This window comes from Canis lupus, chromosome 4 (genome assembly GCF_048164855.1).
Source record: "Canis lupus baileyi chromosome 4, mCanLup2.hap1, whole genome shotgun sequence".
Lineage (NCBI taxonomy): Eukaryota > Metazoa > Chordata > Mammalia > Carnivora > Canidae > Canis > Canis lupus.
In genome coordinates, this window is record NC_132841.1 from 84329400 (window position 1) to 84401488 (window position 72089).

Consider the following 72089-nt stretch of genomic DNA (forward strand, 5'->3'; position numbering starts at 1 on the left):
TTAGTCAATTAAATTTTTTTCCCAAAAATAGTCCTTAAAAAAAAAAAAAACCACTGAAATCTCATTTCTGTTACATTTTATTGTATCTTTAAAATATCTGAGATGTGGAATGCCTGGGTGGCTCAGTAGTTGAGAATTTGCCTTCAGCTCAGGACATGATCCTGAGGTCCTGGGATCGAGTCCCATATATTCCCCACAGGGAGCCTGCTTCTTCCTCTGCCTGTGTCTCTGCCTCTCTCTGTGTCTCTCATAAATAAATAAATAGAATCTTCAAAAAAAAATGTGAGATGTTGCATATCACATGTCATCATGGAAATGTAAATTAGAAGAACAATAAGATAGCGCCACACACCTATTAGAATGACCTAAGTCCAGAACACCAATGGTGCCAAGTTCAGTTGAGGATAGGAAACAACAGGAACTCTCATTATGGCCACTGGGAATTCAAAATGGTGGGAATTCAAGATGGAAATCAGCCACTTTGTTGGGCATTTTTATAGTTTCTTACAAAACTAAAATAGTCTTACCATGCAATCTAGCAATCATTCTCCTTAGTATTTATCTAAAGGGGTTGAAAACTAATGTCCATGGGAAAAAAAAAATACTGCACTTGAATGTTTGTAGCACTTTTATCTGTAATTGTCATAGTTTAGAAGCAGCCAAAATGTCCTTCAATAGATGAATGGATAAATAAATTGTGGTACATCCATGTTGGAATATTACTCGGTACTGTAGATGCATTGCATTAGAAACCAATATATTATATTGTGTCTCCAATAGCTATTATACATGGTTTCTCAGAACCAAACCATGTAAGATGGATCCGCTTACACTGTCAAACCCAGTTATCCATTTGTGGCATTTGGGCTTCCCATTCTTAAAAAAAACTTGGGATCTGCAGGGACACAAAAACTGTTCATGGCAGGTAGAGGCCACTTCATAAGAAGACACAGTAAGTGATTCATTAATCTGGAAGACAAGCAACATTCATTTGGCTATTTTGGGTTCCATGTGATAGTGAACTAAAGCAGGCAAAGAAAAAAACATAGTTTACTGGCTACAGTACTCGGTCTTCATCGTCATGGAGAACCAAGGTTACTATCATGTCACAAGAGCAAGAAGGATTACTCTGGAACCTGGAGAATTAGGTCTTTCAGTGTTTCCTAGTCAAGTAACACAGTGTCACTGGGTATTATAAAGAAAAGTCTAAGACAATGGTAGGGATTAAAGAGTTTAGACCCTTTGGAGATTGAAAGCCACAGTGTCTCCACCAAACAACGAACTAAACCAGCCAAAGTATTGGTAACAGGTGAGGGAGATTTAGAATCATTTGGTGGAGGAAGGATGAGGAATATCCTTTATAACCTTAGGCCTCAATGAGCAGGAGAGACTGCCTCTTGCTTCCCATTGACCCTTAAATTTTCCAGGGGATCATGAATTACAATCACCTCGAAAGAGATTCTGTGATCAATTGAATGCATATCTATCCTCTCTGGAAAGACTGAGTATATTTTGTACCTAAAAAAAAAGAAAAAAAAATAATGACCTTATGTTTTCCTGTGGGAGCTAGTTATAATGTAGACCAACAGTAGGGACCCGAGTGGGGCAAGTAGTATGTATTATCAACAATTTTTAATGTGCCTCTTCAGATTCACAGTTCCTCCCTTAAACCTTTGGCTTCATGCTCTGCCTTAGCTGATTTCATAGTTGATGGACTCTGGTTGGCCACTTGCATTGACCTCTGCGTCTTACCTTCAGCCCAGGATAGCCAGCAAGTGCCTCGGAGTTTCTGTTTTCTGAAGGAAATGCTAAAGGAGGCAGAGCTGACATGGCTTGTTGCACAAAGGGATTAAATAATGACTTCAAATGGCAGGAAAATTACTCTGGTGGAGGATGAGTCTGTGCCCATGGGAATCAGGAGAGAGGAAATGTCCCCCGTTGATAAACCCCTTCTTTTTTCCACCACTTGTGGACTTATTTGAAGTATAGCTGATGAGGATAAATGGAAGAAGACGTCTTACCACGCTGAACAGCCTAGAGTGTGGGGCTCTTCATGACTCCACACAGGGAGAGTCTCCCCCAGAGTTGCAGTGATCTCTTTCCTTCTCTTTCTCTCTCCACCCTTTCTCTCTTTTCTCCTCATTCTCAGTGTCCTGGGTGCATCTTTGCCAAACGAGAATCAGCGTTTCATTGTTGCTTCAAGAATTATTTTGTGAAAATCCCAAATTGGAAAGTCAGTCATTTGACAAAATAGGAATTATTTTTTCTTCCGTGGAAATGGAATCATTTGTATTGTCAACAATAATTGGCTATTTCTTTACAACCTCATCACAATAGACAGTTTTGAAATGTACAGGTTTTGCCACCCAGTACATTGTGAAAAGATACCTCACGGTAGTTGTGGTTGATAGTTCCAGTTTTATAAGATTTCGCATATAAAAATGTGATCATATATATTTGTCTGTGAGCTATTGTGCATATATGAGCCCATATACTTCCGGGCTGTTGGTCCTTCATATTCATTTTAAATTTATAGTATACCAAATAGCACCACACTGAAATTTGACCTGCATCATATGTGGTAAAATTATATTACAAAAATTGAATTTCAATAATTTAGGTGCATTTTGTTGAAAGGCATGCACTCTGTAGATGATGATCATATCTTAACTCTTTCTTGTTCTTTCTTGCTTCTCAGAAAGGAGCACCATTGGAATCTTTAGAATGCTTTGCAATTTTTACACTTTTCCCTAGCCCTTGGGGATTTGTGTTTTTTTTTTTTTTCCACATGTTCTTTGGTATTGTATAAATTGATGTAGTGATTGTATCATACATTCATGATAAAAATAACTTTTATTTTAGCATTTGTAACTCAATCATATTGTTGTGCATAGAAACTCCAAATTTTACTAGTTCTCTGAAAAGCAATCCAAATACTTTTCAAATTTTGGTGTTTTGAAGCATAGTCACATTTTAATACATTAGCCTTTAAAATCTGAGACATCATTTAGGGCTTTATCCTAACTATTCTAATAGTCATGTACTTTGATACCTGTTTTCCATATGATTTATTTAATTAAATTAATACTTCAGCAAGTATGACATCTGTAGTAAGTCTAGTATTTTAAACCTCTAGCCAGAAAAGTCATTTATTTTGGGGGGATTTTTTTTTTATATATAATTTACTTCAGTTTGCTACTTTGAAATTGTTGTGTTTTGTTTCCGAAACAGGCAATTAGATACTAGAAATGATTTAGTTTCATTCAACCATTGCTTTTCTCCCTTAATATAGATACATTTCCATTTTGAAAATTGTGCATGTGTGTAGCAATTTTAAAAAATATTTGACTATATATTTAAAATATTTAGTACATTAACATGCATTAGATCAAAGTTTTGTAAACATTCTGATTTTGGATTGGAAATGTGTTTGTTCTCTACACCGTTTACTTAGATGATTCTTACAAAATTATTGAAAAATTATATAACAAAATATTTTTATACTGAAGTTGTATTTTCCTTTTTTCAAAGTTTGCAATGCAACCACGTTATTTTGATTAAAGCATACATCAAAATTATTTTACTAATACCTACTTGAAAATGGATTTTATTATTTCAGTGAGAAAGATTTCAGTTTGAAAAAATAATTTAACATACAGCAATTTACAATTTTGGAAATAACTTGTTTATACAAGTTGGAACCTTCATGCTTAGGAAAATGTGCTCTATTATTTTATTTAAAATTAGTAAGGGAAACACAAAAGAATAAAAGAAATCTATCACCTGAAAAAAAAATTAACACTCAAACCCAGGAAGCAACAAATACTGATGAGGCTTTTTTTTTTTTTTTTTTTTTTTTTTTACCGGAAAGTGATAAATTATTAGAATGAAATACTATTAACTTCAAGTTCACACAGAGCAATTAAATGCCATGAACCTCTTTCTGGTGCCTTGCTCAAGCTAAAAAGAAAAAAAAAAAAAGCAATTGCTATTTCTTTACTCAGTCTGAGAGGTTAGTTCTGATTTTTAATTAACACGAAGCCAAGAATTTTCCTTTAAGACACTACTCCCAGGAGTGTGCTCTTCCAATTTCTAATAAAAAAATAAACACTAGGTCTTCTAAGCCTGGTGCTAGGTTTAATTGGGACTCATTTAATTTTTCTTTCCACAAACTCCTGGATCAAATATGTGATTTCATGTCTACCATCGAGGGTTTTCTGAGTTGTTCTTCCTCACTTATGTTAACCCAGTGTTATATTTACTCTATCAATCCCGCCTTATTTTTCCAATTTCATTTAAAAAGCAAGAGAGGAAGGAGTAATGAAAAGAGGTTACAAATTACAGGGATAAATCTACTAGTAGATTAATCAGATAATTTTTCATTCATGCCTATGGAAAAGAAAACAAGTTACGGCGGTGCATATCTCTAATGGTGAAGATGGAAACAACAGATAAGTAAATAAAACTTGATTAGACATTGTCAATGAAAGGCATGGTAGCGGGGAAGGATATCTTTTAGTCTTGAAAAACCTCTAAAAGTTAAAGTAGCCCATGACCTCTTAATGAAAAGCAGCTAGTTTTTTTTTTTTTTTACATTTCTGGTTTTTAAAAAATACGTTTATGTATTTTGATTGATATCTGATCTCACAAGTAACTATTTCCCAAAGTGGGGGACAAGGGGAAGGAGCTGCTTGTCTCTCAGTAGGTAGCTAGGTAACTGGCTAGAAATATAGATAGTTTCCTACTAAGTTCTTCTAAAGTTTGGTTAACTTAAAATGGTCTCCAACATGAGCAATGTGAAACATAATCCTTTGCATTTCGAATCTATATTGTGTAAAATTGGTGCTGTAGATACGTATAGAAGATCAAGCATTGGAAGGATCACTCTTCCTTATAAACAATCTAATTCTAATAGTAGGTAGAAAGATAACACATGCCATTTCAGTTTTATAGTATTTTACTAGGAAAAATTTCAACGATACAGATAAAAGGATATACCCATGTACCCAGATTGTAGGTTCCAGATTCTGGATTCTAGAATTAACAGATCACTTTTTCCAATGCGTATCTATCTATCTTGTCATACTTTTATTCCTTTGCCAATCTATTTTTCCTCATGCATTTCAAAATACATTGCAGACATGAATCTATTTCACCCTTCAGAGTGAAGAGTTCAGCAAATATGTTGGCAGCTAGAGTTCAATATTGATTTACATGATTTTTTTTCCAGTAAAGCTTATATGCAGTGATATGTGCAAATCATGGATGCACCATTCATGAGACTTTTGAGTAACACATCTATTTTATAACAGAAACTTCTACTAAAGGTAAATCATTACCATCTCCCCAGAAAGCTCCACCAAGCCCTGTCATAGTAACTTTGTGGTCCTACTTCCCCAAAGGCAACTTTTTTTTTTTTTTTTTTAACCACAGGTGAGTCCTATTCCAGAAAGTCATAAAAATGAAAACATATAATTCTTCATATTCTGTGAATTGTTTATAGATGATTTTTGTTACCGATTTTACACAACACTAATTCAAAATGAAAAATACAGAAAATAAAGTCCAGAATTATCTGTGTTATAAAATATGCCTGTAACACTATCTGGGTTAAGTGTGTTGATTTAACGGAACTTACTATTGTTAATTACATTTTTTTTTAAGATTTTTTATTTATTTGAGAGAGAGACAAACAGAGGGAGGGGCAAAGGGAGAGGGAGAGAGAATCTCAAGCAGACTCCCCACTGAGTCCAGAGCCCAATGTGGGGTTCCATCCCAGGACCCTGAGATCGTGACCTGAGCCAAATCACTTGTCGCCACTTAAACTACTGAGCCACCCAGGCACCTCTGCTAATTACATTTTTAAAATATTTCCTAGGAATACTCAAGTTTAACTGATGTTAGTAGGTCAAAATTAATGTGATATTTTTCTAGAAATTTATCTAAATTGATTATTTCAAATACATTTTCAAATCTATAAGATTATAATTAATTCATAATTTTCTCTCATATGTTAATTGCTGACATAAATGTCTTTTTGATTTTCTTTACATTTTTTTAAGATTTTATTCATTTATTCATGATAAATAGAGAGAGAGAGAGGCAGAGACACAGGCAGAGGGAGAAGCAGGCTCCATGCCAGGAGACCAACATGGGACTCGATTCCAGGGCTCCAGGATCACACCCTAGGCCAAAGGCAGGCACTAAACCACTGAGCCACCCAGGGATTCCCTTTTCTTTACATTTTTAAGAGTTGTTTACACTTTTTGTATTTTTTTTCTTTACGAGATTTGTTAATTATTTCACACAAAGCAATTTACAACAGGCTTAACTTCACAATTTTAAAAGGTCTTTCTCTTATTTACTGATTGATATTTCAACTCTATATCTTCCCTTTTAAGTAAATTTAGCTATAATCTGCTTTTTTCCTAAGTTATAAATTTGATATTAAACTTGTTTTCATTACACTAAGGCAGAAATGTAAGATTGAATATAAATGAATGTACTTGACTTAATTCTACAGAATTTTTATGCCTAGAGTTTCACTATTGCTTAGTTCCATAGATTTTCAAATCTTCATTATGATTCAATTGTCTCCTCCATTATCAAAATATTTTTATTAATTTCCAAATTTGCAGTATTCTTCAATTTTTAAAGTTTTTTTTTTTTAAGTTTGTTTTGTTTTATTGATTTTTCACTTTGCTGTTTTGTAATAAAAAAATATGGTCTGGGACACCTAAATGGCTCAGTGGTTGCGCATCTACCTTCAGCCCAGGGCGTGATCCCGGGGTCATCCTGGGATCGAGTCCTGCATCAGGTTTCTCTCAGGGAGCCTGCTTCTCCCTCTGCCTATGTCTCTGCCTCTCTCTCTCTGGGTCTCTCGTGAATAAATAAAATCTTAGAAAAAAATAACATAGTCTGATGATAGCAATTATTAGGAAGATGTTATCAATCCCAAAGACTCCCATCTTAAACCAACTGAGTGAGAGAGATGGGATTCAGAACATGTAATTAATACCCTGAGTGTATCTTCCACATGGTTCAGGTGGTTTCTCCCTTAGACTTACTCACTCTTACTTTAAGGTTAGCCACTCACTGCTTTGGGACTTCACACATAATCCCAGGCTCTGGCCAATTGAAATTACACTCACTCTCTCCAAATATTGCATGGTAAAATGTTGCTTTGTAATTACTATTATATATATGCATTTATATGTATTTATGTATACATCTATGTATGTATGTGTACATGTATGTAGCCAATGTCAGCATCTATTATAAATTGGGTCTGATCTAGTTTATTTATTTATTTATTCATGAGACACAGAGAGAGAGAGGCAGAGACACAGGCAGAGGGAGAAGCAGGCTCCATGCAGGGAGCCTGATGTGGGACTCAATCCCGGGTCCCCAGGATCACGCCCTGGGCCAAAGGCAGATGCTCAGGGGCTGCGCCACCCAGGCTTCCCATGGTCTGATCTAGTTTAGACAAACATGTAGAGCCTGATCAATTTATAACCTCAATTGCTCTTACTTCTTGATGTTTACAAACAGAACTTTCTGTTTCTCCGTCTTCTCACTTCACTCCATTTCCAGTAGTGTTTGTTTTCTCATGTGCTTCATCTTATTTAGGGTTACTTTCCATAACAATTTTTTCCTTCTTTTTTTATATATTTATTGGGGTTTGTCAGCAAAGGAACCAGACCCCATACTCCTAACAAAACTGTCTACGCAGTTCGTCTACTATAAACCCCACCCCTCCCCCAGGGTATCAAGAGGCTTACTAAATCCACAGGAGTTACTCTTACTTCAGAAACATTTCCCTATAATTCCATGGTCTGATCACATCCTTTTGTTTAAGTGCAAAGACACAATGGCCTGAAATGCACTTGAGAGGAAGCTAAAAGGAAGATTAAAATCAATGCTTCTAATATTTGTATAGTTTTCTTCAAGGAAATCTAGCATGTGCTTTATTCAGTATTCTATACCCAGCTTCCTCTGTTGTGACTACCTTACATTAATATGGTACATTTCTGACAAATGATAAACCAATACCCGCACATCGTTATTACTGGCTGGAATCCTTACTTTTTTTGTATGTCATTAATTTTTTGCTAATAACCTCTTTTTTTTTTTTATTTTTCTGTTCCAAGATGACCTCTACTTACACATTGCATTTCATTATCATATCTTAGGTTCCTCCAGCCTGTGAACTTTCTCAGCAGAAGGTGCCTTTTGAGTAGTAATATTGGCTACATATAATACAAGAAAATGTCACTCTAGAAGTAATATCCCCAAAAGCTTTACGATTTCTTTATCTAAATTACACCAAAGAATTTCTCACATTGGCACTCAATATAGTATGTGGAGCTATCTAGGTCACCTCCTAGGCAATTAGCCTAAGAACTAATTAAAACCATTCACAGCTGTTAGACCTCTGCACTATATCTTGATGTCTACACATATTAAATAAGTTCTTTCACATATAGTCTTTTTTTTTTTTTTTTTTTTTTTTTTTAGTGAAACACCCCTGGACTCTGTTAATAGAGTCTAACACCACACATTTTTCAGATCTCTACTATCAGTATTATTTATTTAATTACTTTCATTCTTTTTGGTGGGAAAGCTTTGTGCTTTGAGGCTTTTTTTGTTTTTGTTTTTGTTTTTTTTTTTTTAATTCACTCAGTGAATCCCCCTTACACCCATAAATCTTGAATTTCCACTGTCCTTCAGGTGAAAGTGAAAAATATATCTGCAAAAACTTGCTTTTATAGGCTTGCCTGGTATAGCATTTCAAATGAATTCAAGTAATAATACAAATATTTCCTTTGGCATTGTTTATTGTGGGCTCCTGGAGTCCGATACCTAAATATGAACTAGATATTCACTGCTGTCAGATTCAATTAATCCAGTTAAACAAGGACAGATTTCTCTCAAAAGGCACAACAAAGAATTGTGTGGTCATGTGCCTATGCCTTAGCTCCATGTATGCGGCTTTTCAGTTACCTGTTATTGTGCTCTTTATTTCCCTGGAAATCTGCCTAGTGGTTTAATTAAGACTATGATTACATTTTTTTCTTATAATTCTATGGTTTGACTGGGGCCCAGCTGGGTGTCCTTATGCTCTTCACTATTGAGTCTCCTAGGTACCTGCCCTCAGATGGTTGTTTCAAAATGGCTTCACTGATGTATCTGAGACTCTGTTGGGGAGCTGGTTGATGGGGCTCAGCAAAACACTGAAGGCCTGGGTCTGTCTCAAGCCTGGTCCCTGTGTTCATATGGCCTCTTCATGAGTTCTTTCTCTGTGTTCTCACTGGAAATCTGCTGTAATTTTTGCTTAATAGCTCAGACTCTCTGAGAGTGCAAAAGTAGAAACTCTTATGGCTTCATATGCCATATCATAGGACAGGCACAGCAATGCCTTGGCCACATTTGGTTAAAATCAATCTCAGAGCCTGCCCTAATTCAGTATGTGAGGACACCATAACAAGATGTATATATTTGGAGATGTGATTTTTCATGGCTGTTGTTGAAAACTAGATACTACAATTGAAAGAAAGACTTCCTCCTTTTAGATTTCACCAAGACCTGAAACATGGAGGACATGCTAAAAAAGGGAGAGAGTTCTGGTTTTGAATAAATACAGCAAATGTCAACTATATTATGCAACCCTGCTCCTAAGAAGTTCAGGTGCTCCTTTTGTATAGTTTTTTTTTTTCTTTTTTGCATAGTTTTTGTATAATGCTCTAAAAGTAAGAACATATTATTTCAAATATAGTTCATCACTTTTTGATACCCAGTTTCTTATCTAGATACAATAATTACATACATTTTCCTATTCATTTCTGTGACATAATGATAACTTCTAATTATTAGGGAAGATATTTTAGCAATTCTAGAGCCAGTTATCTCCAAATGATATGTGAATCCCCAAATTCCTATCCTGTTACATAGTCATTTTTCTGCGTTGACCTTCAAGTATATGTGTGTACAAATATATGATTGTGTTTCAAAATGAATTTGATAAGAAATACAGAAATTAGAAAAACTGATGGTTACCAGAGGGGATGGGGGATGGGAATGAGTTAAATAGGTGATGGAGATTAAGGAGAATACTTGTTGTGATGAGCACACGGTGATGTATGGAAGTGTTGAAACACTATGTTGTACACCTGAAACCAATATCACACTATATGTTAGGTAACTGGGAATTAAAATAAAAACTTAAAGAAATTTTTCCTGGAGCATAACCTGTCCTTCTGTAAGATGCTTGAAGGCACAATAAATGTTTAATTATTATCTGAAAGGCATCTATTATGTGTCTTTCTTCAGGTATCAATGTTAAGCTTTGTAAAGGTTTCAGTCAAGACCCCGTCTTCCTTCTTAAGTTCCTATTCTCTCCAATCTTTATTGATCAACTAAACACAAATGAAGAGACTCCAAGTACATAACATCGTAAGGGAAAAAAAAAAGGAAGTAAAATATGAGAAAAATAGAAAGAAGTAAACAAAATATCAATTTGCCATAAAGCCCAGGAATGAGCTTATATTTTATATCTATCTGCTTGAAAAAGCATAAAGAAGACGAAGGAACAAAAGAAAACTCTTGACCTTTCAACATAGAGAATTGAGCCATAAGAAATGTGATCAAAGCAAGACTGGGAACCTGCTCATTAAGTGGTCCTTGCCTCTTTCTGGATGGCAGGTGTAATGAAAAGACAAGGAAAAGAGCCACAGAGAGATATCTGTTGGACCAAAGTTTTTAATATCACAATCAGCTATGCAGAGGTCGTTTAGCTTTTTTAAATCCACTGTTCATCTCTTTTTCCTACTTACTCTTGACCAACATAGTAACGAGAAATATAATTAATATGAGATCCAATCAGGTAAATAACCTAAACCAATAAAAAGTGTTTTTAGAAAAATACTGTAAGTTAAATCCTCTATTTTTCATAACTTTTGGAATTATTTATATATAAACAATTATTTATAGTAAAATCCATTTTTAAAAAGATGGAAAGGATCATCCATAAATGGAAATTACACTCCTGAATTTCCATGGTTTTTCCATCCTTATGTTAATCTGTTCTAAGATGTGCTTTACAGTTTCCATCTCTCACCTCTCTTACATTTAAACTCCCACTTGGATGTGTCTCTCACAAATATTCCAACTGAGACGTTTATCTTGCAGAATGAATGACAGTGAATCTGAGGAGTATTATAAAACCAAAATCAAACTTGATTACAGATTTCAAAATGTCTATATAACAAACAACGTGAAAATGTTCTGAACCAAAACCACTTTATATCTAGATGGGAAATTTGTTTTACAAATGCACAGTTTTTAACATGCTCGTTAAATATGATTGCAAAGTGAACATTTGAAAGGTAAAATCTAACAATGGAGGACTGAATGTGACTGTCAATGAGAAAAATGGTAATGTATTGAGATAGATGTGTACACAATTAATGACAATATTTAAACGAAACCAAAGTATAATACCTGTCTATCTGTACCCAAAGAATCAAGAAAATGGAAGCTATCAAAATTTGAATTAGGCTACAAATATAAAAGCATTTAATGAAGACAGGATGATTTAAAGTATTTTAATCATTTTGAAGTAGGATATCAGACAAAAATTGCAGAGCATTTCTCAGTTATTTCCTGATCCCTTGGTGCCAGTTTTGACAGTGTGTTTGGATTCTGTGGTTTTGTTTGTGCCTTCCTGTTCCCAGTCTTCCAGATGGTAGCAGAGGCAATAATATCCCCAGAGAATCCGTTGCGTGGTGCTTTGGAAGTCATTTTTGGAATAACAACCTACAGCTGGTGTGTCCTACCTGTTACAGGCTGAATTGCCTCCCCTCCAAATTTATATGTTAAAGTCCTGTCCCCCAGTACTCCGTGTGACTGTATTTGCAGATAGAGTTTTTAAAGGGATAATGAATTTAAAATGAGAACATTAGCTTGGGCCCCAAAGCAATCTAACTGATGTCCCCATAGGAAGAGGAGATTATTACATAATGGGATGCACCAGGGGTACACGTGCCCAGGGGGACAGCCATGTGAAAAGGCAGAAGCAGGGTTGCCATTGATAAGCCAAGGAGAGAGGCCTCAGAGGGAACCAATCCTGCCAGAACTTTGATCTTTGACTTCTAGCCTGGGGAACTATGAGAAAATAAATCTCTGTTGTTTAAGCCCCTGCATCTCTGTATTGTGGCATCTCTAGCAAACTAATATACAGCCATTGCTAAGACTGTTAACCTAAATTCTTCTATTTTCTGATAAGAATATTTAGACTGGTTCATTTTCCCTGGATTGAAGACTGATTAACAAAATATTTCACAGTAAAGTTAGGTAACAGGTCCTTGGAACTGGAAATCTGAGATTGCTTATCTGAACTTTGTAGTTTGTAAACAAAGATGATTCCAACCCTTTTGGATAGGGAATTTGTAGTGCATAACACACGACAGCAGACAGTTAGCTGAATTATCACTGAAGTAGGAGACAAGACTGGCAGAGTGAGTGGCCACAGGTTTGACTAGTAGAGTTTGAATGAGGAGTTCAAGTCAAGTGAGAAAATGCTGGTATCTTAGAGTTGAAAGTGGAAAAATGACCACCTCATGATTTAAACTGTTATTTGAAAGAATGATAAAAACTTAAATAGGTAAATGTCAAAGGTGGGTATTTGGATATAAGATAAAAAGTTGCTGAGCATCGTTGTTCATTAGGTAAATGTATTTTAAGCATATTTATAAATAAAATGAAATAAAATGTCTAACTCCAGTAAAGATGAAGTAAATGGTACCAGACTAGCCCTACCACCATAAATAATATAAAACTGAATAATACACATTAAGTAACAGTTTCTTGTCAGTGAGTGACAGGTACCACAAGACTATAATGCCTGAGAGAAGCAAAATTCATGAAGAGATACCCAGGGCTCATGGCTTATGACAGGTTTTCCACTAAGGAGCCAGGAGCTGAGATTCATATAGAGCAGGGGAGCCTCACTAGCCTAAGACTTTCTATTTCTTCTTATTCTGATGGTTGCTTTTGTATCTAATAACCTTTTATGTGTTTCCAGAGAATCCTTTATCTGTCCTTTTATAACACTGCTGACAATTGGTATTCCCTATGTGACATTGATCTTTCCTTCTAGTCGAGTTTGGGCATCTTTTCATCATTTACATTGAGAGATATCAGTGCATCTACCTTGGCTCAAAAAAAAAAAAATGTTGGTTAAAAAGCAATACTAAAGCAGTCACAAACTTTCATCCAATCTCGGCACCCTCACCCTCCACACACAAATTAGTACTCATCCCATAAATATTCATTGTTTCTCGATTATTATGAAAGACACATATACAAATATTTTGAGAAAAAATAAATCTGGTGTTTTCACTTCAAGGTTTTAAATTGAAAAATACATGCAGCAATATTTTAAATTTAATGAAAAAATTCATCATGAAAGATATTTGTTGACTGATTTAAATGGAAGAGCAAATATTTTGAGTTCATTTATTCATGCTATAAATACTTTTATAAAACCATATCACATCAACTTTCATCATAATTTTATATTCCAAAAATGATCAAATACCCTTCCACTTCTGGGAGATGTAAATGTTCTAGAAAGCCTGATTTAATTTCATCCTGTATGTGTAGCTACGACTTAAACATCTTGAAGTTGTGTACAGAGTACTAATAAAACCCACACATGTAAGGCATATTTTAACTATTTTCCACACAGTGGAAATAGTTTGGTATAAATATATATTCATGACTTTAAAGAAATAATAAAATGATCTGTTTATGCTAAAAAGAATTTCAAGCTTAGTATTGCCAAGCAAGCATACAATGAATTACCCAAGATTTGATTAATCCTAAAAAAATAAATAAAGTCGGTTTGATTATTCTCTGTGACAATTCTGGTGGTTTTTCACTTGTCCTCATTACTTCTCAGCAGCATCCAAGCTAGAAAATTTAAAAGTACAGAATTGAAAATATCCAGATAGGATAATTTGGAATGGTTATAGATTCATTAACACACTAAAGTTGTGTAAGAAGATGAATGGGAAATTTTAAAGACTCCAAGGACAATCACAGAGAGGATGCTGGTTTCTCTCTCAGGTTCTATGAGAATTTTACATAATTAATGCATTAAGAATTTATATATGCTAAATGAATTTCTATTGTTCAGTGGTAAATTAGTTCATTTTGTGTCCTTGCATTTAATTCAATTTAATGCAATTAAATTTAGCAAACACTTATTTTTTTTCCATTCCATTCTTTACTAAGTGCCAGCCTATTAGATGGAGAGAAGAGTAAGTCACTATCCTTGTCCTCAAGAACTCACTGTCAAGAGAAATAGTAAGACATAAATAACAATAGCAACAACAACAAACTATGTGAATTTCGCCATCTATATTTGATTCCATTTCCTAGACATTATAGACTACATTTTGCCCACTCCACCTCACCAACTCATATGATGAAATCCTAACACTGAGTATCTCAGAATGTGACTGTATTTGGAATTCGGTGATAAAGCCTTTAAAAGGTGATCAATTAATTATTTTTTCTTTATTTTTTAAATATTTAAATTCATTTAATTAACATAGAATGTATTATTGGTTTCAGAGGTAGAGGTCAGTGATTCATCAGTCATATAATACCCAGTGCTCATTACGTCAAGTGCCCTCCTTAATGTCTAATACTGAGTTACCCAATCCCTCCATCTGCTTTCCCTCCAGTGACCTTCAGTTTATTTCCTGAAATAATAAATAATAAATAATTTCCTATTTATTTCAGGATCAAGAGTCTCTTATGGTTTGTCTCCCTCTCTGATTTTGTCTTGTTTTATTGTTTCTCCTCTTCCCTTATGATCCTGTTTTGTTTCTTAAATTCCACATATGAGTTAGATCATATGATAATTCCCTTTTTCTGATGAAATTATTTCACTTAGCATAGTAACCTCCAGTTCCCTCCACATCTTTGCAAATGGCAAGATTTCATTTTTTTGGTAGCTGAGTAGTATTCCATTGTGTATACACCACCTCTTTATCCATTCATCTGTCGATGGACATCTGGGTTCTTTCCATAGTTTGGCTATTGTGGATATTGCTGCTGTGAACTTTGGGGTGTGGATGCCTGTACAGATCACTATAGTTGTAAATACTGAGGAGTACAATTTCTGGGTCATAGAGTAGCTCTATTTTCAACTTTTTGAGGAACCTCCGCACTGTTTTCTAGAGTGGCTGCACCAGCTTGCATTCCTACCAACAGTGTAAGAGAGCCCTTGCCAACATCTGTCATTTCCTGACTTCTTGATTTTAGCCGTTCTGACTGGTGTGAGGTGGTATGTCAATGCAGTTTTGACTCGTATTTCCCTGTTGCTGAGTGATATTGAGCATTTTTTTTTCATGTGTCTGTTAGCCATTTGCACATCTTCTAGGGAGAAGTTTAAATTAAGGCTGCTCAGATGGGCCCAAATCCAGTCTGATTGGTGTCCTGATAAGAAGAGGAAATTTACGGGGGAGGGAGACAGGAGAGGAAATGCGGATATAAAAGGGACACTAGAGATGCACATGCAGAGGACAAAACAAGAAGGCACCTACCTGCAAGCCAAGAATGGCTTTAAGAGAAAACAAACCTTCTAACACCCTGATCTTGGGCCTACAGTCTCTAAAATTGTGAGTAAAAGGATTTTTGTTGTTTACAGCACCCAGTCTGTGGAATTTTTTTTTTTTAAGATTTTATTTATTTATTCATGAGACAGAGAGAGAGGCAGAGACACAGGCAGACGGAGAAGCAGGCTCCATGCTGGGAGCCTGATGTGGGACTCGACCCCGGGTCTCTGGGATCATGCCCTGGGCCGAAGGGGCTAAACCGCTGAGCCACCAGGGCTGCCCCAGTCTGTGGAATTTTATCGTGGAAGTCCTAGCAAACTAATACACCAGATGAAAAAAATAATAAAGCTATTATTAAAAATAATAATTTATAAATTTATTTAACATACTTTTGAAGACTTACTGTTCACCAAATTTTTTATAATATAAAAGCAATGAACAAGAAGGACATCATGTCTGAATGATAAATTTTAATACCTACCCAGGGCAAAAAGACAAATATTGAATAAATAATAACAGTTTTGATCAGTGTGAAAAATTTGTGTACAGTCTATCATAAGAATAGACAATAGGATACCTAAATAAAGTTTATCATGAAACTTTCCCCTAGGGAGGTGTTTAAAATCTATTCTTAAAACCTAGAAGTCCTGTTTAAGGTAGCTCAGGAAGGTGGCAGAGGAGGGGGAAAGTATTCTTGTAAAAGGAATCTAAAAAGGGAAAAAAACATTGAATTCTGATTAAATTGAAGCCTAATTGGAAAAGTTCTACAGACCAATTGAGAAGAAAATGGCTGAGGGACAAAGCTGAGAGAAAGATGGAGTTGGAAATAAGGAGGGTTGTGGACACCATGTTTCTCCTCCAGATGTTCAAATGTCAGAAAAACATTTTTCAACAGAACAGAGTTGCCTTTTTTTATTGTGTTTGTTGTTCTTCTGGAGAATGTGAAGGGGCTCTCAGCAAGCCAAACATAGATATTGGCGGGTAAAGTATAAAATGATACTGCAGTGGAAGATACCAGGGCTACCCTGAAATAACAACATGGAAAATGAGAAATAAAATAGCCCCTAGAGTGGCATCCCTTCCTCAGAAACATATGATCAGAGGAGTGTGAGGTGTACAGGGCTTTGCTATTTACTGCCTATGGTTGGATCTTGGGTAAGTGTGTGCTTGGCCCAGTTTTAATTGGTTATGTAAGGTGAGGACACTTAAAATTTCCCAAACTCCACTGCATTGGAATATTAAGTAGCACCACAGTTTGCAAAGATAAGAAATCTCACCTTTAGTATGTGGCTAGAAGAAACTCATACATGTTATCTTCCACACTATCAGACATGATGAAAGCTGTTCAGGAAATCCCAGAGATCTGGTGAATGTCCCCTATTTCATTTTAACATTGAGAGCAAACAAAGCAAAATCCACGTTGTTATAGAGAATGTTGTAATATACATCACCATCACCATTCTGGTAAGTAAGATATCTGGATTTTCAAGAACATTGAATCCAGAAGCCAAATTTCAATTTAGTCACTATCAAAATAAAACCAATTCATTATAGTGAAGATATTGTGATGTATTTCTTCTCAGAGAAATAAGTCAAGAGAGATTAAAATTATAAAGGCACATATTAGTAGATGAAGATGGTTCATTAATATGGCAGAAACACAGGCCCCAAGGTCCAATGGCTGAATAGGAATCTAAGTCTTGAGACACTTAATGGTGAGAAACTGGAGCATCATCCTGTTAAATTTTCACAAATGATTCTGGGACAATCTATTAGATTATAAGCTACTAGTGTTACATTCAGATCAATGAAATTGGCAAAGTACAAGAGTCCACTATGAAGCTTGGACAGAAAGTCTTTTGGGTTCTAGAAAAGCTCCTACTGACCCATGGGACATCTCTTCCTGATCCAAGCTATTTTTGCTCCTCTCGGCAGACATTGTCAGACTGTAAATCAGATCACATCCGATCTGAGGCCAAACCAGACACTTCAAATTCAATCCTTATCCTTCAGGGACCTTAGTGAATGAGATGGCCTACCTATCATGGGCTCGAATGAATGAAATATTAAGGAGCTGTAAATAATTGATTAACCTGTCTGAGGCACATTTTGATCAAAATTATCCCAAACAGTCTGACAATAGGTATCTTCATTCAGAGAACTTTTTTTTTCTTTTTTTCTTTTTTAGATTTTATTTAAATTTGAGAGAGAGAGAATGAGAGAGTGAGAGAATGCATGAGCAGAAGGTTGGAGTAGAGGGACAAGGAGAAGCAGACTCCCCACAGAATGGAGAGCCCTGTGTAGGATTCAATCCCAGAATCCTAAGATCATGACCTGAGTAAAAGGCAGACACTTAACTGACTGCACCACCCATGTGCCCTAGAGAACTTCTTATACTGGATCTTGTCTAATGCACTTTCTCCACTCTGACCCAGTACCGTTTTAGTAAAGACAATTCCAAGAAATGAAACCCATAGAGCAATACTTATCGGAGAAACAGACCAAAAATATACTAACAAAATATTAAAAAATAGAATGCAACAATCTATTGAAAAAATATGCATCTTGGCAAAGCATGGTTTTATTTTAGGTATGGAGAGATGGCTCAATGTTTAAAAATCACCCACTATCATCAACTATATTAACAGATAAAGAATAAAAATAAAATGATTATATATATCAACGCAGAAAAATCTTAAAACAAAATCCAACATTCATTCATGATAAAAATTCTCAGCAAAATAGGAATAGAGAGGAACTGCCATAACTGGATAAAAAAAGATATGTATATACATCTGTAAACACTTACAGCTAACATTATACTTAATGGTGTGAAATTAGATGATAATTATCCAAGATTTTCAACAAATGGTATTTGAACAACTATACATCCAAAGCAGATTAACTTATATTGAGATCTTACAAGTTATACAGATTTTAACTCAAAATAGATCAAAGAAATAGATGTAAAAGGCAAAATCATAAACTTTTATAAGAAGAGATGGAGTGTTACATACCATTAAGCTTTCTGATGAATCTTTGGTTATACAATATCAAAAGCAAGGTATATGAAAATTTTGTTTACTTGGAATGAACTAAATTAAAAACTTCTGCTTCACAACAGACCCTATTAAAGAATGAATAAACAGGCCATAGACTAGGATAAAATATTTTTGAAATCCATATTTTACAACAATTTGTCTCCAAAATATACAAAGATCTGTAAAATTCAATAATAAGGAAGCAAACATTCCAGTTAATGCTAGAGGAAATTCTGAACAGATATTTCATCAAAGAAAATATAGTGATGGTAGTTAAGCATATGAAAATATGCTCATTACTTGTGATGAAATGCAAATTAAAATGACGATGAGATAATACTATACCCTACTAGAATGCATAAAACCCTAAAACTGACAATAAACATTTATGGTAAGAATGTAGAACAAGAGGCATACTCATTAATTACTGGTGGAAATGCAAAATGAGTTTGGACATTTTAACAAAACAAAATATGGTCTTGCTGGATTATCTGGAAATTGTGCTCCTAGGTATATACTAACTAATTTGAAAACTTATGTCCACATAAAAACCTGTATGCAAATGATTATAGCAACTTTATTCATAGTTGACAAAAACTCGAAGCAACAAAGATGTCCTTCAATAGATGAATGAATAAACTATGGTGGAACCATAAAATGGAATATTATTCAGCAATAAAAATAAATGAGCTATCAAGCCATAAAAAGACACGGATGAATTCTAAATGCGTATTGCTAAGAAAATGAACCAGTCTGAAAGTCTACATACTGTAGGATTCTGTTTATATGACATTTAGGAAAAAGGAAAATCAATAAAGACAAGAAATAAATGACACTTGACAGGATTTGAGGAGGGATATGTAGGAGAAGAGAATGCATGGGGGATTATTTAAGGCTGTGAAACTATTCTGTATAATATTGTGATGGTGGAAACATATGATGCATTTGTCAAAGCGCATCAAAATTTACAACATAGAGAAAAATACACAAAATAGTTAAAATCATTCAGGAGGCCAGGTGATCACACGATCAAATCTAAAATACGACCAAAGAACTTAACTAAATGACAAATCTACAAAGCGACTTTACTGAAAGTGGTAGAGGACAAAATTGTTGACCTAAGTAATTTTGGAAAACAGTGAAATATGTGTTGCTAAAACCAAAAGGAACTACATGAGAGAGTTATTCTCTAGTTAATAGAGTTATTCTCCATGGAGATGAGGTGTTCAGAGCAGCAAGAATAGAAGTCTACAGGAATCAAAACGAAAACTTAAAATTAAAAAAAAAAGAATAGAAGGCTATAATAATCCATGTAGCGATAAAGTTGACATCATATGAATTTATGTTTATATTAATTAGATTTATGCCTGGATTTGTCTCCATATATCTAGATATCTATATCTGTATTTTTGTTATGTATCCGAATGTCTAATATATATATGTACATGTACATATGTATACACACATATATTTCGACATACAAATTCATAGACATAATATGTATGTACATGGATTAGTACATATACATGTCTTCCCTCCCCCTAGTGACCAAGAAAACCTTGAAGTAGGGATACCCCAGGTTTAAGGAACACATGGAGAAACAGATATTGGTTTCTAGGACCATTCTCCAATAAAATAAATCAGAAAGTGCCTTTGGAGAAATGGCTAATTCTAGGGTTTGGGCAGGAGATAAATAAGATGAGCTTGGAGCACTTTGAATTGCCCAAGTAAGGAACTGCTATTGGGGTAAAAGGCACAATGATGGCAGTCTGTCCAACAGACACAGAGCCAATAGAAACTAGAACATCTTAACAAGATAAAATTGTATTGTATTGTAATCCTTAATATAAAATATATATCCTGAAGTCCATAGTGTCATCATTAAATGATTCAATAAATAAATACATGGTGTAAAATAGACGAATTTTACATGTAGAAAATTTCCAAGTAAGTTATGTATATTATTTACCCTTTAGGAGTTGAAGCATAGCTCCCCATTCCTTAGGTGGGCTGTCCATAATGATTCTGTTCCATAGCATATAGAATGGAAAGGGGATGCGTGCAAAAAGATTAATATGACAGTAGAGAAACATGACAAAAACACTAGGTTATCAGGGTTAAGTCAGCAGCATTAAGCCAGGTTTCTTTTCTTTTAAGCCATATTTCTAATATGTACTCTTGACATAATATAATAACAATGGCATTTTATTTCTATAGTTTCCTTCCCCAAACCCCAAACTCTAATCTATCTATGAGAAGAAAAAAATATCAGAAAAATGCCAGCAGAGGGCCATTCTACCAAATTCCTGACCAGTTTTCTTGAAACCATCAAGGTCAATGAAAACAAAAATGTCTCTATCACCATCATAGCTGAAAGGATCCCAGGGAGAGCTATTAAATTCAATAGGGTATCCAGGGCTAGCTCTTAGAATTGAAAAAGTTCACTAAGTAAAAACTAAGTAAATCTGAGTAAAATATGAATTTCAGTAATAATAATTCATCAATAGTGGTCAATTAATGGTGACAAGTGTACTATTCTAACGTAAGACAGTAATTGGAGAATCTGGCTGTGGGGTGTATGGGAACGCTGTACTGTATTTGGGTTTCTTTATCTCCTCGTCTGTCTCCATCTCTCTTTCTCCTCCCCCTCCTTCATAACTCTAAAAGAAAACACATCCAGTACAACACATCTTTAAAATAAAAAATGTTGATAATTTTTTTTTTAATTCTGAAATCCATTATGTTTTAAAACTTTTTCCTCCCCCTGGAAATATCCAGAATGGCAGATATGCTAAGGTTGTCCCCAGGAGTTTTCAGTATCATCATCAGGAATATGGAATCTGACTTAACATACAGTACATTGGGGCGGGGCAGTGGGCTGAGCAGGTGCACACAGATGGTTAAGAAACCCAGAAATGGAGATGATCATCCTTTATCTTAATTTCACAAAGCAAGATAATGGTTTTCTTGGCCATTTCTTTTAGATGACGTGGTACTGAGTCATGTTCAAAGGTGAGCGAGGTCCCAGGTTTCTTTTTCATTGAAAAGGAGTAACTACCTGAAGCTAAATCACAAGATTTACCCCAAACCACTTACATCATATGGAGAAAAGACATCAACCAGGATTTCTTAGGGATTCTTCTGATTAACAGCAGGTGAATTGACCATTTCTGTCACATATTTTGGGGGAATGTGTTTATTAGGTTATTTTATAAGCTTAAAAGGAATACTATTTTAGAGTTAGCCTGTGTGGTTTACGACTGTCAGTGAGCAGCGGTCACGCTCTATGGCTATGAGCCAGGATGACATCTCTTTTAGACAACTGCATGGAAACAAGGACAAATGCATCGTCCCTGCCTCTTCCAGATTGTTCTTAGACTACCTGTGAGTATAGATGGACCCTTACACCAGTGGCTGTTGGAGGAATCAGGATAATGTCCCCAAAGATGAATATTGATGTGATGCAATGGCTACAGATCAGTGATGATTTGCTTCTGGAACTTCAGAAAAGACAATTAGGGGAAGTCGTTTTTTTGCATATTGACTGAAATGCATCCTGAGACCTATTTCTGAATGTGACCTGTTAACGATTGCTCACGTGACACACCACTGTGATGAAATTTCACCATCAGCAGACACGCTTGGCATTTTTGACAAGCCAGCTATCACCGGTGCCAATGTAGGATGTTCTTGGGGCTTTGGGAGCTGGGTTTAGTATTGAATGGAAGTGGAAAGGGTTTTTCTGGAGGTTCACCTTGGGAATGATAAGGACTTGTTAACTTAGATAAGAACACAAGAGGGAGCTATATTCAAGGAAACTGGCCAAGCTCCTGCAGTGCCCCTTGGCAGAGGAAGAAAGTCTGATCAAGTTGAGAGTGATCCAGTGAGCTGCTGGCTCAGGTATTGCGTGTGGGGGCACCTTGACCAGCTGCAAATTGGCGAGCCATCGCTGATAAGTGTGAGCAAATGTGCAACCTCATTTATCACCATCACATGTCTCACTGTTAAGTCAGAGAGTTGAAATTTGTACGTGGGAGTCTCAAAATTGTGTTATGCTGTTGCTTTGAATGCTACGTCGTTTACTGAAATAAATTCTTTCTTCATACAGAGTCAAGTTAAAGCAGGGAGATGCCTGTTTTGTGTTGGGGGTTTGCTTGTGAATCCGACACCTGACCTCTACAGCCCCTTGAGCGGAATGGAAAATAGGGCTCCATGAATGGAAATACAGCATGATCAATGGATCCACTAGTGTCAGACCAAATATAATCATTTACTCCATAATTTATATTGCAGTCTTCCTTTTCATTTTAAACAAAGGCTTTAGAGAACAGTAATAGGTAATAGGTGTGCTGAAATGTGTGCAGATCATAAGGAGGTGTATATATGGATGGATTTTCATAAATAAAAATTTCCTGTGCAGTCAACATCCACATCAAGAAATGTAATATTTTTAGCATACCAGAAGCTTTCCAATCATTATCTCCCTCCAAGATAACCCTTCTTCTGACTGCTAATTACTTTATTTGGTCTGATGTTGCTCAAAATTTCTAAATCCGGATAATTCAAATCATAACCTTCTGTTCTTTTAGGATTTCTGTCACAATCACACTGTTGTGTGGAACAATCTGTTTTTCGCTCGTGGATATATAATATTCCATCATGTGACTAACCATGATTTGTCTCTACATTTGGAGAGTCATTCTTTTAATTTTTCATCTCCGGTTTTCTCAGGAAATAGGGTCATTGACTTTTCCTCCCACATTAAAAAAATAGAGAAAAACGATTTTTATTCCTGAAGTCTTTCTCTGAAAACATGATTTTTTTTGTAGCTTTCCCTCTTATTTAGAATGTTTTTCTTACAAATGACCTTTATGTCTCAATTTCAATGGCTGGTCCCCCTTAGAGTGGCTCACAGCCAAATTTTCATCCCTCGGCATACTCGGTAACACTCATCACACGCCTAGGATGGATATTTGGATCATGTGATGAAGCCTCATGCTACATTTTTCTAACCCATCTGTTTTTGTCTCTTAGTTATTTTTGTTGCTTTTCTTTTGCCTTTGGGAATTTTCTTTCATTTCCTGTGAGCTTACAAAACATTTACAAATAAAGGTAATGATACTTTATATAACATACTCTTCTTAGCAGTGTGAAGTCTCTTCAAACTCTCTAGCCAACTGAATTGTCAGAAAGAAATATCCCCAGAAATTTTTTAAGGTTGACCGTTTTCACATAGAAATTGTATAAAGAAATGCATGGCAAGTTTTATCCCAGGCATAGGATGCTGTAAGTCAGTAATTTTAAAAATATATACATGTTTGTTTTTTTCATTTTTTTATTTGCTTAGCTTTTTATGACAACATGAATACTTTCATATTAAGTATTTTAACAATAACCTTATGTTGATTTTTAAAATTGAAAATCCCATCTACTGTCATAATCATTGTATATATTTTCCATGTAGCTCTCAAGATGGTTTTTCTTGCTCTAGAAATATTATGAGAATCCTATGAGGTCTTGCTGCATATGATGCATAACATGCAAGTAGATTACTTTATTCTCATTTCAAACTGAAGACATTGAAATACACACACACACACACACACACACACAGTCCAGCAAAATGGAAATGCTTAATGTTCCTCAAGGAAAACATCTTTGTATTGCTTTTTATATAAAATATGTTTTAATATTTATTTACTTTTATTTTTAATTAAAGAGACTCTCAACACTACACATGTGAAAATGTAGTAAAAACGATCAAAATTATGCCCATTGAATGCAGATATACTGCTTTCAAATATTGTGCTTCTATTTCTTTAATATCTCTGAATGGTTCTTGATTAAAAAAAACACATATCGTTAACTCCATTTCATAATAACTTTTCATCGTCTAATCAATATTAGATGAATGTGTCACAAGTATTCATAGTCACATGACTAAAATAGCTGGTGACAGAAATTATTGGCTAACTACCACTTTTTGACCTCCAGGGGTAAATGACCAAAATCTTAAAGAAAACAGTGCTATCTCGGTAGCGTTCCATATAAAATTCTCATTTGTCTTCAAGATTAGACAAGATCAGGCGCATTCAGGGTGGTATGGCCATAGACTGTTTTCAAGATTAGCAAAACACCTAATCCTATAAGGATTTGCCGAAATGACTCACAAATGTATAATATTTTTGCATTTTCTATAATATCATCCTTGTTTGAATGAGAATACAGACTATAAAGAGGTATGTCATCAGGAATTCAAATTACATAATAAACACTTCCTTGAACTCTTTAAAATAAATTATTTATAACACATTTATTATATTCAAGCAGCAAATGAAAATATATATATTTCATATGAAAACCAAAAAACATTAATAGGAGATTTCTTCCTATTTTGAAAAGTTGAAACTTGCTAATTCTAATTAATATGTGTCTAATGTTCACCATAGCATTATTTTGAACGTAAAATAGATGACCATTTGAATTTGAAACATATTGGAAACTTTTTGGGAAAAATAATTTAGAGGAAGCAAATAATTAGAATAGTGTGTGTGTATGTGTCTGTGTCTGTGTGTCGGTGTGTCTGTGTGTGGTTGCAAACAATGGTTATCGGGGATGAAATGAGTGAAGCAATTTTTGATAAAGCCTAAAGTAGACAATTTTAGGTAATTTATTTGTTGTAAGATGCCAAGTACATATACAACATTTACCAGCCAATGCTACAGAGGTATAATTCAAAACAGATATTGACACAATCATCTTATACCAGCAACTTAAAAATCTAGACACGTATTTTCTATGGGCCAATGGATTATTGTCTTCTTTCTTAGGGCAATGCAAAATGAAATATAAGTAATTAAATGAACTCATTTACATATTTTATATATATTTTTCCTATAAGTGTATAATTTATATGCTATATATAAATGAATAAATATATCCATTTGAATCACATATACTTTCCTCATTAGATTGATTTTATAATATTAATGTATTTCTGAGTTTGGGGAAATGACCCATGATTCGTTCTTTCTGTACTTGTTTAGGTACATCTATAGATAATGTCAAGAATCAAAACTTCAAAGTAAATTAAGAATATAATTCATTAATGTGATTTCACGGTGAAATACATTTTTGGGGATGGCTGTTATGAATTTCCACGTTATATCAGTTAAAAAATCAAGATGGTGGAGAGAGAGAAAGGCAGAGATAAGTACACATGCAGAAACATAGAGATAATTTAATGTTTACTCTTTTGACCAATTTACAACTTCTTTTTAGTCACACTTATTCTAATTGAATAGGGTGATTTTATTTTTTTTTCAACAACATATCTGAATCTGTTTTCAAATGACAATTTTCACTTTTCCCTTTCAAATGCCTTCTTGAAATGAGTTTACTTGAGTTCATAGAGGCTTCTCTGTCTCTCGAGGGTTTCAAAGGAAATCTTGGAATTGTGAGGTGCAAAATCTTGGGTTCTCCTAGATACACAAGAAGCTCTACAATTCATGTAAGGACCAAGGAGAGGTAGCTTCTTCCTTCCTTTTCTTTCTTTCTTTTTTTTTTTTTTTTCACCTTGCATACACATCTCAAGCCAGAGATCGTCATTATTTTCCCAAAATATTGTCTGATATTTTTATAACACCAAACTTTTACCACCTTATGGTTAATCTTATAGGTATTTTTCTAGGGTTAATAAGATCCTTGAGGCCAGGAATTTAAGCATAATAATTGGGCCCTTTTGCATCACAAGCTGCACAATTAATAAAAATGGCACGACATAATATCTTACAAAAAATATATTATTCTCTGTGAGATTTTCAATGTGGATGTTGGAGGATAGACTTCTTTCTACACATCACCAGAACTCCCAAGCAAGGATGAAGAGCTCTGGTTACAAGAAGTTGTTAAGAGTCTGCCTTCAGCTCACATCATGATCTCAGGGTCCTGGGTTAGACCCCAGTGTCCAGCTCCCTGCTTCTCTCCCTGCTTGTGCTCTCCCTCTCAAATAAATAATAAAAATCTTAAAAATATACATTCTCATGGTATAATATGGTATATATTCTTGTATATTTTGTATTATTCTTATGTATTCTCATATAATTCATACTTTTCAAAGATTTTATCTATTTGACAGAGAGAGAGAGAGAGAGCACAAGTGGGGTTGAGGGAAAAGCAGACTCCCCACGGAGCAGGGAGGCCGATGGGGGCTCCATCTCAGGATCCTCAGATCATGACCAGAGCTGAAGACAGGATCTTAACCAACTGAGCCATCCAGTGGCCTAATTCATTTCTTCTTATATGATTTTACAGCATTTGGACTTACAGATCCTATAGTATGACTAAATTCTATACATACCTCTCTACTATTTCAAGACCTTAATACGCAAGTATAAATCAGAGAATGAATGATGTATTTAAGATGAAGAATGAAGGGACGCCTGGGTGGCTCAGCGGTTGAGTGTCTGCCTTCGGCTCAGATCGTGACCCCGGGATCCTGGGTTTGAGTCTCACATCAGGTTCCCCACAGGGAGTCTGCTTCTCCCTCTGCCTGTGTCTCTGCCTCTCTCTCTGTGTCTCTCATGAATAAAAAAATAAAATCTTTAAGAAAAGTTGAAGAAAGAAATATAATCCAATACTCTTAGTCTACTATTCATGCTACTGAAACTCTACTATTGAGTATATCATAGGAATTTAACTTTCATAATGCATTGTTTTCTTAAAAAAATCTAAGTTTTCAGAATAATGTAGGAAAGAAGATATCTTTATGAGAGAATAAATAATACATAGTACATTTGATGATAAAAGTATTTAGGAAAATATTTTATTTTTATGTTATCAGTTAACAAAATTCAGGGTATTAGTATTCTTTTTTTTATGTTTGCCATGTGAAGTACATATTGTTGAGTGTTGCATTAAATATTGAGCAAACATTATATAAATGTTTATTTTTACTTTATATAAATTACTTTAAATTATTAATTCATATAAAATAATTAAATATCTAAAGTCTGTCTGCAATCCTTTATCCAAGTTATTTGAAATCAGATGTTTTACAGAATTCAGATTTTTTAATCAAACAATTTTAGACAGTTCATTTTTCATGTATTACCGATGGCTCAAGTGAGGTCTAGAGCAATATTCAGCTTCAAACACATTAATATTTACAATTAATGTGATTTTTAAAAGACTATTAATAGTATTAAAGTTCATTTAACCTCTATTTGTAGAGTAGTAAATGCATCTTTTTAATTATAGGATAGTTTTAGACCATAATTATAATAGGGAGAAACAGCATGTCTGACTCCCTGTTGCTTCTCCTGCTATGACCTATAGCTTACAGACTTCCTCTTATCCCTATTAGAGGCATATTACAGCTAAGATTTGCAAAAGCTGCTCTTGGCCTGAAATCTTACCTCACTCGAGAAGATAAGGGAGTGTGTACAGAAATAACTACGCTGTGTTTAAGATTTAGAGGAACAACATGACCGGATTCCCACAGGCAAAGATCAATCGACCAAGGACAAAGAAGTGACACCACCTTCATGGATGTCCACAAACCTCAGTCACCTTTTGACTCTTACCCCTTTTCACTTCTCCCATGTGCTAACATAAAATAAGTTTGGATTTCATGCCGAGACGAGATGATTCTTTGATACAACAGGCTATCCCCCAGCTGCGGGCCCTGCTTGGAGCAGCCTCCTGAGGGGAGCAGCACAAGGCCCGAGGCTTTGCTCAGCTGCTACTTGGAGGAAGAAGGTATGGGTGGGGGGGGGGGGCATGGGAGATGAGCAGGGCCCAGAGCCAGGACAGGACAAGATCCAGGTCAGGGAAGACCAGATTTGCCAGGACGTCCACCACCCTATGTCCTTGGGGCCAGACAGCAGCTCTCAGGCTGGGCTGTGACCCAAATCTTTCAGGACGTAGGAAGCACCCGCTGCCCAGTGCAGGTGGACCTGTGGGCCTCATGCTTCTGGACAAGATACCTGCATCTGAAGAGAGCCTGGTGAGCCAGTTTGTCACCACAGTAGCTGACTACTGTGGGCAAGGCCCTCCGTCAGAAGTGTGGGGGCAAGGAGGCCCCAAAATGCAGAATAAAAAAATGCTCAAGGCCAAAAACAAACACACAAACACTCCATCTCTGAGGTATACTGGTCTCCCAATGAGGCCACCTTCATTGCCCCTACACCTTGCCTGTTGACTCATTGGCCTGCTGTGCAGCAGAAAGAACGAGCTGGAATCTGGTTACAAACCTGGCAAGGCTGCCAGTCCCTGGTTCCATGATCAGGATGGGCTATGCTATTTCTGAGAACAGTATGGAGAAAGTCATCTACTAAGATAAAGACCTGACACATGGAATAAGTGTCAATTACTCTGGGCATTTGAAGATCTATGAGAAAAATGTAAATCGCTGTAGTCATCACAATCATGTCAGAGTTGAACATTTGATGATGGCAAAGATACAAGGTCCTTAATCACTGATGCGATGTAGGGTATCCGGTCTTTATAAAGACCTCTTCCAACGCCATCTTCCTCGTTAACATACATTTCTGTCCAGGCAGCCTGAGACCAAACGCTGCATGGGCACTTATTTTTGTCATGGCAAGAGATATTTCTTTTCGAATAGTTCACGTTGTTATGCTCATCATCACTGCTTTCCTCATATTTTTTCCATGTTAAACCCCATTTCAACAATTTTGGTTTCTCTCCAGAAATGCATAAGCAGTGCCTCCCTGTCAATGCGCACCGTGTCTTGGATGTCAGCTCTCTCTAACTTATTTTATACCTTCAGTTGATAAATGTTGACATATAGAGCAGAGTTGGGAGTGAATTTCTCATTAGCAACACAAATCCTTTTAAAGTCTTCATGTTAAAGATCACTTCCAAACACCATTGTGTGCCAGAGTCTTATCAGACTGTTATTAGCAAGCGGGTAAAAAGCATTCTTAACAAGACTTTCACAAAGTCTTGAGTCTGAGAAATCTGTTAATTGTAACCAGCACACAGTAAAGCGATCGATCAATCAATCAATGATTATATGTGTTATTCATGGAGGATAAGAATCCTTGCTCCCAATATTGTGTAATAGACTTACATTGGATGGATGGGGAGTAACTGCTGAAAAGATCACATTTTGCAGTACCTGAAGGTATTGTGTGGGGCAGCTTTTCTGGGAAAAATAAAATTTTATACTTTGAGTCCCACCCATCTTGTCCGCAAATAGTTTGTGCTCCTGATGCAAAGTAATTACTGAAGAGGTCAGAAAATATTTCACTTGTCACCTGTGCTTTCGTGTTTAGTGTTTTTATTTTTATTTTTTAGATTTTATTTATTTATTCACGAGACACACACACACACACACACACACACACACACACAGAGGTAGAGACACAGGCAGAGGGAGAAACAGGCTCCATGCAGGGAGCCCAACGTAGGACTTGATCCCAGGTCTCCAGGATCATGCCCTGAGTTGAAGGCAGTGCTAAACGCTGAGCCACCCGGGCTGCCCTATTTGTTTTTCAATAAAATTACCTATTTAAATTGCATGCATCTTTCAAATATATCAGGTGTTGGCTTTTCCTACATGAACTACAACTTTTTAATTTATGTGCTTGCAGCAAAAAACAATTATAGTGTTTTAGTGCCCTTCAATATTTTGTGATATTTGTTCAGAAGTAATTATATTTTTTGAAGAATGCAACCATAGGCCAGAGTGATGTCACTAGTGTTATAAGTTCTTTTTTCCAGGACTAAGTTTTTAATGATATATTTAATGAAGATTGTTTAATAACATTTGATGGTAAATTTTTCAGTGTAATTTTCAGCTGCTTCATGCTCAGAAGTTTTTCACATTCAATTTTGTTTTTATACACTTTGATTATATGTAAGTTTCTGTATTCTGACTCCAGAATACTCAAAGTGTGAGCCATCATGGTTTAACATTCCATTTCATGACAAACTGTCTACTGAAGTGACATGTTTCACTTCTCCATTGAAAAGCGTCAGGATTTTCATTTGCTGCCTCATTGAACGTTGCTTTATTTTTCCTTTGTTCTTGGTCATTGCTATCAACATAAAACTTCAGTAACTTTGCTCTGATTCCTCAAGCTGTACTTGGTGATGTCTACATCTCGCATAATCCAATGTGATACCTTAGAAATGCTCAACAGCACAAACTGTTTACCTATTTCTTCTTTTGAGAGATAAATAAAGAGAGAACGAGTGAGAGAGAGGGACGGAGGGAGAAGCATGAGCAGCGAGCCTGACTTCGGGCTCCATCCCAGGACCCCAGGATCAGGACCTGAGCCAAAGGCAGACACTTAACCGACTGAGCCACCAGGCACCCCTGTTCACCTATTTCTTATATAAGGATGTTGACAACTACCATTTTGTCATCTGCCTTTACACATGCAGGTGTTTTTATACTTTTTTTAAAGTTTTTTGAATTTTTAGATTTTCACAGAATAATTAGGCAAAATAAAAACAATAAACTAAGTGTCAATAATTAGCACAGGCATTTGCTCTTGGCAGGAATGTTAAGACTAAACAACCCCTCATGCCACTTCAAATAGTTTGGGGCACCAAACATACGGAGAGATAAAAACAATAACAACAACAAAGCAAAACAAACAAAAAAACCAAAAAAAAAAACAACTTTCTATTCCCAAGGCTTTTCCAATGTAATGATTTTGGATCAAAATTCTGAGCCTTGTAAGTATAAACCATACAAGATATTCAGTGCCCTGTTTCCCAAGTATGATGTTTGCAGAAGTAACAACAGTATCTGTTATATAAAATAAAATAAAATAAAACATATCCATTCTATTTGAAAAATTAATGTAATTCTATTGGTGAAGCTAAGAATTACAGAGTTTAAAGTCCATCTTCTAATGTTACTTCTTCACTAAACTACATTAAACACTGAACTTGATAAATATAATAACACAGTTACATACTAAATTATATATATATAATGATAATAACTGATATTCTCTCATCTGATCCCCAGAAAAATCCTGTGAAGTAAAATAGATAAATATTATTATCATGCTCCTATGGGTAAAGGCACAGCTTTTGAAGGACTGGATAAAGAGGCAAAATGTGAAGAAAGGATAGTTATTTGATTTATACCTTTTTAAAATGTGATATTGTATCACAGACTCTGCATCAGTTACTGGATTTGCCTTATAAAATTGATTTTATAATTAAATACAAATGAATGTGACTTACACAAAGCATAATAGAAGACTCTGGGTGGCTGAGTTGGATAAGCGTCTGACGCTTGATTTTGGGTCAGGTCATGATATCAGGGTTGGGAGATCAAGCTCCATGTTAGACACAGAGTCTGCTTGAGATTCCCTGCCTCTCATCCTATTCTCTCTCTCTCTCTCTCTTTTTCTCTATAATAAATAAATAAATAAAATATTTTTTAAAATGCATAGAATATGACCTGCTTGGAAATTGCCAACAACCTACCATGAATTTGTTGAGATTTTCCATTTATATGCAGATATAAAATTCATTCATATTTTTATTGTAATACAAAATACATGTTAGACTACCCATAGGTTGCATCAAGAGTACCCATGATGACAGTCTTTTATCTTAATCACTCATTGATTTGTAGATTGTTCAATTAATTCTAGTAAGTCTTTCTGTTGTAAGGCAAATACATTTGGGGGATCTCATGTAGAGCATGATCATTACAGTTAACGATACTGTGTTATAAACTTGCAAGTAGCTAAAAGAATAGATCTTAAATGTTCTAAACACATGCAAAAAAATGAAATGGTAATAATGAGAAGTGAATGGAGGTGTTAGCTAATTCTACAGTGGTAATCATATTGCAATATTTAGATGTATTTAATCAACAGGTTGTACACCTTAAACATACACAGTGTTACATGTCAATTATATCTTAATAAAACTGGGGGGAAAGTCATTGAATAAATGGTATGTATGGGCTGAACCTCTGCTCTGGATTAAGAAATAAACATGTTGTATGCAGACATGGTCTCTACCATTAAGGGTTCACATAATTTTATGGAAGATAGACATACAGATTACCATTGAATAATATAATTTGTCCTTAAAATGATAAAACAAAATGTTCAAAATTGAATAATCGTTAAATGGCAGAAGTGTGATTCTACAAACCCATGGTAATCTGGGTTCTCTATAACTATACCATTTTTCCCCCATAATATCTAGACCATCACAACTTATTCTGAACAACTAAAATATTTATAATCTAGTTATGCCATATTCTATGATATGTATGTGTATTGAAATACTATGCAATTACTAAAAGAATGTTTTCAATGTTTGAAAGTATGCAAAAATACAATAAATATAATACTGAATAATACAATTGGGTATAAATTATTTTCTCAAAATGAGTGAAATTTCATGTGATTAATTTCATGCCCACACAAACACATTAACTCTCAGAAATAGGGACTGGAAAGAAAAACATCAAACTGATATTTTCATAATGATGTTGCATAATGGAAATACTAACAACATTTATTTATCTTAATTTGTACTTTCCAAATTCTCAGTAATGGCTTAATAAAGACCTCATTGAATGAAACAAAATATATAAATATGGAATTTTACATGAAGTGTTGAATCCATTTTTTTTACTGCACTAAAATTTTAATGAGTAACACATAAAATTAGGTCAATCCAGGAGATGCATTATTTTTAAGATTCATTTTAATATAGCAGGAATAAATTAGTTAAATTTTGCAGTTTGCTATTAAAAGAGAAGTGGTGATTGATGAAATATTGGAACTAACGCTATTGACCTTTAACTTATTAAAACTTAATTACTTTGGGATATATATATATTATATATATATATATATATATATATATATATATATATATACATATGCATATATGAGATGGGCTCTCAATAAATGTATTCCCATGATTTTTTTCATGTATAATGTCTCATGCTTTCTGCACATGAGATTAAAATAGGAAAAAATTTAAATAAAGTCACTGAGCTGTTAATAATGCAAAGTGGGTGCCTTATAAGACTGCATGCTCAATGCTTTTAATTTAAAATGAAAGAAACATCTCAGAAGCGCTTATTTATAAACTGGAAAAGATGAATGCAATTAAAATAAATTGGCTAGTATGGGTTAATTATCTTTTTCTTACACTACTAGATGAATCTTTTCTTTAAGCAAAGATTAGAATTTAAGTCAATATAATTTCCTATAGAAGTATCTATATGAAAACTAAATTTTGACTAGACATTATTTACTCGTGTCATTTTCAGACTGTTGGACCACTTTTCACAAATCATTAATACAGTTCTCCATTATGCTCTTCAAAATCCTAATTTAAATAATCCTATTTCTGTCTGGTAGACATTGAATCATGAATATGGAATGACTTCACCTGACTTCACTTGAAATTCACTTAATTTTCAACTCTGTTAGCTGTGAGGTGAGTAGAAAATAATTTAGTTCAAAATTGCAGTACAAGGTATGCTTCTGGCCTAAGGAGAAGCTCTCTACTCAGTGTCTTAAATTGAGTTGTGATTTAGTTCATAGCTTTATTTAAGAATGATTATATCCAAATCATCTCACTTTTTTTCTCTTTGTATTCGTGTCATTGTTTACTCATTTCATGATTATTTGTGACAGCAAAGATTGGACAAGTTCCTGTACCTTGACTCAAATCAGGTGAAGTTCAAGACATAGACCTGTGCCTTCCCCTCCCCGCTCCCCACTCCTATGTCTCTTCTGAATCTGAACCATGTATAACTAGCTTGGTCCTTATCATTCTATTCTTGTGACAGTAGATACAATAAGTGAGTTCCCCATCTTTCAATATATACATTAGTTTTTAATATATACACCGGACACACTATTGATGTGCTGATAGTTTTATTATTAATATACTTAATATATTAGTATGCTTATTAAGTATATGCTTTTATTCCTATTTGACCACATAATTTTGCTGTCAGGAATTTACCCTGTAATAGTGCCCACACATATGTGCAGAGGTATACATAAGACTAACCAGTTCAATTTTATTTATAAAACTGATAATTTGAATATTCTCAGCAGTAGGAAAATGGCTGAGTAGATGATTTTACATTCATATTTTAGCTAAGTCAAAAAAGAGATAAAATATAGAATATATCTATAATCCCTTCCTTACTGAACAAAAGCAATTTTCTAAAAGCATGTTTATATTTAGATTTCAATGATTGTATTGAATTAATGTATATATGGCAAAAGAGTGAGTTTTGGATGGGTTTGTGTGACTGTGTCTGTTGCTTAAATTATACAGAAACTGACATTGCCGCTGCAGAAATAATTCTTCCTCCGTGTTCATGTTCTATATTACATTTTTAAGCTACAAATGCAATATTCCTATAGTCAAGATTCTTAAAAACATTTTAATGAACTATGCAATATTGTCAACAAATAGATATTAGCATGGTAATAACTGCTCTTCCCATTAACATATTTGCTTATGTTGCTTTTTCATTCCAAAGGTTTAACTATTAATAAAATTCTTCCACTTATATAATTTGCCCTTTTACTCCTGATATCAATTTTCCCGTTAGTATTTAAGCATTTTAAGTACTTTTCAATTGAAAACAAGAAAAATAAACTTGAAATATTTCTTCCTCTATTTCCTTGGTACATAGCTCCATTTCTCATCTTACCCTTGTAGACCCTCCTTAGTGCCCTTTTTTGGGGATAGCATATTCCCTAAACTATCAGTGTTTTCCGGGCCTCAACATCTGTTGTTTTCTTCTCTGACTTCACTTTGGGTGGATTCTTTTCTTCCGTACGGCTGATAGCTCTTCTGTATCCCCCCAACCAAGTGTTTGCCTTGTATTCTAAATAATTTATACAATGTCTCACTAGATATTATAATAGCACTCCACTGCCAATAACTACAAAATATACGATATTTCGTTACATTTCGTGAAACATTCTGCCTGATATACCAAAAGAAATGAGCCATCACAAAAAAATCCCCAAAATCCCAACACAAAATCTCAAAACCGCTTTCTCCCTCATCATTGCACTTAATCAATAATGAAACATTCTGCACCTGTCAAGCCTATCTTCTTAAATATCTCCTAGAGAGTCATGTCTGGATCTCTCAAGAAATACCTCCATCCGGATAATTAATGCTTTTCACTAGAATTATAAGGGATTATCTATAACTCTCTCTGTTTCATTTTTACCTCAGTTCGTCTCTCACAACTATCCATTCTCCGAGTTAAAGCTCAAGGGGTGTTTTGCACAGCAGAGCTTGGATGAAGCACTCCTCTGCTTCTGCGCCTCTAGGAGGCCTTGTCTACTCAGAAATACTACATAGACTTCTTTAAAATTGCTACGAATTGTGACTTTGTGGTTTGACATCTTTTATCTCTCTAGTTTCAGATAGGTATCTGCATCCCCCTGGGTCCTAGCGTGTTTCTGTCTTTCTGAATCAGTTCAGAATTAAGTATGTTATAAACGTTTCATCTTCTATTTTAGTTGCTCCAGCCCCTTTAATTTGGAAAACTGTTAATTGAGCCAGTCTCCATTGAAAAGTCTTTTTTAAAGAAACAAGCCAGAAAAAAGAAAGAAAGAAACAAACAAACAAACAAACAAGCCGGGTTAGATATCATTTCTGAGGCCTTAAAATTCTGTGTCCTTGTCTTTTATAATAAACATCACATAATATTGCAAATGCCATTGGCTCCATAGTTTCCCTATCATAGGCTGTCAGACAAGTATAGTGTTTTGTTCATTATAGGATGTATTTCACTGCCCAGCAAAATCCCTGTTATAAAGTAGGTGCTCATGAAATACTCTTTTAATAAATGAACAGGTAAATGGAATATGATAAAAACATTTTGCCTTCCTTGAAAAGAAATCTAAAAGCTATCATATTTAAAATGTCTACTTGTAAAGATAATCATCCTAAAAGATATCATATTCAACATTGGTCAAAATTTGCATGTACTTAAAATACCAGGAAAGGTTTAGTAGAGCAAAAATTATTCATCAGAAGTCAGTTAAATCGTTAATTCCATCCTGCTTTAATTATAAATATGGTGAGTTCAGGTCACTCATTAACATTTCTCTCATTGAATTGTAAGGTCAATTTTTTCTTCCCTTGAGTGTTGAGTGGTCTGTGACCGTTCTGACGGACAGAAAATTACAGAAGTGGCTTGAAGCCCATTCTAGGCCTAGGATTCCCTGAATGCAGAGGACTTAAAGCAGTTGCCCTGTGATCCATCCACTCCCAGTGCTGGGAGGACAATGCACAGTTTTGAAAAGAAGGTATTTGATACGAGGACAATTGCTGCATGTAGAAGACTCTTGGACGGATAATCCAGGTTATTTATAGCAGATAAATTCAGGATCTAGGGATTTATGAGACCCAGATCCCTAGAGAATGTCGAGGAAAAGAATGGAATCCTCCAGATAGGAATTAGAATGCTACAGTACTGAACTGCTCCTTCTGGAGTGTGAGGTAATCAAGCAAGTACCTGGAAGCAGATCTATTCTGACTAGAACGTGCATGTCCACAGTGGGACTGAGACACCAGGAAAACAGTCCTTGATGCCCTGTGTTTCTCTTTGCTCTTTCTTCATTTCTGAATTATTAGTAAAGGTAATAATCCCAAACTCAAATTAGCCCCTAGATTTGAGTCTTATTTGATTATCTGATCTTTTTGTGTGAGATCATTGATGCACACAAGTGTAGGATGTAAAAAAAAAAAAAAGTAATTTTAATAGTTTTTGTAGTTGTTGTTACACAGTAACAGGTAACCAGTAAAATGAAGAGAATGGTATTAATTTAAATTGAAATATACTTGAAGAAAAAAAATCACGACTAAGAATTTAATTTGGATCTGAAAGCAGAAGATGTGAATTTAGGTAAAAAAAAAAACAAAAAAAAAAAAACAAAAATCACTTACAGCAAGATATTTTCACACCATGACAGCACCTGTTTGAGTAATTTTCAAAAAAAAAAATTGAAAATCCAGTCCTGTGTTCTGCAAAATATACTCCCTGATACTAATGAAGTCGTCCACCTTTATTAAGACACATATAATTATTGATGGCAGCACTAAAGGTGGGCAAATTAAGGTGCCTGGCACGTTCTGCAGCCCCAGGGCTTCCAAAAAGAAAACAAATACAACGTTTTAACAGGGTCCTGCCAGCTGTGCTCAGAATATCCATGCTCTGGCAGTAATCTTGGTCTAGCACACACCCCGAGGTGCTTCACCTACGTCCCACTGACGGTGCTGCTGAGCTTGCAGACGCACTTGACATCCTGCATAAGTGGCATCTGATTTCAATAGAGACTAGGAGATGATGGGCTTCTGCTATTATTCTCTGTCCAAATGAGCACCTAGCAGGAAAAAGTCCAAATCAATACATCTAGTTTTAGTAACAAAGTCTTAATCCTTGACCACAATCCAATTGCTCATGACAATGAACATCAAGTATCGATAGAGAAAAAGTGACCTTAGGAATATGTCCTAGTCCTCTGTCAGAAACACAGGAGTAATTTGAGACTGTGCTGCTAGGCACGTACAGTTCTTGGAGAATTGGCTCCTTTGTCTTTATGGAATTGCCTTCTTTAGTTCTGAGAACTCGTGTTGCTAAATGTCCAAAAATAATACAGCTCCTCCTGCTTCCCTTTGATTACCGCCGGCATCAAATAGATTTTTTTTCATTCATCAAATATATTTCTTCATTTCATCGAATCTGTATGTGTCCTTATATTTAAATTGGGTTTTCTATAGACAAAATGAAGTTAGGTCTTCCTGTTTGATCCACTCAGACAATATATCTCTTAATTGGTACTTTTTAAAAAAAAAAATGTGCATTTAGCCTATTGACATTCACGGTGGTTGTTGATACAGCTGGATTCGGGTCTTCCAGATTCCTCGCTGTTTTCTATCTGTTGTCCTTTGTTTCTGTTTTCGTCTTCTGTTGTTTCTCTGCCTTTCTGGTGTTTACTTAATATTTTCTAAAATTACATTTTCTCTCCTTTTTTAGCATATAGGATACTTTTTTCTTCACTTTTTTTTTGTAGTAGTTATCTTAGAGTTTGCAATATACATTTACAGCTAATCCAAGTCATCTTCCAAATAATTTTATACCACATCACAGATAGTGTATCTTGTATTAAAAAAATAATCTGAATTCTTCCCTCCTCTCCTTTATATTAGTTAGGGCTCCATTCCCTTAACTTATATCTAAGCAGACATAAGCATCGTATGCATATGATATATAGATAAATATACATAATTGATGTACTGTTGGTATAATTTTGAACAAATTGTTACCTGTTAGGTCACTTAGGGTGAAAATACAATTTTTATTTGACTTTTACTTATTCCTTCCTTGATACTCCATATAACTGGTTTCTTGCCCATGATATTTTCCCTCTCTCTACAAAAAAACTTCTTTTAACAATTTTTACAAGGCAGATCTACTGACAACAAATCCCTCAATTTTTATTTGTCTCAAAGTATCCTTACTTCACCCTCATTTCTGAAGCATGTTTTCGCTGGGCACAGGTTTCTAGGTTGGTGGTTATGTTCTTTGAGCATTTAAATATTTTACCCCCCTCTATTTTGGCTTGTGTTGTTTCTGAGGAGATTCAGATGTAATTCTTACCTTTGTTTCTCTACAGGTAACATGTTTTGTTTGTTTTGTTTTATTTTCCCCTCTAGCTTCTTCTTTATTTTGAAGATGATATGCTGTGGTGTGTGTGTGTGTGTGTGTGTGTGTGTTGCCTTTATTATGCTTGGTGTTCTCTGAGCCCACTGTATCTGTGGTTTGATGCCTGACATTAATTTGGGGGAAATTCTCAGTCTTTATTATTTTTTGTATTTGTTTTGCTTCTTCCTCTCTTCTCCCATGGGTGTTCCCATTACACATGCTCCAGTTTTCTCATAGCCCTTGGATATTCTGTTTTCTCTTCTTCAGCTTGTTCTCTGTTTTTCACTTGTTGAGGATTCTACTGCTACCTTGTCTAGTGCAGAGTTTTTCAGGTCGACTGTGTCCAGATTACCAATAAGACCATAAAAGACATTCTTTATGTCTGTTATAGTGCTTTTGATTTCTAGCATTTCCTTTTGTTCTTTTAAATTACCATCTCTCCGCTTCCATTGCCCTTGCATGCGGCCTACTTGTTCCGTTAGAACCCTCTGCTGTTTTAAATTTCTGGACCAGGAATTACAATTATTCGGGCCACCGTGTCTGATTGTGATGCTTCCTCTATCTCATCGAATCACATCTTTTGCCTTTTGGTATACTTTGTAATTTTTTCTTGATGGGAAGACACGACACATGGGGTAAGGACATTGTCTGACATAGGTCTTGAGTAATACGCTATGAGGTGTGGGGAGCAAGAAAGGACTCTCGTTCTCTAACCTGTAAGTCTCAGGCATTTCATGAGCCTAGTCCTCTGGACGGTGAACTGCACAAGTGTCTCCCTTTATTTTCTCTCTGCTTAAATGGGAGAGGATGGCTAGAGAAGGCTGAAATACATGCTTTCTTTCCCCAGGTGGGGTAAGCTCTGATAATACCTCAGCAGGTGAGGCCCTGGTTATTTAATTTCACCCGAGGGTAAGGCTTATTGAGAAGAATAGAACTGATTTCAAAATGGTTGATTTGTCCCCTTCCCCCGCCAAAGTCTGCAGGGATTTTTCTCCAATTACTGTGAAACCTGGTTGTGCTCCTGGAGGTAAATCTCATAATACTCTGGGGACCCTATGGATGCTGCCCCTGGGCCCTCCTCCCCACTGGAAGGTTTGAACTCTCAGACCTGTCCACACCTGAGCATCCTGCCATTTGTGGATTCCGGTTCAGATTTTCACGTCCCTCACTGGTTCCTGAGGTGGTTTCTGGTTTCCCGTTGTGATTTCTGCTCTGGTACATTGACATTCCTTGTATTTGCCGTCTTTGTCTCCAATCTCATGGGCAGAAGTGTGTCCTGTGTCTTTCACTCTATTTTGGATTCAAGAAGAGTTGTTGACTTTTGCACCTGGTCAGCTTTTTTGTTGTTATGATGGACTGAAGACTTCCAGAGTCCTTATATGTGAAATGGAAAATGTTAAAAGTTCAGAAATAGCAGATGTGATACCAACAAATCACCGACATTTAATAATGAATTAGTAAAGGTATGTTTTGCACACACCAAATAAGGTTCATGAACCAGCAGCACTCAAACTAACAAGCAAACAAAAAAATAGAATGAGGCTCAGAGACCGATTTCTATAAAGAAATTTATATGATGGAGAGACTAATTTTCACAGTGATTGATTATAATATTAGAATTTTATTAAATGACAGGGAATTGGTCAATGGTCACCTCATATCAATTTTGGAAAACAGTCTAAGTTTTGCTTATGGTTTCTAGAGGCATAAGTAAGAAATGACCCAGGTCAAGTTAGTCTTGCAAAATAAGCTAAATTAAGTTTTCTGTGTATGCCTAAACTGGTTTGGGATACTCAGGGGATTTTCAAGGCTAATCTCCATTTGTTTCTTAACAGAAACTGGAAGCCTCGTAGACATATTTTAAATGAGGTTTAAAAGTCATACATATTTATATATTATAAATTGCTGTTTAGTAAAATACCACTTTGTTTTATACATTCCCTGTGGTTTAGATAATTAATTTTGACAAAGTTTATATTCATCATAATACTTTTGGAAAATACAGCATTTTACAACTAAACATTATTAAAAGTATATATATATATATATATATATATATATATAGCACTTACTCTTGGTAGGGAAATAAATAAAAGAAAATTTTTGACATCTTCGTTTTTAAATTCGAAATTTTTCTTAATAGACATGTCTCAGACTCATCCTGAATAGGATTAAAGATAGAATTTTTATTGCCAAAAATTAAGCTGTATACATTGTTTTAGGGATGAAAATCATTATAAAATAAAAATTTGTTTGAAAAACAAGAAATTCCAACAGCAAAAATTGATCGTATGTAGCATTCACTTAATTACAACTTTCATAATCTTTAGGTGCTTAGTTATAAAGTTGGCTGGTAGTATTTTGTACAAAGTAACTCTTCTATTAAAGATATATAAAGACAGGTCAACTTCTCTCAAGGCACATATGAGAAAATTTGACCACTTTCTTAAGTTAGAGATGAAAGGACCCAATTATGTTTGATGTCAGTCTTCAGTGGAATCCTGAGGCAGTAGAAGGATCCTTTTCCTGGGATGCTACATTTGCAGCTCATTCTGAGGCTTGCAAAAGGATAGGTTTCAAGACCCACGACTATGAATAAATAGGATGTCTGGAAGGCCATTCTTCATTTAAATGCATTTTAAATTACATGGAACTCCAATATATGAGCAGCTACGTGACTCTTATGTTTATATTCTTTATTTCTCTTCCTCTCTCTGCATTTCTCACTCTTATTACTCATGTATGATGATTTTAAAAAGTTGAATTTGGGATCCCTGGGTGGCGCAGCGGTTTGGCGCCTGCCTTTGGCCCAGGGCGTGATCCTGGAGACCCGGGATCGAATCCCACGTCGGGCTCCCGGTGCATGAAGCCTGCTTCTCCCTCTGCCTGTGTCTCTGCCTCTCTCTCTCTCTCTGTGACTATCATAAATAAATAAAAGTTAAAAAAAAAATTTAAAAAAAAAAAAAAAAAAAAAAAAAGTTGAATTTCAGAATTTGTATTCTGTAGGATAAACAGTTATATGTTAAGATATCATTGCATTAATTTTTAATGCAACATGTCTATCTTCATTGCATGAACCTTTTAAGAACAATCATGTATTTGTATAAATGTGTGCAATATGATAAAAATTTCTTAATTCATCCCTATGTAGTAAGCCACATGAGAAAAAGTAACTTTGTAGAATAAAATTTTGTAAAATATGAATAACAGATGGCAATTTCAATAATTATACATTTCAGTATTTTCTTTAAAAATGTTAAATGTGTAATACAAGTCTCATGTATCATACAACTGAATCTAAAACACCAAAGTCAACTCATCAGAATATGCTAAATATTTAATATCATTATCTGAATTTTCTGTTGCCCACATGTTTCATTTGCTATCAGTACCAAAGGTAACTTAAGGAAAATGTTATTCCTTATATGTTTTGCATAAAAATTAGCTGAGTTCCTCCTTGTACTTTGGAAAACTACACACTCTCCCTAGCCTTTCTTTCACCAATTTGCTTCATTAAAAAAAGGAAAAAAAAGTAATAAAACCCAATAAAGGCAAACATCAATTTTAATAAATACACTCAAAACTTGTGGAAGCGCATAATGTATTTCCCAGTTGTCCTCCCTTTTCTTTCTTTCTTTTTTTTCTATTCTGAATTCCATCAAATGTTTGATTGAACTCTTTTTTTTCTTTTACTCCTTTATCTCTGCCTTGAAGACATCCCAATGCAATTAAATCGAGGGTCACATCTGAACCAGATTCCTTTTATTTAAAATAATTTCCACTCCTTTTACACATTTTCGAGTGTAGATTAGATGAAGATTATATACATAAATATATATATATATAAAATCATATATATATTTGGTTTTATCTTTGACAGATTAAAATTGGTAGCTTTTTACAAATTTGTTCAAATTTGAACAAATTTAAAACTTTCAATTTTCTTTCTTGCTCATCTTTTGACTTGCTAACTCTTCTTTCAATTTTTTTTTTTCAACTCTATACTCTTCAGGCCTAAATTGGGTCATTACCTTCTAATGCTGTTCTATTCCTTTAATATCATGGGGGTTTCCTGCACTCAACTTTTACCCTGTTTACATGGGGGTGGGTATTTTTCCCGAGCTTGGTCAGATTTGGATGAGCCTTTCACAGATCTTACGTGGTTCAACGATGTGTAACTGTGTTCCTTTCTAAAGGGGAGACATTGGAATTTATCTGTAGCTTGGAAAGAATAATGAGTACCCAGTCTTTGTCTTCCTATGCCTTTCCCACGTTCAGCATGAGCTTTCATTCATCCTTGTGGCTCAGAGCCTCACATACTGAGAATAAATAGTCAAAGGTAAATCTCTGCTCATTTAATTCATATTTCCAACTCCACATCCTTCCTGGGAAAGACGCTTGTTTCTAGCAAGTCTATTTTTAGCGTCAGAACTCTTCACACTTCTGGCACTCTTACCTATTTTTGATCCTCTTGATTAGAGTTGAATTATCCTCCAAAGAGTTTGACAAAAAAATCTGGCATGCTCTTCATTACTGAAATAGAAATGTGGGCATATTCTAGGAGTCCTATTTTTTTTTTAAATTAATCTCATTACTACTGCTCTAAGTTGGATGATCATTGACTTATTATAATCACATAGAATCCCATGTGTTAAAATTGTCTTCAAACTGGTAACGAATTAGTAGATTTATTCTGACAAGACAATTTATCTCTTTTGGGAAAGATCATCAGGGTTTTATTTTTTTGAAGCAGATATGTCACCATATAATATTATTACAATATTATTGACCGTATTCCCTATGCTGCACTTTTCATTGCTGATTTATTTATCATTATGAACATCATTCAATACATAAAATTGTCTAATTCCTATGCTGTACAACTGAAACTAATATAAAATTGTATGTTAACTACAATTAGAAAAAAAAGCAAATATGGTGCTATAAGGTTATTTGTCACTGAGGGCGTTCTGTATTTGTGTCTTTTTTTTATCTCTCAAGTAGGTTACCTATTTTATACAAGTTATTGAATTTACTGATGTAAATTGTTCCCATTTCCTTACTAAACTTTTTAAAAATATCTGTAGAATTAGTAGGAAAGTAACCTGTAATTCCTGATACTGGTAAATTTTTTTTTTTTTCCTGATTAATGTGGCTAGAGATTTATCAGTTTTATTGATTTACTTTAAAAAGTCATTTTTTGTTTCATTGATTTTCTTTATTGGTTTTCTCTTTCATTGATTTATGCTCTGATATTTCCTTTATTTTACTTATTTGGGACTTAATTCTTTCTTTGTTTCTTAAGGTGAAAACGGAGTTGATTTATTGAATCCCTTCTCTGTATAAAGTATGACCATGCAGTGCTACAAATTTCACTCTACCATTTACATTGCACTCATCATATTTGATATGCTATTTTTGTTTTAATTAAGGTCAAAATAATTTATATTGCTATGACTTCAGATCACTTTTTGAAATTTCAGCAAAATCTTCCACTTTAATCTTCAAGTGTGTCTCCATTAGTCTTGTCAATTTAAATTTCCATATTTATTTTGAATAAGGGTTTCAAGTTCTACTTTCAAAAAACTCCCCTTAGTAATGTGATTGACGTTGTAGTACATCTAAACTTCAGATTCAAAGATAATTGAAATTCTTTACATAACGTTTCAATCCACACCCTTCAATAAAGTTGTTTCTGGTACTTGTAATAAATATTCTTTTATCATAGTCTGCAAGACACACTGGGAATCTCTGGGCTTTAGAAGTGATCTCGCCTGATGGTATTAAGGTTCGCTCTTTGTAATATCAAACTTGGAAACTTGGTGTTGACCATATAGTATCATATATGGACAAGTATAGAATCATACAGATAGTTTCATTGCCTTAAAAATTCTCTGTTCTTTGGCTACTAATTGTCCCTCTCATTTGCCAAAACCCTGACAGCCACTAGATTTGGTAGTGGTCTTTTATAATTTTGCCTTTTTCAGAACGTCCTATGGTTGGAATTATGCAGTATCCGGCCTTCGGGGACGGACTTAATTCACCTAGCAATATGCATTTAAGATGGCTTCATAAATCATTTCTTTGTCACTAAATAACATTCCATTGTTTGGATGCACCACAGTTTGCCTCTTTACCTATTGCATGATATTCTGGTTGCTTCCAGTTTGTGCCAGTTTTGAAGAAAGCTGTTATAAATATTTACATGCCGGTTTTTGTGTGGACACAAGTTTTCAAAACAGTTGAGTGGATACCTAGAACCGTGATTGTTGGGTTGCATGCTATGCTATGTTCAGTTTATAAGGAACTGCCTAATAGTCTTCGGAAGTGGCTGTGCCACTGGGCATCTCCACAAGCAATAAATGAGAATTCCAATGACATCACATCCTCACTCATGTTTGATAATATCCTCTTAATGTTTGTTTTATTCTGTTTGTTTTAGTGACTCTAATAGGTGGTTAGTGGTATCTTCTTGCTTTAATTTTTAGTTGAGAAAAATATTCTTAATTGAATTGTCTTTGCTTTTTTTTTTGGTCAAACATCAGTTGACAATATTTGTGTGTCTCTAATCCGGACTCTTTATTATGTCTCTTGATGTATATGTTTATTCTTTCTCAAATAGCGTGCTGCCTTGAATATTGTAGCTTCGCAATAATTCTTAAAATTGAGCGGTGTGAATCTTGAAATTCTTTTCCTCTTCTTCAGTTTTGTGTCAACCATTCTAGGTGCTTTATTTTATATATATATATATTTTTTTCAAGTCAGTTCTTTTTGATCCCTAAAAAAAAATAGCTTATAGGAGTTGAGCTTGGATCATACTGAATCTCTAGATCATATTGGAAACTTTGTCAATAGTTTTTTCTTTTTTTTCTCTCTTTAATAATTTTTAAAATAATTTTTAATGTAACATTCTATGTAAGATTGTAAGGCCCAATGCTATTAAGATGTTACAATCTACAGACACAGAATCTCTTTAACATCTATGGTTTTATTCATAATTTTGTAGTATTCTGCATAGAATCTATACATATTTGGAAATCCTATATTCAAATTTATACCAAAGTATTTCAGCTTTTTGTCACTGTGACAAAGAGTAATGTTTTTTTTTAATTTAATTTCAAATTCTAATTGTTCATCCTAATTATATTCACCTTGTATCCTATAACTTGTGTATTCCAGAAAATATGTGTGTTTACGATTTGGAATTTTCTACATAGATAATCATGTCATCTGTGAACGAAGACAATTTCATTTCTTCCTTCAAAATTTATATACCTTCCATTTGCTTTTCTTGTAGTATTGTCCTTCCTATGGGACAGGACAATTTCAATGATGTTAAATAGGAATGGTGAAAGAGTATGATATTACTATAGGATTTTACTGCCTGTTATTTTCCAACTTGAGATAATTCCACTCTATTCCTAGTTTTCTGACATTTATCACAATAAACAGGTGTTGGATTTTGTTCAAGCCTATTTGTTTTCTATCACTTTACATGTTTTTTTTTTTGCCTATTGATATTGTGAATACACTGTTTAATTTTCAAAAATCAAACTGGTGTTGTACATCTAGAATAAATGTAACTTGATTGTGTTAGTTTTTAAACATTGTTGAATTTGATTTGTTCATGTTTTTTGAAAATTTTTACATTTATTTTCGTGAGAGATATTGGCCTGTAATACTCCTTTCTTGTAATATCTTTATCTGTGATATTAGAGTGAAACAGATAATTCAGGAAGTGCTCCTGCTTTTTTGTATTTTCTATTATGTGAGAATTGGTATCAATTATGCTTCAATTACTTGGTGGAATTCACCTATGAAACCAACCAGGACTGATTTCCTTCTGAATAAATTTATTAATTATTCATGGGTTTGTTTGTTTATTTGTTTTTTCCAAAAGATACAGGCCCTCCAGATTATCTTTCTCCTCCTCTGAATTGTGGTGGTTTGTATCTAAGGGATTGTTCCATTCTTTTCTCATCATCATTGTTGTACGTCCAAACATCTCTTTATTATCCTTTTAATATTCGTGAGACTGATTCACGACATTTGTATGAGGATTCCTTTCAGTTTTCATGTTAGTATTTTATGTATTTTTTTAAATTTGCTTAGAGGTTTATCAATTGTATTGATCTTATTGAAGAACCATCTTCTAGTTCCATTGATTTTTTTTCTCTATTGTTTCATTTGGTCCTACTACTATGTTTATTATTGCTTTTTCCTTTTTTTTTTTTTAAGATTTTATTTATTTATTCATGAGAGACACAGAGAGAGAGGCAGAGACACAGGCAGAGGGAGAAGCAGGCTCCATGCAGGGAGCCCGATGTGGGACTCGATCATGGGTCTCCAGGATCAGGCCCTGGGCCAAAGACAGGTGCTAAACCACTGAGTCCCCCAGGGATCCCCTATTGCTGTTTTTCTATTACTTAAGGCTTAAAGTTTATCATCTATGTCCGAATGTGAAAGTTTAGATTATGGACTTTAGATCTTTTTTTTTTTTTTTTTTTTTTTAACTGTGTACTTAATACCTAATAATTTCCCTCTAAGTACTGCTTTCACTCTGTCCCAACAATTTAGATAATTGCATTTTCAGTTTCATTTAGTTAAAAACGTTTTTAATTTATCTTTAGATTTCATCTTTGGCACAGATGATATTTTGCAATATATTATTTAATCTCTGAATAGATGGGCATTTTTCAATACCCAAGATTTTGATTTCAATTAAAATCCTTATTGATTTCTCTTTGGGTCCCATTAGGATCCATTAAAAATCAATATGATGGAATCCCTGGGTGGCTCAGTGGTTGAGCGCCTGCCTTCGGCCCAGGGCGTGGGATCGAGTCCCACATTGGTCTCCCTGCATGGAGCCTGCTACTCCCTGTGCCTGTGTCTCCGCCTTTTTCTCTCTGTGTGTCTCATGGATAAATAAATAAGATCTTTAAAAAAAATCAATATGATCTGTACTTTTTAAAGTTTGTTAGGTTTTTTTTGTTGTTGTTGTTGTTTTTGTTTTTGTTTTTGTTTTTTTCCCAGAAAGTGGTCTGTCTTGATGACATTTCATTTTGGTTTAGGAAAACTGTGCATTCTGTCGTTGAATGGATAATTCTGTAAATGTCAACTAGAATAATTTGGTTAACTACATCTGTAGTGCTTTTCTGCCTGCATCTACCAATTACTAAAAAGGGGGAGGTGAATATTAAAACTTAATATCAGATTGTCTATTTTGTCTCAAAGTTCTTTTTTTTTTTTCTTTTATTTTGCTTCAGTATGGGAAGTTTCTATTGATACCTTGATATCTATTTACATACCTTCTAGTTAACTAACTCTTTCGTTGGCTATGACTGATCTACTGATGAAACCATCAAAAGTATGCTTCATGTCTTACAGCGTTTCTTGACCTTTATTGTCTTGTTTCTCTTCTATTAGAGTTCTTAGCATATTATTCATAGAGATTTAAATTCCTGTCTGATAATCCCAAACTCTCTTTCATATCTAGATCTAGTTCTGTTGCATGTTTTTTTTTTTTTTTCTTTAAAGGCAGGTAATTTTGTTTTAGTTTATAGTTGAAAGCTAAATATTATGCTTTGGGTAATTGGAACTATAGTGAATAGGGCTTTAGTGGGAGGTTTTATGCTAATCTAGCTAGAGTTGGTCTGTGTTTGACCAACCGTGTAGAAGCCAGTGGTGTCAACTTCCTCTAGTATCATAGATTCTGACTCCCTTATTTCTTTGGGAGTCTAAAACTTCTTAGATTGGGTATCTAAAAACTTCTTAGATTCCATGACTTGCCATTTTTCCCCAAAATCCACTGTTGCTATACTGGATCCCTGTTGGTATAGTGATAAAGCATGTGGGAGTAGAAATACCCTCTAGCCATATAATCAATTTCTAGTCTACCATTACTGGAACTGAGAATTAATTTTTCTTACTAGTAAATAAGAAATGAAGAAACAATATTAATATAAATGCACTTTGTATGTGTGTGTATGTAGGTCTATATATGTACTTCTAGACCCAAAACCATGTAGAACACTTCTTTTGGTTGTTAAAAATAAAGGAAATGGTGAGGATGCTATGAGTAGTGAAACCACTTACAAGCAAAAGTTGAACAAGAATCAAGATGGTTGCAATAATGCTTAATTGAAGCTTGATTTTATTTTATTTTTATTAAGATTTAATTTATTTATTTAAGAGAGAGCACAGGTAAGGGGACGAGGGGGGTGCAGAGGGGGAGGGAGAAGCAGGCTCCCTTCTGAGCAAGGAGCCCTACAGGAGGCTCAGTCCCAGGACCCTGGGATCAGGATCTGAGCTGAAGGCAGATGCTTAACCCACTGAGCCACCCAGGCACCCCTAAGGCTTGATCTTAAAGTAACCTTTTTGTTCTTTCCCACAAACCTCCCATCCTCCCTTCACAGCCTATTAGGAACCTGGTACCTCCCTGAAGACATGACAGAGGAGACTAGTTGCACATGCACAATTCCTGCCAATACCAGCCAGATCCTTTATTTCCCTATAAAACACTCCAGCCCCTTCCTCTTGGAGGGCTTACAGTTTTTTGTTTGTTTGTTTTTTTTTTTATATATGATAGTCACAGAGAGAGAGAGGCACAGAGACACAGGCAGAGGGAGAAGCAGGCTCCATGCACCGGGAGCCCGATGTGGGATTCGATCCCCGGTCTCCAGGATCGCGCCCTGGGCCAAAGGCAGGCGCCAAACCGCTGCGCCACCCAGGGATCCCAACAGTTTTTGAAGGCTTTAGCTTACTGCAGCCTCCTTTCCCTGTCAACGCAATAAAGCTATTGTTCCTCTTTATCCCAAACTGCGTCTTTGCATTACATTTTGGCTCCAAAGCATGAAAGTTGTTTTTTGATGAGAGTAGTAAGGTTGAGCATCAGCAAGTGAAAATAAAGCAGAGTGATACTTTGTTTCATCACCCTTAGGATTTAGTAACTCCAACAGTCTTAAATACATATGGTGGGAAAAAAAAGACACTGCTAATATGATCAAAATATAATAGCGCTTTTTTTTTTTGTTTGTTTGTTTTTTTTTTTTTACATTTTGACAAATACCTCATTGAAGATAAACCTGATTCAACATATTTGAAAATGATACTATGGGATAGATATCAAAATTATTTCCATTTAATATATGGAGAAATACATTTTGAAAGTTAATGCAGGTTTTTCAATGTTCTACAACTAATTGATATTGGAGCTGCCTTAAGAATATAAAAAAATCAATGACCATTATATGTGGCCTTTGTAAGTTGTAAAGACAAAGGAGATAATTTTAATGGACCCAAAAACATTCCAAGTGATTCTACTACAACACAATACTTATAAAATTCTATCACACAAGGGTTGAGGGTTCTTTTTCCATGATGTCCTTTTTGGCTAAAGTTCAATTAAATTCAAGTTTATTGTACCTCTATTCCTAACAACAATAATGTATTATGTGGAACAGTATTTAATACCCAAAACTGATGAAATTAGAATGAGAAAAATACTTTGAACATTGAAATAATTAGAACAAATAGTGAAAGCTGATAATCATAGACTATCTATTAGCATGAATATTTTTTTTCTCTTTTTTTTTATTTTTTTTTTTATTGGTGTTCAATTTACTAACATACAGAATAACACCCAGTGCCCGTCACCCATTCACTCCCACCCCCCGCCCTCCTCCCCTTCTACCACCCCTAGTTCGTTTCCCAGAGAGATCCCCCCCTAAAATCAATAAAAACCGTTCAACACCTCGACATTTAATTGTGAAGCTTGCAAATTCCAAAGATAAAGAGAAGATCCTTAAAGCAGCAAGGGACAAGAAATCCCTGACTTTTATGGGAAGGAGTATTAGGGTAACAGCAGACCTCTCCACAGAGACCTGGCAGGCCAGAAAGGGCTGGCAGGATATATTCAGGGTCCTAAATGAGAAGAACATGCAACCAAGAATACTTTATCCATCAAGGCTCTCATTCAAAATGGAAGGAGAGATAAAGAGCTTCCAAGACAGGCAGCAACTAAAAGAATATGTGACCTCCAAACCAGCTCTGCAAGAAATTTTAAGGGAGCATGAATATTTTTATTTTAAATCAAGTAATAGGAAATATCAAACTTTTCACTGAAGATAATGATGCATATCCTTTTGGTGGCATTAGACCAATTTCAGCAAACATGCCACAGATTATTGTCCATTTTCTTTATGGCTTCCAAAGGAAAATGTAAACAGGTTTTGAGGGACGTTTTCATCTAGAATTCAAACCCAAAGCACCTTGACTTAGTGTTTTTCAGATCTAATGCTGCCATAACCCCTTCTCTCATCTACCATCCAAGACAACTTTCTCTCTCTTATTATATTCTCTCTATTGCTCATCATGAACTGGAAATTTCCACAGCCAAGAGCCATGATCTCTTGGTCATCCCAGAATTAGCCTGAATTTTATTATTTACTAGGAGAGGAAAAAAAAAATGTGTAATCATAGCAACACAAGGTAGATATGTTTTAATGCAGCCATGTCATTAAAAACTACAGAACATTCATGACTCTTTTTTAAAATTTCAACCCACTTTAAAAAAATAAATAGAAAATATATAGAAGATAATTAGGACAGATAATTTTAATGGTTGGAATGGTATGACTTTCATGTCACATCCATGAAAATGTTTTTGACCATGATTGTCTTCTGCAGATAGAAGCACTAACTCTGTTCTTGAAAATATTGAATAAAGCTGACAAGTGTACAAGTAGGATCATAGTTTTAAAATATAACATAACTACATTATTGAGTAATATTGAGTTGAAAAAGTAAAATGATTCTTGTCATTGAACTCTAAAATTTGGATGATTTGTAACATTCCATAAATGTATGATGCTGTTTGTTCTATTTATAAAATGTACGATCTGATTGACTTTCTTCACGGCATTTATATCTCCTATGGCCACAATTTTATAAGGCAATTTTTATGAAAGCTGTGAAAAGGTCTTTAACTTTTTTTTCTATCATAAACTTAAAGATGGCAACAAATATATGGATTTTTAAAGAGGATCCACAGTGAATATAATTCTCTCTTATTCAATATGTCATACTAAATCCCAAGAAAAACATGTATTCAATTTTAAAAACAAGTTCATTTCATTTTTAAGCTTTTTAATGTCATATAAACACACTGTTTTGGGAAATAAAACTGACAAAATGCTTTTCTGTATTAGTGAATGTCATCTTATGTAATAAATTTATAATTTTGTTTTCCTTGGGTTCCCTTAAAACTCAGCCCTGATAAAGGAAGTTAAAGTTCAAGAAAAACAAGATGTAATAAGTATTGTGCAGTTGTCTATCCATCCCTTGTTTGTACACAGCATAATCCTTTTTTTTTATACAAAAGGGGGAGATTCTTAACTTTTTTTTTTTTACAAATATTGCAGTTAGAATAAAGAAAAAAAAGTATCCTTCTAAAAAATCCTTCCACTTCTATAAAACAATAGCATACAGAAAAATTTGGCTAGGAACCTTTAAAAATGTAAGTAGTTCATTCTCATTTTGGATTTTTTATTATAATAGATGCCTACAGTTCCCCTGTGGATGGAGGAGCCTGACTGAAAAGACAGTTAATGAGAAAACCAAACAAATGAAAAGTTTAGGAAAACACATGTGGAAGGTTTTCTTTTAATTTATTCTCCATCAAGAACATGTGTCATACATCTTGGGAGAAAAGGAGGATCTGAGTTACGCTCTATACTTTTTTCCAGTTATTCTCAGATTATGATGAAAAACAGGTTATTTCATCCTTTCAACCAATTATGTAAATAAATCTGGAATAACAAAATCTGGTTTTGTTGGATAGCAAAGAGTTTAAGAGAAGATATTGTCAAGTCTCAAATTGATGGCTCCATTTTCCTTCACTCAAATGTGAGTCTATATATAGTTGTTGTCTTTAGGCATTTTATGCAAGTTTTCTTTTAAGTTATGAAGAGAAGATAGTTAAAAGCTTTGGAGAAATTAGGAAGACATTTTGGAAAAATGCAGCCATGAAAGTGTTTTCCTAAGATGTAATTTCTGATGCATAAGGTATGAAAAACACCCATTAGAAACTGAGAGAGTGTTTGGGTTTCTTTTATGTTTAAATAATAAGTGATTATATTTGAAGTCACTTGCTATTTGTGAAAAAATGCAACCCTTTAGGCAATAAACACATGTAAGAAGTGTCTAGAAGATCAAGGAAATGTAGTCAAGGTCTTCCTCCCAGAATGACAGTAAAAATTGAAAACCCAACCAACATCCACTCTTACTGTCTGTAACTATAGTGATGTTTCCTCTACTGAGGATGCAACTTTCCCCAATTTATTATACATACTGTTTAAGAATCCTTTCTCTGTTCTGGGAGTAAAACTATATAGTCAGGGTTTAAATATATAAATATATATATTTAAAAGAAATATATATATAATATATATTTAAAAATACATATAAAATAAATATAATATATATATATATTTTTTTTCAAAGAAAACTGACACATGAATACTTCAACAGTAAACAATAAAACTATAGTATCAGAGAGGATATAGTACCATATCACCCAAAACATTTTAAATATATTCTTTAAATATGAGTTAAGCTTTTACTATATAATGCTCTCAAAGTATTTGGGAGAAGCTGCACAACTGACTAGGGAAGAAAATGTAACATAATCGTCTCAATGGAAAATGTAATTATTCATTTTTAAATTTCCAAATATTTCTTTCCTGATTGCTATATGTTCCAGTTTTAGTCATAGTTCATTGAAATTTTAGTGACGACTGCTCTTATTTAAAATAAGCAAATTTTGGATAGTTACAAAGAATATTAAAGCTTTATTTCTAGGGCAGCCCAGGTGGCTCAGCAGTTTAGTGCTGCCTTCAACCCAGGGCCTGATCCTGGAGACCCGGGATTGAGTCCCACGTTGGGCTCCCTGCATGGGGTCTGCTTCTCCCTCTGCCTGTGTCTATGTCTCTGTCGCTCTGTGTGTGTGTGTTTCTTTCTGTGTCTCTCATGAATAAATAAATGAATAATCTTTAAAAGAAAAAAATGCTTTATTTCAAACACATTGCAAAAGAGAACTCTAGAGGCCAATTATAAGATCCATTCTTCATAAGAATATCTACAAAAAACCTTTAGATAATGACTTAGATTAGAAACAAAGAAAACACAGATGGTTGACATTACTTGGGTTTACTATGGCAATAAATTCTCCCCAATCTGTTTCATCCCATTAAATTTTTTGGGGGGGGTGCCTATTTATTTATTTATTTATTTGAGAGAAAGAGAGAGATAAACTCCTGTGCAGTTGAGGGTGGGTGTCAAGAAGGAGAAAAAGTCCTAAGTAGATGTCATGTGGAGGGTAGAGCCTGACACACGTCTTGATCTCATGACCCTGAGCCAAAACCAAGAGTTGGACATTTCATGGGCTGTGCCACCCAGTCATCCCATTAAATTTATCAGAAAGTTGCCTAAGCATTTTATCAGGAATGTAAAATTCTTCATCAAAAGAGATTGTGAACATTGTCCGACATAGTGTGTCCCAGAGCAGTTTTCTAACAATTTTTTGTTTGCAGCCCTCTAAACTGAGATTTGTAAAATGGCAGGACACCATTAAGGAATTGTACACTTTTTTTTTAAAGATTTTATTTACTCATGAGAGGCAGAGAGAGAGAGAGAGGCAGATACATAGGCAGAGGGAGAAGCAGGCTCCATGCAGGGAGCTCGATGCGGAACCTGATCCCAGGACCCTGGGATCACTACCTGAGCCAAAGGCAGATGCTCAAGGTGGAGCCACACAGGCGTCCCAAATTGTAGACTTTTAAGCTATGATTAAAATTCATTCAATGTGAACACACCTTACCCCATAATGAATGGCCCTGGAACACTATGAATCCTAGCATTCTAGTTAATAGCTACAAATAGAGAATCTACTAGAGTAGGATTGGTATTGTCATCATCACCATTCTATTCAAATATCATTGATAAACTGTAAAAGTTTCTTTGCATTTTTAATAATTACCCTTCTAGATGTGTTGGAATCACATAATAGTTTTATTATTTGGGAATATGATATATGCTGCCCACTTAAGAAAAAAATCCAATTTCAAATTCCAGGAAACACAGGCTGCACTTTAATGATACAAATACATATTTCTATTTGTATATCAGTTTTTGTGTCAAATGCTTCTTTAATATTCGTATTTATTTATTTATTTATTTATTTATTTTAAAGATTGTATTTATTTATTCATGAGAGACACAAAGAGAGAGGCAGAGACACAGGCAGAAGAAGCAGGCTCCATGCAGGGAGCCCGATGTGGGACTTGATCCCGGGACCCTCGGATCACAACCTGAGCAGAAGGCAGGCGTTAAACTGCTGAGCCACCCATGCACCTAATATTCTAATTTAGTTATTTCATTGGTTTTCTGATTCAGTGTTATAGTATTCCACTTAAATATATTTAGAAGTTAATTTGTGTTTCTAGAATGGCACAGAAAACTGAAGAAAAGGAATAGTCTTTGCCATTCCATTATGCTGATTACTGAGACTGCATTGTTGACTTGTGAGTGGTATGTTGGAAGATTGGCAGCTTCACCTGTTCAGTGAAAATATACATAGATAGATAGATAGATAGATAATATATATATTTATGTATATATGCAAATAGAAGTTTATATATTTCTGTAAAAGAGTGATTGCATTCCTTTGAAAATTTTCCCTATATACATATATATGGAAATTGACCACAAAAAGAATAGAAATAGTTAAAATCATTTTTTTTAAATTTTTGTGCTCAATGTTGACACAGTGTAATACTTGGATTTTTTTTTTAAGTACACCATTCTTCTAATGACTGCCCAAATGATAAAATTTGGATCATAGTATGAAATAATAGTATTAAAGTCAACAATGCCTTATGATTTCTATTAACTTATGATTTTCTGAACCTCCTTAATAAAATAAAAAGCAAAACTATATCCCATTGTATTACCTAATATAGGCCATTTGAGATGTCATTTAATAGTGATATTTCTTAAAAAATGCTTTCTTACTGTTTCTGTGCCACTTTTAAGTTTTATTTTAAGCTATTAGAAAAAAATCATAGCTAAAATACACACTTTTCTTAGTTCAACTATCTTCCTAACAATATTCCCAACATTTCCCCTTTAATTTAAGCTAATTAGAAAGTAAGAATAGAGGAGCACTTCAATATTTATAAATATTTAAATATTAAAATATTGATATACCTGACTTTCTAATTATTTAGAAATAAAATGAGCCAAATATATGCAATTATAATAAATTTGGGAAGATTAATCATAGTTTTATGGGGCTTTCCTGCTGTAGTTGAATGGAACATCATTAACATATCTATCATGTTAAGTATTTTCTTCAGCACTAAAAATAAATGAGTTAGCAAAACATGGAAAGACATAGAGGAATCTTAAGTGTATATTACTAAGTGAAAGAAACCAATATGAAAAGGTTGTACATTATATGGTTCTAACTGTAGGATATTTCAAAAAAGGTAAAACTATGAAGACATCACAGAAAATTCCAAAAGAAAAACTAGAAGTTACATGTTTTAATTTGGCTAATAAAATCCTAAGACAGGAAAGTGGAAATGTTTAGAAATATAATTCAAAAATTATATGGATGAAAGATCTACCAGAGAGCTGTGATGGCCAATCTGTAGAGTCTCCATTTTGCTCTAAAGTCCATGGGAAATTACTTGAAGATTTGGGGCAAGAGTGATATGGTAGTTCTTGGCTTCCAGAATATTAATTTCCTGAGAAGACATAAGGACCCTTGATTGAGGAAGTTATTTTAGCCTGATCTATTTCATTGCTGTGTTATCAATGAATTACATAATTTTATTTTTGTTCACAACCCTCTGTTCTTATTTCTTTTCTGGATTTTGAAAGTTAAGCTAGAAGCTAAGCACCATCATTTTGTTTGTTCAGGAATCTCAAGTAGTTTGTCTTCCCGTTGCAGTGATTTGACAGTCAACCTTACCTCTCCACTGAGACCATCCTCCTACAGACATCAGCAATCTCTGTTGCACTCACTTCAAGGAAACCCTCTAGAAGGGTCATTTGCATTGGCTATTAAAAAAATACATAAACACGCATATTGACATTATATATTACATTATCCTTCCTAACGCACTTTTTTTTTCTATTGTGACTTCCTTCTTAGGTAGTAATTACTCATTTTTAATATTTTTTGTGATCTTTGATTTATGTGGATGATAAACATTCACATTTCTTGTTTCTCAAATTTGGCTGTTTTGTTCTCAGTTTTTATGCCATTGTGCTATGTGATCTTACTTTCTTTGATGTTTCAATTATAAGGAACATTTGATATCATGCAAATGCTCAAAATAGATCCTATAGATCCCGCACCTCTATGTCCATGGCATTTGTGGACAATTTAGATTTCCCACTGACCCCAAAACGCTGCTCTCACACTTTTTATTCTTCCTCTATTCCTTTTGTAATCCTATCCACACCCTTCACTTACTAGGTTATAAAACTGCTTTTCCTGTATTAGTAAAGCAGCTTCCTTTGTTGGTAATCCAATCTAATTGGATCCCCACTCTATAGTCAGGTCTTTCTAAAGTATAAATCTGATAATATTACTTCTGATTATCTCTTTAGTACTTTTGTCAAATTTAGCTCAGGTTCTGCTAGAATCACATCACTTACAATAATGATATTTATGGCGTGTAATAACTGAAATGACATGTCAAAATAATAGTTATGCCACTGGCTATGATGCTAAATTAAATAGACGCCCCCCCCAAACCAAACCAAGCAAACAAATAAACAAACAATGGTTGAAAAGGTTAGAAGCGTATTTCACTTTGGCTCTCTTCCTGTCCTTTATTTCAGGGAACTTGGTCCTCATTCATCATTCTGTTTAAATGTTTCTCGAAAGGTTCCCTTATCAGCCTAATTCAAGCAAGTTCCCAAGAGATGTTCCTACTCCAGATTGTGAAAAACAAAGCAAAGGAATTCTAGGGCCAACAACTCTGTGTTTAAGGATATCACCTGAAATTGCTCATCATGCCTCTCATATCTCATGTCCCCAAACGTAGTGTCCAACCTATAGCTAAATGGAATGAAAGCAAGGGGAAAAAGTTGTAAACGAAAGATCTAGCTAACAATTGGGAAATTGTGTATCTATAAGGAAATGGCATTGGCAGACAGTCTCTAGTGCACCATCAACTCAGGTCACCCTTCTTTTCTTCATAGTTTGTGTTTCAGCCATGGTGATTCATATTGATATCCCCAAATTATCTTTATGTTGTTGATTTTTCAGGTCAGCTTTGCTGCTCTCTCCCTCAGAACCGTTCTGTTTACTCTCAGCTTCTGTAACTCGCATCTAGGAAACATGAAATCGCAACATTTCAGAAGCAAACATGGAGGATGTTTTAATTTATGATTTGCTTATATTTGTTGGTAATTTTATTAAAAACATTATTTTGTAACATTTTTCCCTTTCAATATCTGTAGGATTTTTCATAATCAATACTTTTACAAATTATTATCAGAGTGAATGAGTGTTATTTTTTCCACAAAGGCAATGAGTCTGTATTTTTCAGTCTTGGATAAGGGGCTGTAAAGTTTTACCCAAATTCTTTAATAACCTGTGTCCCAGTTATCCTGGTGTCTTCTGGAAAGCACAATTTGAAGGTTAGATTTCTATTTTTTTCTTTTTCATAGGTATTTCAGTATTTATCCTTTTATCTCTATCACTGCCATTTGATTTTGTCAGATTTTCCTATTTCTCATATTCAGTTTATGAAATTCTCTTCCTGAATTGTAAGATTTGAACTTTTTTTTCTGAAAAATTAGCCTTCTTAGTTTTTTAGTAAAGTATTTCCAGAGTTATGCTCTTACTCTGATAATTCAAAATAACAGTTGTTTTTTTCTTTTGGTCAGTAGGATTTTGTTGCATAAGCCAAAAATCAGAATTTCTTGTCTACTTAAATTGAGTTGAGGCAAAGTTTGTACCACCCCAGTTTTTCCCAATAGATGGGGGTGGGGTTACCATGGGAATCTATCAACTTGATGTTCAAATTGCCTTAAATTCTTAAATGTAAGGGAATTACCAGTATGATGTCCATAAATTGCATCTCAATACTTAGTGTCTAGAAAACATTGGCTGTTAGAACTTTCTTCTACCTATCCCTTCTCCTATAGTCTACCTCCTGCCAACAAGAAGAAATAGATTTTCTAAAACATTAAAATTCAGAGTCTTCACTTTTGTATACAATTCCCTTCTATTCCCTAGAATTAAACACAATCTTGTGTGTGTGTGTGTGTGTGTGTGTGTAATATCCCTCCTGTGCACAAAATGGTAATATCTGCTCTTACTCTTCTAAGCTACTCATCTAGCCACATGCTTGCACATACACTTGTTTTTACTCTCTTAATTTCAAACCCTTATGTATGCACTTACATCCATACAAACTTTCCCTGGGTGTCACAGTTCCTCCTGGATATTTGAAAAAAAAAAAAACAGTCACAAACCAGAACAAGTATTTAATGCATACTATGTGCTAGCCACTGTTGAAGGTGATTTTAATAAAACATTGAAGATTTTAATCAAAGAAACTTCACGTGATGCATTTTGAATTTTAGAGGAATAGAAAATAATATATAGAATATAAACATATATGGAAAAATAAATATATAAAAAATAAACATAGTAAGGAAAATATAAAGTATGTTAGAATATAATACACATGACAGAAACTGTAGACTAGGGTATCAGAATTATGAGGCTTGATAATTTTAAAGAAGTTGGTCTCATATATTTCGAGAAAGCCTGAGCACAAAATGGAAAGATTCGAGAGTGGTCTGCTGGCAGATATCTTCTTTCCAGATGGAAAGGAAAGCCGATGCTAAGACTTGGTGTATGTGACAAACAGCAAGTAGGTCGGTGGGACTCAGTGAGCTGAAGTAAATAGAGGAAGAGAATAGAAGAGATGATGTCAGATAGGAAATGAGAGATTAAAATGCTCAGGGCCTTGGGGGTACTGTAAAGACTTTGACTTCTGGATTCAGAGCTTTGTGCAGTGGAGAGATAAGGTCTGATTTGTGATTTCCCAAGATCCCTCTTGTATGAAGGATAAGCAACAAAGGACAAGGTTGAGAGGGGTGGAATTATTTAGCAGACCACTGTAAAATAATCCACACCAGAGGTGATAAAACTTGACACTCATACGAGGATGGAGTGAAAGAGGTAAACACTGGTGGGGGTCTTAGTATGATTTTGAAGGTAGACATAATATGATTTCCTAAAATATTGATTGAGATGTTATGAGCGAAGAAGAGGAGTGAAGAATGCCTCTAAGATTTTGAGACTAAATGACCAGAGGTTCAAAGGAGCTCTTGTCAGCTGAAATGGGGAAGGTTGTGTGCAGAAAATATTTTGGAGGAAACATCAGGAGAACACACTGGAGCATACTGAACTCAGAATCTTCATGACAGACATTGTAGGTAAATAGCTGGATATGTGAATACAGAGTTCATGAGTGTCTCGGCCTAGACTACTATAACAAAATACCACACACTAGGAGGCTTACACAACAGACATGCATTTCTTACCCTTCTGGAGGCTAGAAGTCCAAGACCGAGGTACTGACCAATCAGTTCTTGATGAAGGCCCTCTTCCTGTCTTCTAGGTCGCTGCTCTCTCGTTCTGTGCGCACATGGCAGAGAGAGACTTTTCTCTCCTGTTTCTGCTTAGAGTCTGATCAAGAGGGCTCCAGCTTCCTAACCTAATTTACCTCCCAAATTCCCTATTTCCAAATGCCATCACATTGGGGGTAAGGACTTTTGAGGCGATCTTTTATTTCTTTAACAATGACTAAGACAAGGACATTTGAAGTTTGTGGTAGATAATGCCTATTTTATGAGCCATACCTCCTTGTATTTATGTTCCTGGATAGTCTCACCTTTTTGAATCTGGGCTGGTTTTGTGATTCATTTGTATCCAATACAATGTGGCCACCGTGATGGTGCTTGACTTTCAAGCCTAGATGGAAAGTCTTATAGTTTCCACTTAGATTTTTCATAGCAATTGCTGTGGAGGAAGCCAATTGCCATCTAAGAAGTTTGGCTAACTTAAGACTGTTATGTCTTATGTAATGTTGCCACATGGAAGGAAGGGGATATTTGCAGAGTCCCCAGATGTTCCATCCATACCATCCCAGATTTCTAATATATAAATGGAAAAGACATTTGCATGGAAAACTTAATCCTTCAGGTGATACCAGCCAGTCCTATTGACAGCTAACTGGAACTACATGAAAGACCTCAAATGACAACGTAGCTGAGTCCCGTCAGCAAGTCTGAGTTGAGAGATATTAACACATTTTTTTTGCCACAACATTTTGAAGTGATTTGTTATATCCTAAAGTCATCAGCATAGAGATAATGCATAAATCCACATATTGTGAAGCACACTCCAAGAAAATGAATACAGGAAGAGATAATAAGTGAGCTAGGTACAGAACTCCAAGTGATTTATCTTTACATTATGGAAGAAGACAATTGGTAATAAATTAGGAAGCCATGTTTCAAAAAAATATTGAATTATTATCTGGGGATTGAAAAATTGGTAGTCTTGAAAAGAATGGCAAAAGACTTAATTTAGTTGATCTAAGGGACAATAAGATAAATCATTCAAAGGAAAAATCAAAAACTAGTTTTATAGACAAAGGATAAAATTGAAGACATATTAATGAGGGTTCTATTAGCATAATCATAATCAGACTTCAGGGAGCAAAGAGGAATCCTGGGATATTCAGAGATCAAGAATGGTGAAGTGCTATTAGTACCTCCATGGCTGAAAGAGCAAAAGGAAGAAAGAGTATGCCTTAGCTTTAGAGTCAGTTAGGTGAAATCATTGAGGAGTCTCCTGAAAAACCAGTGCCAGTACATGGAGAAGAAGCGGGAGAAAAATACTCAAATTTTCCCTCCTATCTTCTGATATCTCCTTCTATTATTTGTCCCATTGCAAGTAGCCTGGGAGATGCTGTCAGTAGGGGCCAGGCTATCAGATACAGAGCAGGCCAGGAGAGGTCGGTGCATGGAGTGCCATAGGGAGCAGATGGAAGAAAAACAACCACTTTAATAGCAGATGCAAAAATAATAATAATAATAAGGGAAGTAAGACATGAGAATTAAAAACAAAAAAGATTCATACACTTTTCAAAGAGGATAATTGATGCTGACTCTATATTACATCTAATTTGTTTTCAAAGCTCTAAGTTGCTTTTTTTTTTTTTTTAAAGATTTTATTTATATATTCATGAGAGACACAGAGAGGAGCAGAGACACAGGCAGAGGGAGAAGCTCCCTGCAGGGAGCCCAATATGGGACTCGATCCTGAGACCCCAGGATCACATCCTGAGTCAAAGGCAGATGCTCAACCACTGAGCCACCCAGGGATCCCACACTCTAAGCTTTTAATGTCTATCCTACAAGTGTGGGGAGACACAGTTCTCAAACACCATTGTCCAGCATTCTTTACCTTCCCTCCTTAAAATGAACGTCAGACATAAGAGTACGTGTTGCCACTCTGACAATTAAAAACACTATGACTGAGTGCAAATATAAAGTGACTGTTCAGTTTTTTAATTCCAAAATAGCAAATTGCCTAAGGGGAGCAGGAAATTGTGTTTTTGCTATAATAATGTATTAGAATAGAAGGCAAGGCATAAATGTACCCAGGGAATCTGGAATTTGGGTTATGGGCCAAGTAGATGGTGAGAAGGAAAAGGACTATGGATCAGTTACTCCAGGGAGGTGTTTTAGGGCTGTTTCTACATGTTGGTGTTGCAGGCACAACACCACCTTCCGTAGAAAGCAGCCCATCAGCTGAACAGGGGAGGCATGTTTGCTGAGGTTTTGCATTCATAGATTTAAGTCATGGTCAGGACTACTCAGCAGAAGGATGAACAGTGCCCAAGAACTTGGTGAGCCTTATCGAACAGTTTTAGTAGATCCAAACTTTTGTATTGTACCTGCTGGTTTATAAACACTCAGCCAAACACAGAGCAGGGATCTTCACAAGGTTGACCAATTCCATCCCTGCCAATGAACTCCGTGTGCTTGACTCTCATGCATAAAGTGGGCTTCTCTTTGGTTTTGTCCTTTTTTTTTTTCTTTTAAAAAAAAAAAAAAATATATATATATATATATATATATTTTATTTTGAGAGAGAGAGACAAAGAGAAAGCATGGGTAGGGTGGGTGGCAGAAGGAGAGGGAGAAGCAGACTCTCCCTGAGCAGGGAGCCTGTGGGGGTTAGATCCTAGGACTCTGGATCATTGCCTGAGCCCAAGGCAGATATTTAACCCACTGAGCCACACAGCCAACCTCATTTTGTTTTTCAATAGCAGAGGCTAGGTACGCAACTTAAAATAATGATTTCTGAGTTGGAATTAACTGATATGTCCCTCCAAATAAAAAATAATATTTATTTGACTTATAAGAGAGAAGAAAACTTTCTTTTCCACCTACACACTTTATAGACATTTTACGGAATTGGGAGAGTCTAAGTGGACAAAGCTGAAGTTAATGAGAACAAAAGTATTAATTGCATGTGTGCCATATATTTTGTAGCTTATTTTAAATTGGGAACTGATTGCATATTTTCACAGTTCACATAAGCCAAAGATTTTTAAAAAATAGGCTTGTTTTAAAGGGACTACCATTATGGGCAAGTTTCCTTGAATTTATGAATTCTAAAATGTAAAATATAATGACACACCGCTTCTTTAATGGTTTCCTAAACTCCTCAGAGTTAAGAACATTATATATATATATTTTTAAGAACATTATAAACATTAAATCACTTTGCTTGAATTCAGGCCTTTACTAGTGTAATATTCAAACATTTGTGATTAGGTATGAGAACAACTATTTTTTTTTTTTGAGAACAACTATTTTTACTTAAGAGTGCATATTTTGTATTCTGAGAAAGAAAAACACTTCAAAAAATGGAAGCTCAAGGATTGATTTTGTTCATGGGAAAACAATATCAGCTTTGCCAATGTTTCATTTTCTAACATGAATCTCAATGCTCACCTCTAAATGTATTATCTTAAAAGGCAAGAAAATATTAATAGATGATTTTCTTAATGTAAACTTTTACTTTGAAAAATCCTTAGATATAATTATATTGAGATGTTATATGATGACTGACTTGTTTAAAATAATTGTTGTCAGGAAGCTTAGCACTGGAACCTAATACCATATCTAATCCTATTACCCATTGTAGTAAAAAAACTAATAATAAAATAATGCATTAAATATATAAATAAAAGTGAACTAAAGAATAATAAACACATCTTGTTCTCCCTTATCTGAAAATATTTTTATTTATAAAAAGCATATTCTTTAAAGAAAGCAGTTTTTATACAAAATGCCAATACAGCTGATGGAGATACTGAAATTGTAATTTTGCCTCTTGTGAATAGAAAACAGAAATGTTAGAAGATCAAGAAATATTATTATGCTAAATAGAAAAAAAAGGAAAAAAATGATTGAGCTCATGCCTGGGTTCTTATTGCAACTACAATAACATAAAATTAATTATTAGAACTGAAATAGGTTTTAGTCTAGTTTGAAGGTTATTTAATGAGGGTGAATTGTTAAGGTTTTCATTTTTAGCTAGAAATCTTCTTACCTGTACCTGAACTAGAGTTGGCTGGCTATACTGAAAAATAGAGTGGGAGAGAAAGAGAGAGAGAGAGAAGTGAAGCATATCAAAAATCACAGGTAATCATTGTTTTCAAAGAAGGAGACTTTAGTTATTATATTCAGACATCATTTTTTTTCTTTTTTTTCCCTAAAACTAGTTATTTCAGGACTGTCAGTAATCTCTCAAAAGTCACTTAAACAAAATCTGTCAAATAACAATGGTAGTGTACATTTTACTTGACAGGCCCAAATTTATTGTAGGCTTTAAAAAAACCCCAACTATTTACTGTTATATTCCACACACAAGTGTATTTGAATGCATTGATTGAGAAACAGTTATTCAAAAGTTTAAATAATTATACTGTTTATGTGTCTAGAGTTTTGGCATAATGTGTTACTTGAAATATGCAAATATTTTAACATAATGAAATGTTCATGAGGGATTCATCTTATCTTTATAATTTCCTCCTATTTTTTGAGGAAGTATAAATTTCCCTTTTTATTCTCTGCAGATGATAGTTCTTTAACATCAGTGCATACATTATAGCAGATAAAATTGTTTAGATTATTGCTTTTTCTACCATGAGGTTAATCAGTTCTTGCAAATTGCTAAACACAATATTTGATTTAACCATTTTGTTTAATTAATGCCATTATTTTAATTGTTTCCTCAAAGCAATTAGTGGATTTTTTTAATTTCCAGTTTTTTCATTTACTTAATAATTTTCTGAATATAAATATTTACCCAGTAATTCTAGGTTACAAATATAATGGGAAAATACTATTTTGACATGTATGGTCAAACAACATTTTCACCAGAAGGATCATTAGTCTGTTAAAACTTATGGAAAAAAAAAATCTTGGAGTGGAGGGGCCCCTCAGTAGGGCAATTGGTTGAGCGTACAACTCTTGGTTTCCTGTCAGGTCCTGATTTCAAGGTCATGAGATGGATCTCCGTCTTGGACTCAGCACTCAGCAGAGTCTGCTTGAGACTCTCTCTCCTTCTCACTCATGTTCTCTCTCTCTCAAATAAATAAAAAAGTAAATAAATAAATACATCTTTAAAAAAATGTTTGGAGTGGAAGGATAACATTTAAAATATATATCATGAAGAGGTAAATATCCACTAAATCAGGGAGAAATAGTAGAAAAGATCGCATGGCACACAAATACCTTTGAAAAGCCTATACACTCATTCATAATGTTCAAAATAAACACAACTAGTAAGGATTCCATTGTAGGAAATTTAATCTGTTTTGTTTTACTGGGGTAACAAAAGCAAACAGCCTTAAATTTGATGGCAAGGACATAGCATATGTGATACTAGAATGGAGCGGAAGGAATCGAAGTATATGTCATGACAGTGTGTCCTATTGAGACATCCATGGGAAGGGTACTTAGGAAATGATAGAGGGTACCAAGGTGAGAATAAGACATAGACAGGGAAATAAACCAGAAAATTGAGAAATGGTTCTTTCATTTAATCAAGATTGAATTAAATAATTGCTGATGTCTTAACCCCGGCTACTTTTATAACAAAATGGCCATTGCAGAAATACAATGGAAAGTTTAAGTTCTAAAGAAGCATATGCATGCCGACTAAAACCCATTATGCTGATTTGAAATAAACAAACCTGACATATAGGCGAGGTCTATTTGTGAGGAATGTGTACTTTTCTCGATTAGAATCTCAAGGGAATAAGAATAAGTGGACCATGTTGATGATGATAATAATAATAGTGCACAAATGTAACTGGCTGCAGAGTGCTGTTTTTATAGGCAAGTGGTTACTAAGCAAAAACACTTCCAAAATATTATTTTCAACAGTATGTTTTTAAACTGGCTTTAATACCTTAAAGCCACAGGCTTCCTTGTATTTTCTGTTTTTGTAATCATGTTGTTCCCAGAACTACGTTTGATTATCATGATTGAGATTTCTCTACAGAATGATCTTCCCATTTCAGAATATAGTCTTTCATTTGTTTTTTTTTATTGTTTTTCTTGTGGAAATTGTTAATTAAAACTCATTCTTCTATGGATTTTAGGAAATATCTTACTAGGCCATGCCATGAAACATACTTAAGAATTAGCCCATAAAATAGAAAAATTTTGTAGTAATTCAACCTTATAAGAATATTCTAGGAAGGATGCTTGATTCATTCTACTTACCCTCACAGTTCTGAGTGCCCAGGGAAGAAAAGAGCCAGCCAAACTGATGGATCTACTGAATTAATGTGAACTTTTAGGCTGATCTATTTTATTTATTTTTCTGATGCCTTCCTTTCTGGTAACACCTGCAAATTACAGTTGTCTCTGAAATTAGTTGTGTCTTTCCCTCCGGTGTCCCCCACAATCGAGATAGAAGTCTGAGAAGTAAATACCGTATTTGCTTTGGGAATACATCATCCTAAATTATCAAGCTTAATAGCTTACCAATAATAGTTTACCAGATACTATTCATTGCTCTTCATTGACTACTTGTGTCAATTTCTCAATTTGGAAGGAAGGAAGGTAAATAACTTTCAATCTCAGAATAGCAACAACAATAAGCACTTCTGTCTACATGTGCATATGCACACACACACATACACACCAGGGGAGAAATGTCTTAAGTGCCTTCTGTGCCAATAAACAATATTTCGTGTGGCTCAGACTTAGGACAAACATGAATAAGTCTGGAGAAATTCTAGAGAAAGTCTAAGAAAGTAAGGTGATGGCATAAAGGAAAAGGAGAAGAGTAATCTGGATCCCAGCTGGAATTGTAATCCAAGAATTCAAGTGCCCTAGTTGGCTCATCTCTCATTGGAACGATAACCCAGGTTAGTTAGAATGTGTTTCATTGGATGTATGATTATTTTTAATGTCATTTCAAGGAGATAGGGCAAACATTATTCTTTTTGCAAGATTCAAATCTATTTAACATGGGAGTCATGGGACTCTTTGAACGTAAAGACATTTCTGCCTGTTAGACCCAGTAAAGCTCTTTTATCTTCTAAAGTAATGGAGTTAAAATATATAGCTGTATCTTGGGTTTTCTTCCCTCTAAGAGTAGTCAGGGTTAAAAAGTCATTTCAAACCTAGAGAAAGTGTGAACCATACAGCAAGTTCATTTTAATAAACTTCCTTTTCTACTTTTCATTGAACCAAAGTGTATTTAATTTGGAATGCTGTTGAGCTGGTGAGGGAGAAGTCGGGTAAAGGGGCACAAGCGTTATGTGTGCAGTGCTCACCCTTAATCACCAGAGGAAAGAAAAGGTTAAAATGGTCACAGAGGAACACAGAGCATGGATGGATTTCGGAAGCTATTTTTTTCTGAAAACTCTATTTTTGGGAAAGAACTATTAGAGGAAGGTGGAGCAGGAGATTTTCTTCACTTAGAGTCAAGGCTGACACATGCCCCAGTCATTCAGTTGTGTCAATTTCCCGACGTTGGTACGATTGTGTTACCAGTCTTCTCTGCTTTGGATTGAGGGGTAAATGGAAACATATAAGAGGGAAGTTGTGGTTGTTATTGATGTCTAATTTGCTGTTTTTTAGGTATGGTCGTAGGCTAACTCTGATGGCAGTGGTCTTCCACATTAAAGAAAGGAGGCAAATACCTTCTCCTAAATATGTTGGTAAATCTAGATTTGATTCACTTTTAAAAATCACTTTAGGTATTCATAGGTGTCCTACCTTCAGTCAGCTTTTAATTAGCAGTGATGCAAATTAGGGTCATTAGCCAATTAATTGAATAAATTACAATAAAAAAGAGAAATGTGCACATAGTGGGATGATTCCTTGAGAGCTAAGGATTCTTATCTTTTACTGGGTTTGAGTGATTAGGCATTGAAATCAATCACGTAAATAATCTGTGATAACTATAAAAGAGAACCCCCCCCCCAGGAATTTTATTTTATAACCTCCTAGAAAATTAGAGGAACAGTAGGGTCATATTTGTATGATCACATGCTTCTGATTTAATCATGGAATGATCTTAATCTTTGAGGAAAAAACAAGTCATGAAAGTTCCCCCTTCCCCCCTTTTTAGAATGCAACACAAAACCTTTCAATATAGAAGTACTTATAAGGATTCTCTCCTTGACTCAACTCTGGTCACGCTCCCCTGCCTCATCTTGAGTGAGTCTCAGCTTGGGTTATGTAGACTTAAACATTTGTGTGGTTTCTGACAGCTCAAGTAGGTAGCCCTGAAATGACTCCAGCCTTTCTGAGAAAACTGGAGCCTGCCAAAAATATGCACTGTATGTCCGGGCCAACAGCGGATGACAATGACCTCGGTCTCACATTTGTGAATGAATGGGAACTAATTTCAGAAACTGCCAGTTAGCAAACCCAAGTACGTTTGCCATGGACCAACCTCTCCTTCTCTGTCCTGGGAAATAGCCCCTTCCCTGACGCTATCAAAGCTCCCCTGTCCCCTGTCTCCACTGACTCCTTCTCTATTTGTTTGTTCTACAATTGTCATGTGACATTGTGTAAATTTAGATAGTACCGCCTGTTGATTTGACATACATCTGTATGGCAATTGTGATAACCATGCCAGCTTTAGTTTTAAGATCTAGTCTCTTGGAAATTTTGAATTATATGATCCAATACTGTTGACTTTAACACCGAGCTGTACCTTAGATCCCCAGTACATATTAATCTTCTAGTTCCAACTTTGTACCTTTTAAAAACATCTCCCCAATCCCTCTACCCTCCAGGCCCTGGTAAATACTATTCTACTGTTTCATTGATTTTTTTTTTTAACAAATCCCAATCTTCTACACACAAATCAAAATAGAGCTCAGTTCTTTCTCCTTTTGTCAGTAGTTACTGAATAAAGTCTGCTTTTGTCACTTTAGCTAATGTCCTGCTGTATTTACCATTAGCAGTATCCACTATCCAGAACCCTTCATAATACACAGAAAATAAAAGAATCAGCAGTACAATAGACACAGTAAATAGATCCTCACCACCTTCCTGATTCAGATGCCATCGATCAGAAAGTGTTGATGTCATTATCTCCAAGTGGTGTGGCTTACGGCTCACTTACCTTGTGCCTTTAATGTCGACTTGTTATATCCTACAACTATGTTATTAATTCAGCATTTTAAAACTGGCTTGGAATAATTTTTAAAGTATTGAATGGAGTGAATACAATTTTACAACCCTGTTTCCATAGAGTGCAAACTCCTTTAAAAACCAGTTGTATTAGAGTGTTCTGCTATTAAAAGTATTTGATGCTATTGCAAAACAGCTAACTTTCTCGTGTTAAAGAGTTAAAAGAGAGTTTCTTACTTTTATTTTATTTATTTTATTAATATTTTATTTTTATTTATTCATGAGAGACACACAGAGAGGGACAGAGACACAGGCAGAGGGAGAAGCAGGCTTCACGCAGGGAGCCCGATGTGGGACTCAATCCTGGGACTCCAGAATCTTGCTCTGGGCCAAAGGCAGATGCTCAACTGCTGCACCACTCAGGCATCCCCAGTTTCTTACTTTTAAATTATATATGCTAAGCTAAGAGAATAATAATAAAAAAAAAAAAACATTCCATGCCAAACTTCTATTAAAGTGAATATTGGTGAAATGACAGATTGTGTTAGTATATGGAAATCACACTTAAAGGCTAGTAATAGCTAGACCGAGTGCTTGTGGAAAATCTACACAAGTTTAAGATCCAGGTTAGTGTAAAATAATTAAGGCAATATTAGGTATTGTCAAGGGGATAGAGTTACTGCAGTTGTCAACACTAATAGGTTGCTTGGGCTCTGAGTGACACTGGAGAAATTATGTAAATAAGCCCCTTCAGTAGGTAAAAATAGATGAAAGATACTAAAGGAGGTTCAGGCAAGATAATTAAATATTACATGTAGGCCTGGTAGGATCGATGGAAAAACATTATATCGGTGCAATCATTAACAGAGAAAACGGTAGGCAAGATTTGTTAAAATAATGGATGCTTCGGGGAGTGGCATGAAGATTTGATTTCATGCCTCTTTGACGAGACGTACTAAAGTATCAAAGGTACAAGAGAATTCTAGAAAAATAAATGCCTGGATCAGATAGAAAAGGTGAAAAGGAAGTCCTTTAATTTCCACAACGCCTGGGACATCTGAGACTCAAGCTCCAGAAATGTCTGTTACAGCTTCAGCTCAGAAATCTATTGAGGACAGCTCTACAATTATAGTAGAAATAAGTGTGAGGATAAGGAAGAAACACACCTTGGTTTTGTAGAAGTAGCAATTCTCTAGCAATAGCCAGTGGGAACATCACTGGGGGCACAAGAATCAAATATGTTATGTCAAGAGATGGTGGGGGAGCCATCTCCAATTGGAACCAGCATGCAGCAGACTGGTGCCCCAGAAACATAGGCTATCAGAGAAAATAGAAATTGTGAGGTTTGGGTAATGTAACGTAGGAAAGAGTTCCTCAAGAGGGAACTGGTGACAATACTAATTTTAAAAATTTGCTAGATGGCACATGTCTCTGACTCAACTCTGAGATAGTGGTTCACTTAGATGGCACCATTACATTTTTGCGTGTACTATTTCCTTCAGTATCTATCTTCTATCATCCATCCGCACATAGTTTTTATTTCTTAGAGATAAGCCCACAATATGCAACCCTATCATTACCAGAATCAGAATTCACTGGATGTAATCATTGGCATTACCAAGAATCTGACATGGATGAGAACAGGAATACTGAATATTTGAGGTTTCAGTAAATTCTAATTCCATTTCTGGGTAGGATATATCTGATTGGGAAAAAACAACAGGAAAGACTCTTAGAGACTGGAAGGTGACCTTTTAAAATTTAAGAGGTAAGAAATACCTCTTGATTTTTTTTTTTACATTGTAAGAATATTGTAAGGAGATTCCTTCCTTTCTTCCAAAATGTTAAGAAATGTTCAAATCTCGACATGGGGAAAAACCAAACATCAACAAAAAGCCTAAATACCTAGTCAGATAGTAAATG